Here is a 60,045-nt window from a genome sequence, read left to right on the forward strand (position 1 = left end):
GCAGAACAACTTAATTAAATTATCATGTTATCATAGCCATACAGCCCTTTTCGGAAAAGTGAGAGGCTGGTTCTTTTTGATGAAAAGAAAATTCTCTCCATTATCAGCTATGAGCCTGTTTCTGTTTTCATCTACAATGTGTGACACTGAGCTGTGGATGTGCGAGACTAGTCGATTAAACGTTTGTGCTGCTGCTAGACGACTTGGAAAATACTAGTTGTTTACATTTTTTGGCACATTTAAGGTTTTGCTTTAAATATATATATATATATATATATATATATATATATATATATATATATATATATATATATATATATATATATATATATTTACAAAGGCCATGTTTAAATTACTGTCATGTTAATGTTATATCTTGAAATTAATATATTATTTTGAAAAGTGTATATCTGCAGCAAAACAAAATCGTTAAATTTTACCACAGGTTTGGCATGCATTGGTTTTCTCTGGCGCTCGCGAAGGCTTCAGATAAATCTCCACTCGGGTGAAGGAGGGATTTTGAAAGCTTACACAAAACTTTTCCATTTTCTTTCATGTCATGTCAAACTAGTATAACAATTAAGCTTACTTATGCTTGTTATACTACCGGGGTTAGGCTAGTCATTGCGCACATCCCTACTAAACAGCCTTTCAATTTCAGCACTCACTACCGAGAGATATCTGCTTCACGAGCAGTTAAGCTTGGTTTAGGCCGGCTACACACTGCAAGCGTGGCGTGAGCGTCTCAGCTGCGTAGCGTGTCCCGATACAAGGTGCAGATCCACTTGTCCGTGCAACACTTCTGTCGCACCGCACTCCACTTTATTCATATGGGTGACGTCAAGGGACTTTAACGCGCACGCAAAGCATACCGGGAAGGCGGCGCTGCATTTGAACAAATGCCGCGCGTCAAAAAAGATGGTGGAAGCTCAACTTTATGCAAATGAATCCGTTGAACGCGACGCGACTGTCCAATAGAAGTAGAGCACATGGAGACGGAGGGAAGTCTCTCGCCGGTCCTTTGTTTTTCAATCCCCGCTGGCTCAAACACACACCCATAGCGGTAAACTTGAGGAACGCCCATCAACATACACATGAGGGGAAGCATCACAACACCACGCTTCAGTCGTGCCGCAAAAGTGGATCTGTATCGACAGATACAGGCGTTGGGAGTTCCTCAAGTTTACCGCTATGGGCGTGCGTTTGAGCCAGCGGGGAATGAAAAACAAAGGACCAGCGAGAGGCTTCCCTCCATGTGCTCTACTTCTATTGGATAGTCGCGTCGCGTTCAACGGATTCATTTGCATAAAGTTGAGCTTCAGGTGCTGATCCACTTGTCCGTGCAACACTTCTGTCGCGCCGCGCTCCGCTTTATTCCTATGGGTGACGTCAAGCGACTTTAACGCGCCCGCAAAGCATTCCGGGTAAACTTGAGGAACGCCCAACAACATACACATGAGGGGAACGATACAGATCCACTTTCGCGGCACGACTGAAGTGTGTTGTTGTGATGCTTCCCCTCATGTGTATGTTGATGGGCGTAAACCTCAAGTTTACCGTTATGGGCGTGCATTTGAGCCAGCGGGGAATGAAAAACAAAGGACCCACGAGAGACTTCCCTCCGTCTCCATGTGCTCTACTTCTATTGGATAGTCGCGTCGCGTTCAACGGAATTATTTGCATAAAGTTGAGCTTGGACCTTTTCTGTCACTGTACAATTTCTGTCATCTACACAAGCTCGTACCTCCTCTAATCGGTCCTAAATAGTTACACTATTTGACTCATCATTACTATAAAACTTAGGACATTTAAGTTCTCTAGGGATAAACACAATTTTCTCAAAAGGAACATGATGGCCAGTGGAGATACCAAGAGGCATTAGGCTGTAGATGAGTGGACTGTTCTTAGTGTTAGTGTTAGTGCTTGTGTGTGTGTCAACAATTTTTGTGAAAAAAATTTGCTTGGTTTTTTAAAGACAAATTTACTATAATAAACTAGCTGATTTGATTGCCTGAGATGTATTGCTTACCTGACTGTAGCCTACATCTGCCCTGGACGTAAAGTAACTATCCCCCATCAAGGCAAGTACTCACTAATACATGCATTGTTAGCATTTGCAACTGTTTAAAGAAGTTTATATAAGTTTGATCTTCTCTGAATGACTGTGTGAAAAGATTATTATATCCTCTTGTTTTTGTGCCACCTGAAATAAGGTAATGTTCTAGGTGGGTCCTGATAAAATTCAACCTTGGAGGGGGAAGGATGTTTTGTTCTTTGCAATGGTGCAATTGCAGGGCTTGTTTGGACTTATGAAAGGTGTGTGACTATGCCAGAAGACTCCAGGAATGTTCAGACACTTCACACTCTGTTAGTTTTATTGAGACTTCATCTTACAACAAAATTGTTTCTATATTCTTATTTCATAGTTTGTAATAGTATTTTCAATATCTTCAAGATTATTTCACATATTGTGTATGTTTTTTAAAAAATCAGGTCTGAAAGAGTGTATGCTCCTAAAGAGTGTAATGACCCTGCATTCAATATGAATTATGAAACAGGAGGTAGTAATGACCATTGGTGATGCAAAGGCCTGAAATGACAGTGGGCTACCCTATTTCTTCAATTTCCATAATCGTTAAAGATAAGCAGATAAGTTTATGTCACTTAATATTACGTTTATAATCCCCCCCCCCCCCCCCCCCACACACACACACACCCCATTTTCTGCATGTCTTCACATGATTTATTTTATAGTGTAAGCTGATAGCCAATGTGCTAACGTTACAAACATATTCATTTGGACTGAGTGATTATAGAGGTGTAGCCAACTCTGATTTAAATGGCTTGCTCAAGTAGAAACTGACTTGCCAAACACTAGATAACATTACAGTAACAGATGTTATCAGACAACAACTGGCTATATCATATCTAGATAAAATAGCAAGCTAGTACAATTTACAATATTGTACTGAATAACGTAAGTATATTTATATAGTTATGACGCACATTTTATTGATTAAAGTCATTTAATTTCGCCAAAACGAGAAACGACACATTATATACGAACATTTATTAAGCTTCGTTAGAACTTCTCATTTTTGCTGAACAGTTGTATTATTATTACCTCAACAGCTCTTCTAGTAATGATGAATGAATGGCGAGGGGGGTCAGTGGCGTTTTTTATTTTTAAGCTTGCCGTCTGACAACAGTCCCACCTGCCGGTGGAAACAGGTACTGTTTATTTAACAGCTGACCCGACACAAAAGTTGCGTTTAGTGGAATGTGCATTGCATGTAAGATACACGGTAATCCACCACAGCCAGCAGTGCAGACTGCTTTTTATCACAGACATTTTTAGTAGTTAGTAACAAAATAACATATAAATATTATACAACCTATTTTATTTGTGAAGTGAAACATATATATATTGCAAAAGATCCATCCATCCATCCATCTATCCATCTATCTGGTAATATTTGAGCCACCAGATGGCGGTGTTGTCAATACTTAGATAAGGTGTTTCCAACCCTGCTCCTCGTTGGCTACCATCGGAGATCAGCTCCAAGCCTCCAACCCAAATCGAATCAAGGTATTCCCTTACTGTCTATGGGTTTTCCTTGTAACGTTATAACAGTTAAGTGGCTGTGTCCGAAATCGCATACTCTCTTTAGAAGGTAATTACTAAGGTAATTTTAGTTAGTGATTACTTAACACTCGCCAAAAAGTAGGCCTACGGTCTATGAGTGTGGTGTGAATGTAATAACTATATATTTTATACTGGTAGGACAATCTGACAGGGTATTTTGCACTTTAAAAAATCACCTTACCTGTTTATTTTATACTGGTAGGACAATCTGATAGGGTATTTTGCACTTTAAAAATCTCTGTACCTTTTTTTTATATATATACTGGTAGGACAATCTGATATTCTGGACAATCTGGTATTTTGCACTGTAAAATCATCCTACCTCGTTTATGCTTTTATCACCAGTAGGGTGGACTATTGTAATGGTCTTCTCACTGGCCTTCCCAAAAAGACCATTAGACAGCTGCAGCTCATACAGAAACACTGATGCCAGGATTCTGAGCAGAACCAAAAAAATATGAACACATCACACCAGTTCTCAGGTCTTTACAATGGCTTCCAGTTACATTTAGAATTGATTTTAATTTTAAAGTAGCTACTGTTACTTGTTTATAAATCACTCAATGGCCTAGGATACGCTGATTAAATATAAACCCAGCAGATCACTCAGATCATCAGGATAAAGTCAGTTAGTTAGAAATACCAAGGGTTCACTCAAAGCAAGGAGAGTCTGCTTTTAGCTATTATGCCAGCCGCGGCTGGAACCAGCTTCTAGACTCTAAACACATCAGTTTCGCTGTGCATTTACTGAATGAGCACTGTGCCACTGTACGTCCGACTAATTGCACTTTATCTTATCTATGTATCATCTTTTTATTCTTTTAATTATTTTTATAACTGTTTTAACTTAACCTTGATTTTATTTTTGGTTACGATTTTATTCATTTTTGGTTAGTGCTGTCTGGTTGGGAGAGTTGGGAAGTGAGACGGTACACACTCAGACGTGAGTGTGGAACACCAGGGGCCTTTACCATGATGGTAGTTTAACAAACTCAGGGTTACAGGATTAGTTTCGACTTGACAAAACCAAACCAAACCAATCTATTCAGGCTTTGTTGGTCCCATGATGCTGATCATAAGCTTTCTCTGTCAACTCTTTGATCCTGAGTTTAGGAGTTTAGCTGTGACATCAGTAGTGAACAGCCAATCACATGCTGTGGATCAGTGAAACTGAGATTCACTTCTCGTGAGAGAAGCAGCGAGATTCATTTCTCTCTTCTGCAGAATATTACATGATTGAAAAAATATTAAGAATTTAAACAAATTTACACAGCAAGAAGAAAAGAGCTGTCTATTAAAGAGTACAAAATATTCACTACATCAATGCACGTAAAAGTTATGAAGTTAGTTTAGTTTATATACAGAGAACTGAACAGTTAAGCTCACATGTAGTATTTTTTAAAGCTTTATTTACTGATTTTAAAGCTTATTTGTATGACCTTTATAAATGCTATATATATGTATTAATTTCAACTAAGTGCCTATTAATTATTGATTAACTAAAATGATACTTGTTTAAGGGTATAATAATTACATAAATGATATCTAAATCATTCAAAATTATTATTATTATTATAAATAAGCATTGCTAAAGGTCCCATGGCAGGTTTTTTTTAACATTAATATGAGTTCCCCTAGCCTGTATATGGTCCCCAAGTGGTTAGAATGACATTCAGACATTCCTTTTGATAGCTGTCCTGCTCTGCCTTTGAGAAAATGAAAGCTCAGACGAGCCGATCTGGAATCTTCCCTATATGCCGTCATACGGGGAACGGTTACCTCCCCTTCCTCTGCTTTGCCCGCCCAGAGAATTTGGAGAAAATGGATTCCGTTTATCAGTCGCAATGTCAGCACAGGCTTTACAAACAGACTTTTACCATATGGATTAAACAGCACCGCCACAAACAGTGAGTAACAGTGTTCATTAATGCCTGATCTGTGATCAGTGATTTCTGATGTGTAGCTAATCATTCAAGAAAGACTTTCTTTCTAAATCGTTTAATCCTGTCAGTCCTGCCGCTGGCCGTCTTTATGCCCTAAGCGTAATGCATCAGTGAATCAAGCCAGTGACTAAAACGATCAACTTCGCATTGTTTCTGTTAGTAGCATGAAACAAATCTGTTATTTCAATTTTGATTAGATGCTAGATTAGCGAAGAACACTCTTTATAATGTTCGGAGCTGTCACTAGCCGCGTTACCATTAAAGATTTGCGCAAAACTTTTGCGATATTTTCTAAAAGTCGACAAAAAAATAATGCAAAATGACAGCGTTTCCATTAACTGATGTTATGCGACTAAAACATTTTTTTACCTCTAGTGATAAATCATTCCAAAAATCATGCTACGTATGTTGTTAGGTTTCTGTATATCCCAGCCACCGCACGCCATTATTTTTAATGGAAAGAATTGAATTGAATGAATTGAATGCCTTTTATTGTCACTATATACATATACAATGAGATTAAAAGCCACTCCTTTTTTCAGTGTCAACATGTACGTAAAGAATAAGATAAGATAAGTAGTGCCCAGGAGGGGGAGGGGGGGGGGCTATAAAGTGCACAGTTCTGAGACACATACCTATACTATGAAGTCAGTGCATGTGTAAATTTAGAATGGTTATGACTTTTGGGAAAAAACTGTTCTTGAATCTATTTGTCCTTGTTCTGATGCACCTGTAACGTCTCCCTGAGGGCAACAGGTTAAACAGATCAGAACCAGGGTGGGAGCTGTCCTTAATGATGGTTTTTCCTCTGCTGATGCAGCGTGACGTGTAAATATCCATCAGATAGCACAAAGAGCATTCGGACGTAGCTCTGTTTCTGCTCTAGGTGGCTCAGCGCAGAGTGGAGAGCTACGGCGATGGCATCCTCTGTTGATCTATTTGCGCGATATGCAAACTGATAAGGGTCGAAGTCTGAGGGGAGATAATCCTTGATGTGCCGAAGGACCAGTCTCTCAAAGCACTTCATGATAACCGGAGTGAGGGCCACAGGACGATAATCATTTAGGCTGGTGATGGGAGACTTCTTCAGCACTGGGATGATTGTGGCTGATTTTAGGCAGGACGGGATGACTGCTCGGGCCAGGGAGAGGTTGAAGATTTTGGTAAAGATGTGGGCGAGCTGGTGAGCACATGCTCTTAGCACCTTACCAGGTACTCCATCTGGGCCAACAGCCTTCTTGGGGTTCACTGCCAGGAGCATCCGTCGGACATCGTGCTCCCTCACAGAGAGTGGAGTGGTGCAGGGACCAGGAAGGGATGGGGGCAGGGCTGGAGCAGATGAGTGCTGCTGTTTTGATGTTTCAAAGCGAGCAAAGAAGCAATTTAGCTCCTCTGCCAGCGGCGCACTCAGGTCTCCTGTTGTCGCATCACGGCCTCTATAGTTTGTGATGTCTTGTATGCCCTGCCACACCTCCCGTGTATTGTTGCTAGACAGGTGGGACTCTATGCTCCTCTTATGGTCCACCTTGGCTTCCTTAATACCCCTTTTCAGGTTGGCACGAGCGGCTCTGTACAGAGCTCTGTCACCAGACCTGAAGGCAGCATCGCGGGCTCTGAGGAGTTTGCGGACCTGGTTGGTCATCCAGGGTTTCTGGTTTGGGAAAACCCGAATGTTTTTGTCCACAGTCACATTTCCGATACAGAATTTAACATAGTCCAGTACCGTTCCTGTGAATGTTTCTAGCTCCTGGTGTTCAAATAAATCCCAATCTGTCTGTCTGAAACAGTCCTGTAGTTTGGAGAGTGCATCGTCAGGCCAGATGGTAACAGTCTTTGTGGTGGGCGTGGCACTGCGTCTGAGGGGGGTGTAGGCTGGGGAGAGCAAGAGGGAGAGATGGTCTGATTGACCGAGGTGGGGGAGCGGTGTAGCTCTGTACGCATGCTTAATGTTGGAGTAAACATGATCCAAAGTGTTCTCCCCTCTAGTAGAACACTTGACATGTTGATAAAATTTCGGGAGTACAGTCTTCAAGTTCGCCTTATTAAAATCTCCTGCAATTATATGAACACCGTCGGGGTGGGCCCGCTGCTGTTCATTTATGATGTTCAACAGGAGAGAGAGCGCCGTGTTCACATTGGCATCGGGTGGAATATACACAGCCGTGATGATCACTACGGTTAGCTCTCTCGGTAGAAAAAAGGGCCGACATCTTACAGACATGTACTCGAGGTCAGGGGAGCAGTGTTTATCTATCATTGTTCCGTTATTACACCAGTTCTCATGCACATACATACAGAGCCCCCCTCCTCTGCTCTTACCGGAGTCCTCAGTCCTGTCCCAGCGGAGCAGAGTGCGACCTGCTAGCTGTATGATAGCATCGGGTATCCTCGGATGAAGCCAGGTTTCAGTGATAATCAAAACACTACAATCACGAACGTAACGATTACCAGCTAGTTGTAGTTCCAAGTTGTCCGTTTTATGCACTAAGGATCTGGCATTAGAGAGATACAGACTCGGTAGAGATGGCTTGTGCGGTTGTTTTCTTAGCCTTAACATAACACCGGACCTGCGTCCCCGCTTCTGCTTTCTCTCCCTCCTCCGTCTGCGCCGCCTCCTAGACCCGACAACAATCCACGGAGAGCCCGGCAGTCTCGCTATGTCGTCTGGGATGTTGTGCGTATGATGAAAGACTCTCGAAATAGGTATCTGGTGCTGGTCACCAATGTCCATAAGGTTCTGGCTTGTGTAGCAAATGTTCGCAGAACCGTTAGTGCACAAACAAATAATAAAGAAATAGTACGAGAACAACAAAAACAACAAAAAACAGCACTGAAAAGGAGAGCCGTAAGCCGCTGCGACTATGCACGCCGCCATCTTGGAAAGAGACGTGCGTGTAATAGCACTGATGGCAAGGAAAGCACCTACTTGAGCGGCACATATGAGGTGTTATGATAAATTGTGGCATTTTATATTCTATTGTTTTTTTATGAGTTTAATAAAGAACTCGTCTTCTGTCCAAACACACCATCATTTGGAAAGATTGATCGACTTTTACATACGCCAGGTTATTGTGACGCATTGCCAGAGACGAGCGAAAAGTTTGAATTTGCATGGTGGTAACTCAACATTTTTTTTACCACTTCGTTATTTTGGCTCGGAATTTCGTTTTTTTGGAAATATAAACTGAATTTAGAAATGCTTTTGAAATGAAAAACTTTGCGTTTAATAAACAATATATATTTTTGAAATTAAGACAACGTTTGGAGTGGAGTGCAAAATAATCTGTTCCCTGAGTCCACGGCCTTTGCTGTTATCGTGAGTGTACACAAATAAAAGTAGACAGTTTATAGTTTATAATTATGTCTTGCACTTATCTGTATGGCAAAAAATGACGGAGAATTTTAAGTTTCCGCTGGAATAAGGAAAAAATTCATCAAAAGGCGACAACGACTTCGTCGGAAAGAGGGTTAAAGAAAGGTTAAAAAAACCGTAGCCTATTTAGTTTCATATAGTTAGGCTATGTCTAAATATTATAATCTTTTAATTTCATATGTTGATTAGGAAAAGTGAGCAGCATGAGTAAGGCTACGTAATCAGATGCGCATATGTCTGGAGACATGGATTTTGAGCACAATTGAATTGTGTTTTCTAGAAAGTCTTTCTTTAAAATTAATTTCGTTTAGTATAAATTGTATTTTAACTTTGATCAATGTTTAAACAACTATTTGGCTGTAGGCTATATTTAATAAATAAGAAGCAAACCAATATCGTCGGGAATGGATTGACCTAGTCTTTGAGCAATGCTGAAACTATAGCGTCTTTCTGTTTTAATACATTTCTTAAATATATGTCATAATTACAGTAGGCCTATAGATAGTTATGATATTTGTGGTTGCACCGGGGTCCGTCATTATAAAGTTACGCCACTTTCCTTATTATGAGAAAATATATGTTGTTTTAACGACATAAGATCTCGTACATACTTGAGTGGAAAAAAAATTATATGTAGGCCCTATGTGAGAGCAATGCGTGACCGTACCAGGTGACCTGTAAATGCGGAAAAACTGTTTCCATTGCAGTTTTGCGAAAATTTCCTTTTTCAAATTGCCTGAAAAACCACCTCATGCGAGCGTAAAAACTTTTTTGCGATATATGGGAGTTTTTGCGAAATTGACGCGTTTCCATTGGGCGTATTTCAATTTGCGCAATTTGAAGGGTAATGGAAACGCGGCTAATCACACGTCTCACAGCTCTTACTGTATTCATATCGATGTCGTGTTTGCTGTTAGTTGTGGTGAAAGCATTTTGTGAGAACATGACGATCACTGCATTCACGCGATCAACAGACAGCCTGTGTACTCAATGCTCATCACTGCAGCCTTTCATGTGATGGGAAAAGATCTAAAAATAATGCTATAATCAACACTTTGACGATTCGTTCATCTCAACGGCTGTGATGGTAAAAAAAATCTTAGTAAAACCCTATTCGAGAGGGGTTCCACATGTTACAAAGTTCGTAGAATAAGGAGGAAGAAGACAGGGTCGGCGTGGCTGGGACTCGTGTTTATTCAGAACTCTCAGATACAAACAAAATAAACTTGCACTCACAACGCTCTCAACAACTCTGTACAATAAAACTTCCTCAGCAATCTTTATCCAGCTGTCCGTCTCTCTGGTCCACATGCAGTCCGTCTCTCTCTCTCTGGCAGTGCTTGCAGACCTCGCTAAACCACGCCCCCTCCGCCACATAATCTAATACTCATTTCAAATGCAAAGATGTCAGCCAATCACAACAGTGGGTGTTTTCACTGAAGTCTCACAGCAGGCACGCCCCTTGAAACAGAGCATTCAAGCCAGAGGGCCAATATCAGTATAGAAAAAAAATGCTTTTTATTTCTAAATTATGACATTTTTGGATGTAAAAACCATACTAACAATATAAGTACACCTCAGGAAACATTATAAAATAATAATAAAAATCCATGCCATGGGACCTTTAAAAGCCAGATGCTTTAGTCTTTAGTAGATATTTGCTATGTAGTGACCTTTAATTTGGAGTAGAAACAGGGGGAGTGACTTTATTGCATCAGAGGTGTGTCACTTTGCTCACAGCTGATTGGTCCAATCTCTTATCCAGAACATAACCTGCCCTGGAGCAAGTTTACTATGGAGATGAACACAGCTAAAAGCTAAACCACTTTAATAGTACCTAAAACCCAGGATTAGCACAAACTAAGCTTAAACATATCTGGCTAGCCAGCTAAACTGGCTTCATGATATAGGCCCCAGGTCCTTGGAAGGGCAGGAGGTCACTAGGAAGCCGGGTTGCTAGTGTGTCTAACAAACCAAAAATCTCAGACTCCAAAATACGAAGTATAAACATTTATTTAAATCACGAGACTAACCATAACACAAAAGGAACTGCGTATCATAACAAAACCAACAAATTATCTTCAGAACAAATTATAACAAAGTATAATTAACACAAACAACTCTAAAGTATTGAGGCAACAAATATAAAGAAAAACCCACTTAAGAAAGAACCTTAAAAAAATAGAATACAAAACAAAAAGCTTGTTTGCTGGTGAATCTCCTCTCTCCTGCCATACTCCGCTTCAGCATCCTTAATCTAGTTAATCAGCAACGACACACAGGTGCGCAGGGCGGACCTAGACTGTCAAACTCAAACGGAGAAAAAATAGCAGAGTCATGACGTTATGAGCAAGGACAATGCACACAAGGCACATGCCGTAACATGGTGCAATCTGATTCAAATCATACCTGTTTATTTTATACTGGTAGGACAATCTGATAGGGTATTTTGCACTGTAAAATCATACCTGTTTTTTTTTACTGGTAGGACAATCTGATAGGGTATTTTGCACTGTAAAATCATACCAGTTTTTTTTTACTGGTAGGACAATCTGATAGGGTATTTTGCACTGTAAAATCATACCTGTTTTTTTTTACTGGTAGGACAATCTGATAGGGTATTTTGCACTGTAAAATCATACCTGTTTTTTTTTTTTACTGGTAGGACAATCTGATAGGGTATTTTGCACTGTAAAATCATACCTGTTTTTTTTTTTTACTGGTAGGACAATCTGATTGGGTATTTTGCACTGTAAAATCATACCTGTTTATTTTATACTGGTAGGACAATCTGATAGGGTATTTTGCACTAAAATCATCCAACCTGTTTATTTTATACTGGTAGGACAGTCTGATAGGGTATTTTGCACTAAAATCATCCAACCTGTTTATTTTATACTGGTAGGACAGTCTGATAGGGTATTTTACACTGTCATATCATCCTACCATTGCCAATAACTTTTTACTTGTCTAGTAAATGTTTCTTGATTTAAGTAATTGTATATATTAGGAAACAAGTAAGAAAAGCATTTTTTGTGCAGTTTTCCAGTTGCATTGCTTCACTGCCATTCACAAATCCTCTCCTGTGGCCTCATGGGATAGTAGGGCCCTGTCCCAAATGGCACACTTCATGTGCACTTTCGGTCTTGTGGACTTACAATGGCCGCTGTGTGCGCGTGTCCATTTAGTCCATGAGACCCAAAGGTGTCCCAATTGTCATTTTAGGTCTCAGAAGGGTCCTCGCGAGCGCCCCCTTTGAGGTCAATATGCACCCTCGATGCGCACTTCTGCCGAGCCTGCACTGGTGCGGGTTACGCAGCGGACTTGTTCCCGGCAGTCAAAGCGGCATTACGTTGTGAAAGTGCGGACTCAGAGGAAGACCGTGAGGGTTTAGGGTGCCATTTGGGACAGGGTCTAGGTGTTCATTGTATGCAGTATGCACACTTCAGAATCTCGCCAGAAGAAGTAGGTCATCCGTGTACTTTTTGCCTACTCTTTTATGAGTACTGTGAATTCAGACATTTCTTTTGTCCGTGTCCGTTAAGTGCACGAGACCACAGGGTGTCCCAATTGTCATTTTAGGTCTCAGAAGGGTGCTCATGAGCCTCAAAGTTTACACAGCGGACTTCTTCCCGGCAGTCAAAGCGGCATTACGTCTGAAAGTGCGGACTCCGAGGAAGACCGTGAGGGTTTAGTGTACCATTTGGGACAGGGCCAATGACGGAAAGAGAAGCGATGGCTCGATGCCCGTTGATCATGCCTCTTGTGGTCTGATTGGTTGAAGGACTATCCAATTGCGTACAGAGTCATTTGAATTATGCCCGTTTATCACACCTTTTGTGCAGCAGAAAATACATAGCATACTCCCTAGACCAATGTTCAATCTTAAAAGATTGAGCTTGGTCTGTTGATAGCCAGACAAGTATATTCCCCCATCAGTATAGGATTCAAGAGCAAATAATCCAGACCAGAACCCAAAAGACAAAACCAGTAGAACAAGACAAGGGTCAAAAATCATTAAGTCAGTAAAACAAATAGAAAGGCAGGTAATCCCGAAACTGAATAAAAGGTAAACAAGTTGTCAAAACTGTGACTGATCTATTTGAAACATTGAATGAAATAACTTTAATCATTCCATCCCAGATTTTGCTGAACTATTTCTGATTATTGCCCTAATATAGCATGTTTCTGAGCACATACTCAATTTGATGCTGCTGTGATATTGCTTGGTGTTGTGTGTATCCAATGCAGGTGTATCTAAATGTAATTTTTCCATAGCAGCGTGTTAGCCAGCAGCTTTCTTTTATATATATATATTGTATGTATAGTATATAACAAAATGTATGATTAATGTATATTTCACAAATGTTTCTAATGTGTCTTTGTCCAAAAGTGATATCTTGAGCCTTGAGCTTTGATGGGGGTAGTTGGGAATTAATAGAGAAAAATTACTAGAGTAAATGAAAACAGACTGATATCACCTCTTTCTATCACATCATATTAAAATTTAAATGACTTGAAAAAAAGTTTTCTGTGAGGTGAGGTTGTTTTAAATGAGCACTTGGGAAAATAGATTTGGCCATAATAATGTATATATAAAATGTAAATGTTGTTACTGCATTCTTCTTACAGTTAATATTTTGGAATACATGTAATACACTAACTTTCAATATATATATTGGTTTTAATAAATGTAAGTAAAAGCATTATTTTGTATGTTTTATGTTTTTGTATGTTATTATTGTTTACTAACAATCGAACTATTAAAACATTTTGTTAAATAAAATATAATATTACATGACAAAAATAAACAAAACAAAAATGACAGATGTTGCCTTGGCAACTAACTGAAATAAGTTGAAGTTGCCATTTCAGGTTAACACATTTACTTTGTAAGCATGTTAAATATGTTAAATATCATGTCGTGTTGTTGACACAAAAACGTGCAAATACACTTACAATAATAGTGTTAATTATAAATAACTTGCGTAATACACCAAATATAAAGCGCTATATCTAAATTGATATGCAGAAAGTATTCAGCTTGAATGGTTTGCATATGCTCATCTGTTGACTGGTAAAGTTATGTCACACTTTAATAGCTTTTATAAAGGTTTACACTAAGAAAAGAGAATTTGGCATGCAGGTTCTCACTTAATATAAATATATAAAATGCATGCATGCTCTCGCTATTGCTTGTGTACCATCATTTGTGTATTTGGAGCATATTTTGACACGCATTTTATTTATCATTTGGCGTTAATTGCGAAAATATTGCAGTACTTTCAACGACTTCAGTCAGTAACTGATTTAAGGTTGGACTGGGCTAATCATTATATGTTTAAAATGTTCTTAAGGCTATGTATTCACAATTAAAATGTTGTATATAACATGACATGAGTACATAATGATTTTAATGATGTGTACAATACATGATTTTCATGTCTATGCCCTAGGCACTCGAGAAAAAAACGCATAGGTTCCCTTTTTTTGTGGAAGTCCTATGCAGCATTTGTGTTTCTTGTTTTCTCATGATCTAGAGTCTATACATAACAAAATAGTTGAGATCACAAAAAATAATCCATGGCCTCATAGAGCTTCTGTATTTTTTTGATTGGATGGTTAAAAGTGCCTATTCCTGTGTGAAAATGGCCAAAAATTAGGAAACGCCATTTTTGTTCCGCAGAGAAAGAGGGGAAAGTAGGCTAGACTGTCCCATTTAACAACGCTCAGTCCGCCCTTTGATGTCAGAGTCCTTTGAAGGATGCAGCCTCTGAATTGGGACACAGCCATAGGGTGGTTCTCAAACGGAAGGCTGAATCCTAGTGAGCCTGCGTATCACGGCAGCCACGTCATCAGGCCTCAATTTGAAGGATCCTTGAATGGCAGTTTGTTTAGTACCATTTTTGGGGTGCATTCCAACACGCCTGTATTGAAGTTTCTAGTGATCCTGGATATCCTGATTAGCTGGTACAGGTGTGTTTAATTAAGGACTGAAGCTAAACTCTACTGGAAAATGGCCTTAGATAAACCGGTTTGGACACCCCTGCAGTACACATCAGATAAATATTAAAGGCTTTATGGATTGTCAATTTGGTTAGGCAATGAAAATATTTCCTCATGTGATGAATGTACAGCACTTTAGTACCGATCACCAAAAAGGACAATTTGACAGACGTATCTCGCATTAATTAGTCTAAATGTTCTCATTAAACTTTCCTAATAATCTTACGTTTTGAAACAATGGCTAGTTGTACTACAGATTGTACTAGAGTTTTGAAAATAAAGAACTTACTCTTATAGTTATAAAGTATTTAAAAAATAACCATAAACATTCAATATTTGTGTCATTATTGTCTCATTTATCAATATCTATTTTAGTATAAAAGGTCAGAAATCCAATCCAGACATTGTTGTAATTTGATTTTCGGTGTCCTATAACAGGACAACATGCAGAAGCCCGAGACAAAAACGTAACAGGCTCTGTGTCTGCGATTTAATAACACCATCCCAGGGAACAGGTCAATCTTGTTCTGTCGCTTTGTCTTTTAACCTGAAATACAATCATGTTACTCACCTTTAGAATAGAGATGCATCCTCCTTAAACTAACAAGTCTGTGCAACAAGTTTAAAGGTTTCCAAAAATGAAAATTCTGTTATCAATTACCCTCATGTCATTCCAAACCCATATTTTTGGAACATAAATGAATGTATATGAAATTAATGAAATCTGAGATATTTCTGTTTGTCTGTTGGAAGTCTATGCACACAAAACTCAGACTGTTCAAAAGGTTCATAAAGAGATAAAAGAAATCCATGTGAATCAAGTATTTTAATTTGAGTCTTCTGAAGAGACACAACGATGAAAAGATTTAATATGGCAATTAAACATTAATCAGTGAACATACATAGAGCACTAAAATATGGTAAAATGAAGCTCAACTGTACTTGCTTTACGCACGAGAGAGAACCTCATTGGTTCTCATGTGTCAAGCAAGCATGCTTGAGCTTCTGTTTACTAAATTTGAATGCTCTGTGCATATGTATATACGTAGATGCTACATTTAACCACTCCAAACATGTCTTGGAACAGTCAACATGACGCTGTTCAGACTAACAAATCTATTCATTTTCACTGAAAATGTCACAGGATTGTGCAGCCTATGGCTGTAAATCACCAAGCTATAAATTAGATGAAATTAGATCTTTCAGAAGTGATAATGTGCTGGTTTGTTTTTATTCCAGTTTTGTTATTCTAGTGTGATGTCTCTAGATCTTCAAGCAGAAGGAAGTGAATTAAATATTCTGAATGATCAATATGCAATCTGACTTTTGATGTAGGCTGGAATTAAACCACACCATTTTCATTCGTCTGGCCAGAGGAGAACTGGCCCCCTTGACTGATCATGGTTTCTCCTGTAAGGCTGGAAAAACTAGCAAATGCCGGAGTGTCTGATTGAGGAACGAGTACTCTCTGAGCAAATAAAGGATTTATCGTCCCCATCCGAGACAACGTCACAATGAGTTAATCATCTAAGAATGACTTTAATTTACATGCCTTTCCTTTCACTGCTTCTTCCCCCATCTCTCCTCCAGAATTCACCCAAAATCTATATGGTTTAATGTACTATACAGTATTATACATGTTTGATGTTGTTTGAAATGTCTCAGTGCGACTGGTACAAAGGTCTCATCCCCACAGAAGTAAACCAAAAGGTAATAAAGGTTTTAAGAGTTTAGAGATATTTTGCTTATTACAGTGGGTGTGTCTTCGTCAATACAGGTCTATGGGACAGTGATTAATATAAATTCCCATTGTTAACACGTTTCCACTTGAAAGAGGTTTCTGTCTTGGTCTGGGTATTTAGGGAGATGTTGCAGAAACTTTAGGGCGCGAGCATTTACATTGGTCAGCCTGTAACGTTGAGTGTCTCCTAGATGCTCAGCGTTATGTAATTTTTCAGAAGTATTTGATGTTATGTATGGAGTATGTATCTTTGAATTGATTATGTAATTGGCATGATACATTTACCTGACCATGGGCGTCGGAACCATTGTATGTGAGTCGGACAAGACCCACCCATTTTTTACGATCAATGATATTGGACCCACTCACTTTTATCGTCTCTAATTCAGCACGTCTGTTTACCTACCCCTAACCAATAAACACTTATTATTAAACACGTTAGACGCTTTATTTCCACTTTTCTAATATTTTCTTAATTTTTATTGGAAATAAATGCCTTTCCGATCTGATATGTGATGAGAAAAGGGAGTAGAGTGAGTTTGGCAAAAGGCGGATCCGAACCTTGGTTCAATTTGCGTCAAAACTTGATGCCATGCGACTTACTCTGGAATTATTAACTATCTCTAGTAGATTATGAATGGGTATAATTTCAACAAAGGGTTAAACAGAATAATTAAATGTAGTTAAACTATTAAATATAAATGACCAAATAACCAATTGGCATTGTAACCTAAATTCGACGACATGATAAAATTTAGTCGGATAAAGATGAATTGGAATTAAATCCCTTTGCCCAGCTGAAAAGACTGAACGCGTAATAGACATTCACCTGCAAATCATAAGCCTACATTGGGACGTTTGGGCGGGCCTTACACTCCCAAGGTTTTTTTCTTTTGGAACAACTTGATGGTGAGTAAATGATGGCAGAATTTTCATTTAGTTTTTTTTCTCCATTTCTGTTACCGATGGAGTTTGTGTTCTTTGCCACTTATTTATAACCTTTTGGCTTGCTTAGTTGGGGACACTTGATATATTATTCACTTGAATGCGCTGTCTCACACATTTGGATAAGAACTGAGCTGGATGATGACATCACTTTTCTCCAGAGCTGCTTTATAGATGAATTGAACTTCATAATTGATGAACTTTAAACAGTTATTAAACCAAAACGAATCATCACTGAACTGATTTCACCTGAATAATGACCATTTACTATTGTCTTTTTGTCATGTACCTTTAACTGTAGATAGCATTCGACACTTCAAGAACGCAGGAGGCCCGTTCACACCAAGAACGATAACTATAAAGATAACTATATTAGCATCCACACCAGCAGATGATTTTGTTCTGTTTATTCTAAGCACGTGCTTGCCTGTCACTTTTAAATGCTCAAGCTCGTTACAGCAGGGTGGATTCTGATTGGCTATCAATGTTTTTATCGGTAATCAGCTGGATTAAATCGTTCTGAAAGTAATTCCAACCAACAATATTTCACATTATAGCTGTGGTGTGAACTCTGCTATTCTCTAATACTGAGAACAATTTTAGAACTATACCTTTATAGGTTACCGTCCTTGGTGTGAATGGTCCTCATATACATATTTATACATAAAAATGGCTATAGTTCTTTGCCTTAATTCAGCAGTACGTCTTATTGATTGATGCAATCAATGCTAATATATAAAAATAATATTTCGTTTTTCTTAATCTGTCAGGTAAAGCAACCAGTATGTTGCTGGAAATATGATATTGTTAAATAGGCTAGGTAGAGTATTGTTAAACAGTTTTTAATAATAATCATTTACACTACAAAGTAAATGTTTACACATCAAACATTCAAACGCCCATAAAATAGAATGAAGATTTCAGATGCAAAAGCCTCTAAGTCTGTCTGACGTTTTTCTTTAAAATAAGCACTTTTGTCAGGCTCCTATGTATGTATAGGTTTCTAACCTAAGTACCGGTACTTCTGAATGGGCTGAGGCTGGAATTTAGTGAATTTGAAGTGAAAGTATTTTATGAATGTATACTATATGCGGAGAGCATTCACTCAGTATAATTATCTCATTTTTGACTGAAGTAGCTTTTAGAGGCTATTGCATCTGAACTCTTCATATAGATGTGCTAAACAGACTTTTTTCATACCCCTGGGTCATCTTTACTTTTCTCTGTGTCTGAGATGTGTGTTTCCACAGGCACTTTCTTCATCTCACTTCCTTTTACCCAGGTGTAGGCGCAGGATCCACCCAGCACCATCATATTGCTTGTCCACCAGAGCCCACTCTTATGGGATGCCAAGTAGATGACTGCCAACACAGTCTGTGCACAGGATTTGGCTGTGCCGGACACATTGTGCGTCAACGGACTGGTGAATTTGATCTGAAGTCCCGTCACGTATCCAATTGCAAAGCCGAAGATTCCACCTAAAGTCATCATGCCCCAAAAGTGTACATGTGACAGTCGGGTAAACTCAAACAAGCTTTTAAATTCCCCTAAAACGATAATAAGGGGAATAAAAAGTACACTAGCATTGAGGTTGTTGTAGTAGGAGAGCTTCCAGATATTTCCATCCACCACTGGCAACACTTTCTTTGTGAAGATGGCATTGAGAGATACACAAAGGCTGGCAACTACACCGAAAATGACGCCTGTCCAAGAAAGGGAACCTGCCACAGCTTCTTGGTCCACGCCCAGCCAGAATCCACCTGAAGGCAAAGAAAAAAGCAAACTGTCAGCAGACACCATTGTGTTGATGAACAAGAAATTCAGTTCACGTTCGCTGTGACGTATCAAAAAGTAATGCATCAAAGGCATTTTCCTGGTTTTTATACCAGTCAAGAATAACATTCTCTAAGTGCGCTCTGCAGATATCCTTAAAAGCTCAAGCTTTTGAGTCCGGTGGAATCTGATTTGCTGTCACTGTTTTTATCATTCATCAGTAAAAATCCTCTGTCTTTATTGTTATAGCTGTGGTATGGACTATCCTGTTTTCGTAGCGTTCAAACGTTTATTAAAAATGTTGTAGTTATCGTCCATCAAAGACTGCATTAACTATATTAACATCCACACCAACGCACAAAAAATATTCTGCGTTGCCTTTATGTGATCTGCAACTTTAAATGCTCAAGCTCTTTAAAGTCATGTGGATTCTGATGTGGCTGTCAATGTAATTTCCATCACACTGTTTTTATGCGTATTTTGAAGAAACACATCCTTACTACGCAAAAAAGTTTTTATGCTCGCTTGAGGTGGTTTTTGACTTGTTCGAAAAGGAGTTGTTAATGCATTTGCTGAATAAATTCTGACGTAACGAACATTAAACCCACGTGACTTATCGGCTGTTTCCCCTGATGGTGTCAATAATTTTGCATAATTCAAATGTGGCCTTTGACATTCTGAAATGTCATAGCCAAGGTTGTGAGTAAAATGTCTAGACACTACGACCTCCCAATAATTTTTTTTTAGCTTCATGCTATCATGAAGTCAAGCATTTAAATAGATAGTTCACCCATAAATGAAATTTATGTCATCATTTACATTTACAACCTCAAGTTGTAACAAACCTGTATAAAGCAAATCTCGGCACCCATTGTCTACCACAGTAGAAGAAGAAAAAACATTCTTCCAAATATCTTCCTTTTGTGTGGAGCAGAACAAAGACATGTAGACAGGTTTGGAACAACTTGAGGGTGAGTAAATAATGATAGAATTTTCATTTTTGGGTGAACTATCCCTTTAAAGCGGCTGACAAGCACACGTTTACAATAAACTTAACGATATGGTGGTGTGTAAGCTAATTATCTTTATCGCTGTGAACTGGACTTTATCATCTTGAATCAACTTTATTTATTATTATCATAGTTAAGAGGTGTGAATCTTTACTTGTCTCGTGATTCGCTTAGTTGTAGTTGTTTTAAAACTCAAATGTAACGTTACTTGTTTTATAATTATTTGTATTTAATTTGAGACGGAAACGTGTTCCCATTTCTTTCTTTATTTAGAGAGAGATGGGGAGGGTTGATACTCACCTAGAATGACGCCACAGCACATCACCGCGTAGATGGACGTTGATTGTTTTAGAACCAAGTAGGACAAAAGAACGTTAAATACGGTGGAAAGCGAGCGGCCAACCGTGTAGAAGGCAACTCCCACATGTTTTAGACACAGGTTGTTGAATGTGATCATGCTGATGAACACGACCGTCAACGGCAGCATCTCTCTGGACACTCTCAAATCAAATTTCAACGACGGGAAATCCACGTATCCAGGACATAATTTTGCGAGAACGCTGAAGAGCAAACATAGTCCAACGCTAACAACACACTGGAAAAATGTGATGAAGACAGGCGCGTCTAGGTCCTTGTTGTCTAACAGGTCGTTGTTCAGGAATACCATGGTAATCGAAACGAACCAGTAGAGAGTCACGACCAGAGCGATTTTTGTCGCTCTCATAATAAAGGTCTCTTCTTTGTCCCCCGGACGAGTTGAGTCTGTGAAGGCCATTCTTAATATTCTGGATCGTTTGAGTTGGGACCTGTTCATGTTTCAGGAATAAAGGAAGAGGAACAACGTAAATAAACATTAGTTATTTCATAATAACAACAACATTTCCCGTCGGCTCCCAGTGATACTCTGAGCTGGACATGAGAAAAGCGACATGCGATAGCCTGAGTGGTCGACAACTTCCCGGTTCCGCGTTTCTTAAAGTGATATCCTCACCTAGTAATTTATCATAAAATTTACCAATATCGACTCTCATAGTGGATATTTATCATGATATTGTTTCATGCATGACTAAATAAATAAATACAAACAAATACGCGTTTGTATGTGGAGCGTTTTCAGATGCTTAACCATATATTTATTTTCTAACCTAAACAACAACAATAATAAAATAACTCCAAATGTAATGTTTGTAACGTTGTTCAAATGGTAAAAATATGTTCAAATTTGATACCTGAGTCTTACCTTAATAGACGTCAGACATTTGTAATGCACATTAGGCTATACTACATCAGGAAGTGTTTTTAATTTTGAACTCCTCCTTTCCCTTTTAGACAATCTACCGTAGTACCATATGTTTTTGTTTTTTTTTATGTTGTCTTTACAATAGAACAAAACAAGAAAATTAGTTATGAGATATCTGTCAACACAGACTTAAGTAACAACAAAAACGAAGAGATGAAAAAACACACAATTTAGCCTATAAGTCAAGCAAATTTATGGCTTGGAGATCTTCACCAATAAAAAACAAAATAGATAATCTCCCAAGAAATGGTGTATAACAATTTTTTTTTTTGCTATTACAAGTTGTATACATCTTTCCAAAAGATCTGTATTAAATGACAATAAAACTTTTTTTTCCTAAAGTTTCTATCTCAGCCTTACAGAATAAACATACATTTGAGTTACCGGCATCATAAGTCAGACAATTGACATTTATGATTTTAAAATGCACATCCTTTGCAATTTTGGGCTATGGCAAATACAATTATGAAAATATAATGATGAAAAATGTGTTCTCTCGATAATATCCTCAGAAATTGCTTTGTGTTCTTTTACTAACCAAATCAATGGTATACTTTTAATAACTTTATTTTAGAGCATTTTAGATAGAATTTATGGCAGAAGTTACCATAATTCAAAATATTTCCTTCTTTGTCTGATATCTACCATCATGGGGGTAAACCAAGAACGACTTTCATAGTTACATCAATGTGACTATGATGTAACTCCAATGTTAGTAACTCCAATAGTAGCCTAAACACATTTAGAAAGTATAGCTACTTCCATAATCAAAACATATATGTGGCTTCCCTTTATATAGTTTATTTAGCATTAATTTAGTGTTCAGATTAAGTAGACTTCATAGTGCAGTTATGTGAAACACACCACATCAAGTAGGCCTACAAGTGTTAAAAAAATATCTCAATTTATTATTGTGTTAATTTGTATATTTATTTGCCTGGAACATCTTATAAGGCAGAGGAACATCAAAAACAGATTAATCTCTGGCACTGGAAAGGTACATACAACTTGACAGTTATTACAAGGATTTCTGTGTGCAGTCTAAATGTGGTAGGCCTAGAGGCAATTTGTATGTTTGATAAATGTTAGTGTGTGTTTGTCTGTTTGTGTGCGTGTGATTTATGATTTTATTTCATTTCTTTTTGTCATGGGAGGTAATTGACCTGGTTTTCATTCAAAAGTCTCCGATGTAACCATACAAATTTTGAATTAAACAGGTGCCAAAAGACTTTTATTCTGAAATGTGGTAATGGGGCGGGGCCTGAGAGGGTGGTTGTTCATTTCCGGTTGTGAGCTTCGCTGATGCATATCGTTAGACATCAGTGCATTCTGACGTAATTATTTTTATATTTTGCTTATTTGGAAAAATAAGACACGCGTTGTCTGTCTAACCTCGGAATGGCAACAACAATTAGCACGCAACGAGGGCAGGTAAGAGTTTGTTTTGTTTAAATACAGTCTAATAGCAACATGCTAGCTTGCTCACGCGGCATAATACACATTTTCCCTAATGAAAACAAACATTGAAAGTTGCGCAGTACAGAATTACCAACGTAACAATAGGCATGTATAGATGTTACACGAAGAAGACAGCTCAAGTGGCGTCTAAACAACACAATGTCTGACGCACAAAGTATCGATAAGGACAAATGTATAACGTTACGTTTGTCAGTTTTTGATTTTGTGTTGCAGAAACGTCGAGTTCTTCATAACAAGTAGGTAATTTATGTCAAGATGTGATGACTGTAGGTTATCAAATATAATTGTATGCCAGACTTGTGTCCGTGTTGTAACTAAACAGAAAATAGTTTAGATGTAATATTTTGTGTACGGTATTGTTGGCTACCTCGGGCTCGTGATTTAGCAAGCAGTTTGTTATTATGGGAAGTTGACGTATGACGTAATAACGGACACTAGGTTTTTTGTTTTGTTTTTTTGGTTGATATCAATATAGTAAAAGACAAAACATAGTAACAGATATAATAAGAGTATAGTTTAAACGATAATTCTACCATGTTCAGCAGTGTTTTGGTCATCTTCTTAATGAACTGGAAAAGAGTTTGGACAATAATCAGAATCAGAAAGAGGTTTATTGCCAAGTGTGCTTACACACACAAGGAATTTTTCTTGGTGCTGAAGCTTCCAGTGCACATACACAATACAAATACAACAAGAACATAGTAATACAAATTCTGAGAATAAAAATATGTAAAATAGTATTAAAAATATATGGTCACAGTTACGTTTAGTCAGAATAAGAAGTAAGAAACTGTTCCTATGCCTAGATGTTCTAGTGGCCAGTGATCGGAGTCGCCGTCCTGACTTTAACAGTTCAAACAGGCGGTGTCCAGGGTGAGAGGAGTCTGTGATGATTTTCCCTGCTCTCTTCCTCACTCTGGAAGAGTACAGGTCCTGGAGGGTTGGCAAGGAGGCACCAATAATCCTTTCTGCAGTCCGATTTGTGCGTTGTAGTCTCCTGATGTCTGATTTGGTAGCTGAACCAAACCAGACAGGGATGGAAGTGCATAAAACAGACTCAATGACAGCCGAGTAGAACTGAATCAGCAGCTCCTTAGGGAGGTTGAACTTCCTCAGCTGACGAAGGAAGTACAGTCTCTGCTGGGCTTTTTCACAATGGAGTCAATGTGATTGTCCCACTTCAGGTCCTGAGAGATGGTAGTGCCCAGGAACCTGAATGACTCCATACTAACAAATACTAAGTAATAACGTTAGAGAGGTATCCTTTAAAATACCAGATATAATCTTGTTAAACAGTTATAAAAAGACGCATGAGGCACTACTTAGTTTTTTTACCCTGGCACCATTTTGTTGTTGTGTTGTATAGAGATGTATTAATTTTGTATCAGCCTATGGTTTAATGCAAGTGTGTGTGTGTGTGTGTGTGTGTGTGTGTGTGTGTGTGTGTGTGTGTGTAAGAATTGGCCAAAAATGATGTCCAGCCTAGGAAAATTGACATCTGCACCCTTTATTTAAATATTGTCAGATAAATACTTTAACCAAGTTTAGCGTTTTGTCTTTCCTTATATATTTGAATATTTAAAAATGTCATAAAAAAAGATCCCCTCTGGACATCACTTTTGGCCACTACTTTATAAAATGTAATGGTCAAAAATGTATTATAATAAGACATCACCCACTGATAATGATGAACACCAGATTACATGTACACTACAAACTGATAGTGTATGGAATCCTTTGGAGACTTATTAAAAGACCCATTCTTACTTCCATTAAAAGAAGCAACAAGGTATATTAACTTTAATTCCCAAACCTGGCAAATATAAGGATCCCAAAATTCTAGTTTAGATCACATTATTAAAGCTGCAGTCTGTAACTTTTTTTTTTGGTTAAAAATGATCCAAAATAAGTTTTTGAGAAAGTACATAACCAGCTAGTGTTCAAATCTCTCTCCTTACCGTAGCCCGATTCACAAAGTAAGCTTGTAATAATGCATTATAATTTGAGTGGTATACTGGTAGCTTTCTGTGGGAAATTCGAGCTTCCGCCGTTCGTCTTTGCATCATTACGTCACGTCTGTATACATAAAGAAGGAGTCCGGCTAGTAGGCATGTCGCTTGTTGTGAGGATGCTGCAGGTGGCAGATCATTTATATCCTTTTCTCACAGCAGCTGGAATAATTATATTTATCATTTTGATGGCGGATTGCAATCCAGAAAAGTCCAAACGACAATCATCAGACCCGTAGTCAAAAGCAAAAGATTAGACTGTACAGAAATTGAAATCTACAGGTAACGCTAATACACTAAATACACACAGTCACACAATGCTGATGTTGTTAATATTAACAATTTGAGAACAAAGTACAATAATAATAATAATTTTGATGTGATGTGATCGTTAGATTTAATCACCGTTGGTAGCGCGATTTATTGCAATGCTTTTTTTTTTTCTCCAAAAAACAAAAAGTGGCAGACATGTTATTACTTGTTCAGATGACATTTTCCGGTGAAAATTCTTATTTTGGTTGTACTTCCAAGACGTAGAATCTGTGATTCCGAAGTACAGTATCCACACCGGTGCGGTGAATGACTGACAGCCACACATACTCCTCAAAACATTAGATTCATCAGCACTGAGGAGCCGTGCCGATGCACAACCCACATAAAGATGATAATTCTGCAAATAATTGCAGGTTTAAAACCGAGATGGCGACAAATAGGCAAAACTTATGGACTGCAGCTTTAAACAACAACTTTTGATTCAGTTGAACAACACCCATTTATTTTCCATTGCTTGCATGATTTGTTTTTGGAGAAACATTTGCAAACATTATAGTTTCTTTTAATGCAAAATTCAAACAGCTCTATCTCTTTACCAGAAGGCACATCAACCTGATTTTCCATCAAACGATGAGTTAAACAGGGTTGCCCTATTTCTTAATTTCTCTTTATAATGGCAACCAGTAATCACTGATTAGAGATGATCACAGAAACAAATAACTAGTAATTATTACATTTAAAAGAGGTATTTTTATAAATATTGTTTCTGTTCCTATTCTGTGTTTAGGTCTACATTGGTGAGTTGCCTCAGGATTTTCTGAGGATCACCCCGACTCAACAGCAACAGCAAGTACAGTTAGATGCCCAGGCAGCCCGACAGCTGCAGTACGGAGGAGCTTTAGGAACAGCTGGTCGCCTCAGCATCACTGTAGTACAGGTACTTTTTATGTGTTATATTAATATTAGACAGCAATAAATTATTTCAGAAGAGAATTTTAATTTTGGGAAACTTACTTTGCTACATTGCAAAGCATAATACCTTACGTTTTTACTAGTGCTGTCAAATCGATTAATCGCATCTAAAATAAGTTTTTGTTTACACACACATATATATATATATATATATATATATATATATATATATATATATATATATATATATATATATATATATATATATATATATATATATATATATATATATATATATATATATATATATATGTACACACTACACACGTTATGTTAGATGTGATTAATCGATTGGACAGCACGTTTTTACGTTGCTACATGCAAAACTACATGCCGTTTTTTCATTATTTTGAAGTTAAATGAATAGTAAATTTCTCTAGAGTTCATTTTCGCATTTGACTAGCTATGGGCATTTTTTAATGTTTCTGAGGTAAATATATTTCCAACAGATCCCAGAATGGCATGAGTCGATCTTAAGCTAGCTTTTCTTAGTATTTAAGTGTTTCTGGTCTGTTGACTGATTATTTCTTCAGCTGTTAATGACTGGAGAATGAATCAGCAACTGAGTTAAGATGTCGTCATGTTAGCAAATTCTACTGCCCAAAATTCCTGATTGCATGGATTCCTCTATATTTTGCCTGCAAAATTTGTTGGACAACAGTGAATATGACTGCACCTTTAGGATTAGGGTATACAACTTTGCAACTTTGGCCAGTGTCAATATTTCATGTATAATTATAGGATAATTCCTTAATTTTTTATGTAGAAAATATGTCTGTTTTACCGCATGTATTTTTATGTTTTATGCTGCAGGTCTTTCTCGTAAAAGTGACTTACCTGTTTAAAGGTATAATATTAACAGTATGGTAATAATAACACTTTATTTACATCGCTCACGTTTTCTGTGGTTAAAGCACTGATTAGGCGCTTAAATGAGCAATTCATTTCAGCCAGTTGCTTTGCTTAATACTGAATTTCTACATAAATGGCTCATTATGACTTTTTTGTTTGTGCATCTGTGAATTTAGGTGTCCAAAAATAGGCGAATACAGGATATTTGAAAGGAAATGCAAATGCTTATGAGTTCTATGATATTATCTTATACCAGAATCTTTTTTTTCTCTTTTTCTCACAGGCAAAGCTTGCAAAGAACTATGGTATGACACGCATGGACCCTTACTGCAGGATTCGACTTGGGTATGCTGTCTATGAGACTCCTACTGCCCACAATGGAGCAAAGAACCCTCGCTGGAACAAGGTCATCCAGTGCACTGTCCCACCCGGGGTGGACTCCTTCTATCTGGAAATCTTTGATGAGGTCAGACTGAAAAAACTTCATATTACATACAAAACCATGTAATTTTTGTTGAGAATACTCTAATTTTGTTTTACCTATTGTTTTTTTTTTTCTACTAATAATAGCTATAAATAATAGAAAGCTCTCATCTATTTTTGTTCATGGATTACCTCCTCTATATAAAAAGCAATCTTAGTGTTATAAAAAATATTTATTAAAATATAATATTTAATATTTATAATATTTTAGGCCTGGTTTCACAGACAGGGGTTAGATTAAGCCAGGATTAGGCCTTAGTTCAATTAGGACATTTAAGAAGCTTTTATAAACTTGTCGTAGAAAAAAATAAAACATTACTGGTGTGCATTTTGAGGCAAAACAATGGGACTGACATATTTTAAGATAAGTCAGTGCAAGTTGCTTTTAGTCTGGGAATAGGCTTAACCCTTGTTTGTGTGATTTAGTCTACTTGTAGTCATTGAAAACTGCATCTAGTCATGCTGCACAATAATGGTTAAAATAATAATCACGGTTGTTTTGATGAATTTCAATATCTTTTTTTTCTTCAGAATTATCACACTTTCCTTTTGCTCTCAACTATGGACTTGTATCAGAGAAATAGGCACCTGTTTATGTTACAGGAGCCCAAACCTTTTCCACAGCAATAGGTGAAAAGGGTTTAGAGGGTCCCCGCAGGGCCTTAAAAAAGACTTAAATTCAGATTTATCAAATTTAAGGCCATACAAAGTCTTAAATTGTATAAGAAAGTGTTAATTATAATTTCTAGAGATTTAAGTAAATCATTATATTTATATTAATAAAAAATCCTTTTTTTTATTAATATAAATATAATAATTTATAATTTTGACATCCCTTTTCTTAAAAAGGTTTAAAGGCTGAAATGCGAGGTTTATTATATTATAAAACTTTTTGTTTTTGTCACAACCTGTATTTGAACTGTAAAGTTCTTAAAATGGTGTTTTTTATGGTTAAGTATAAAACAGACTTTGTAAAACCCAACTCATATTGTATTACTTTTATTTGTGCAAATCTTAAAAAAGCCTTAACTTTGAGATACCCTGCTTTAGAAAGCCATTTCTGCCTGCTGTTCATTACAGCATTCACAGTTAAAATTATGTTAACTGGAAGGACAGACAAACAAACAAAACTTTTAACTTTCATGAAATCTTAAGTTCTGGAAACCTAAATGTAATGGTAACTTTTCTGGCAGTAACCTTCTCCTAACTGATGGTTGTTGTGTGTTGGTGGACAGAGGGCATTTTCCATGGATGACCGCATCGCATGGACACACGTGACTATCCCAGAGGGCCTGCGCGAGGGGACCGTTGTGGATGAGTGGTACAGTTTGAGCGGAAGACAGGGTGATGACAAAGAGGGCATGATTAATCTTGTCATGTCCTTTGCAGTAAGTCCTAAAAAATGCTTCTGTGCATGAACTGTGAATTATGGCATGTCTTGACCACGTGTTATTGCAAACCAAAGATAAAAGCTGTTGCTTAATGTTGATGTAAAGTTTTAAACCAACATGATTGCGATTGGAATGCATATGTTCTCTTTGCCACAATTGTGTCATTCTGCATTTTTTATCAAATTACTTGTTACCCGTACAAATTTCCTGGTCAGGACATGTTCTAAAATTTGTAAGAACAGTAGCTATCTCATAAAAAAGAGCTTGTCAACTTTTGTTGAATCTATTTTTTCTCTTTGTCAAAGACAATACCAGCGGGAATGATGATGCAGCCGCAACCTGTGGTCCTGATGCCTACAGTTTATCAGCAAGGCATTGGATATGTGCCCATAGCAGGTTTGTTTAACAATCTATCATCATAACTAGGGATGCACCAAGCAATCAGCCACTGCTTTACTATCAGGCCTTATTCATCTTAAAACTGTAATCGAACATTAGCCGATTGTGCTTAAATTCAGGGCCTATATGATAGAGCTGCAAGATTAATTGTTAAAAGATCACAATCTCGATTCAAACACCCACGTTATTTCTAAATGACAATTATTCGGGTATGTCTATTAGACCTTTGACAGGTACGATCACACCGAAACATTCAAATGAATGTATGAAACAACTTCACACATAGTTTTTTCAACCTCACAGTAACATTATTTCTGTTACAAATATTCAATATTCACCCCCACTTTTTTATACTTTTGCTGTGAGATTCGACACAGTTTTATTTTTCACCCTGCCATCTGTGTGTAAATTAAAGTTTACAGTGGTCACATTTCTGCTTCTGGAACTACAGACCAAAAGAAGATCAAAGAGTGTAGCATTTAAGTGTGAAAAGGCAGCTTAATTTGCTGGATTTTTTCAGATGTCCGAAAATAAGCAAGTGTAGCGATGATGCGAGTCATTGTGTGTATGAGTGGTTGATGATGTATAATAATAATAATAATTATGTATCTCTGATCTTGTTTTAGTCAATTAATTAATTACCATATTTATTATTTTTGGATTAGATAGGGGCTAACAGATAACGAATGATAACCCATTGGCTGTTTTTTATAGCGCAGCTTAAACCGATTTCAAAAATGCTAATTATTTACAGTACATAAATATGGTATGGACTCTCTAATGAGACTAGCTGACTAAACTTACAGCAGGTTGGCACTGAATAGAATCTGGTTTGCTAGGCTTGCTTGCAAGTCATCAACTCTGACATGTGATGCATTGGATTGGGTCCAGAGTCTTGGCTGTACAATCTTTCTGGAAATGCGTTTAAAGAAATAGCAGCCACCTCGGGAAATGCCCATAGCTTAAAAACCCTGTGTCCCACTAGGTGGGTTGAGAGGACTCCTGCAATTAGGTCTGTACCAATGCAGTATGAAAGTGTGCTACTCAGTTTAGAACAGATGGCAGAAAATGGGGGGTTGTTGGATAGATTTGAGAGAGGCACCACTGTCCTAGGGCTCTTGATGGCTTCAGAGGTTATAATCTGAAAAGCATCTACAAACATGCATTAGACATGGCATCTAAACTTAATGTTCAGCCCATTACACTGCCCCACCTTCGCAGACCTTCAAAACACCTTCCAGGTAATGATGCTCATTGCATGCCAGCAACAGCTGAGGAGTATTACAAGGTGGATTTCTACAGGATGTTGGACTCAGCAGCTAAGTAAAAGGTTTAGACAGAGTGGCCTACATACTCTCGCTCAACTGAAGAGCATGCTTTTATCCGGAGAGTTGGATTCTTCAGTCATTGCTCCATACCCTGAGCTTAATCCTGCAAAACTTCAAACACAGATCAACATTTTTAAACACCACTACAAATGGGCAGAATGAAGTTTCAGTGCCCTGAGAAGGCTGAAAACCTGGTTCAGACAACCTGACTCAACACTGTGGCAGTTTGTCAAATACATTAAGACAAACTTGACCTACTTGACAAAGAGAAGATCTGCCAATACTTTGTCTCCACAACTGAACATAGAAAAATTACATTTGGCATATTTTAGGTCAAGAAGACAGAGGTATAAAAACCAAAATATGGCTTTCGCTTTATGGCATGTACACACCGGGACTAATATCGCGCGTGCTTGTCGCCAGCGTTTTTCGTGACGTTTTTCGGCACGTCTTGAGTGTTCACACCCAAACGATTTCCACTGGCGATGCGCCGAGTGAACGTGCAAAATCAGTAGATGCGCTCCCGGTACACAAGGTGGTGCTGTGGCACTTTACGCTTCTGACACTCGCATGTCACACAATTTACGTGCTTGCCAAAACCATAGATATATTATGTCTATGGCCAAAACCATTCACACACACTTTTTACTAACTGGCAAGCAACATTAGCAGCTCATCTTCTTTGTCTACTTGCTTCTTCTTCTGTGGCGTTCACACCGGACGCGATTCGCGCGAATAATTCGCGCTAATCGCGCGAAGGTGGACGCGTGTACATTTTGAGTTTACTCGCGCGAATCGCGCGTGACATTCACTGCACAACAGATGCGAATTCGCGTCATGGGCGGGGCTTCCGCCAGCAGCTCGTCTCGTTGAGAAATGGCTGACATGGGCTGTGTTTACATGTCTTTTTTTTGTTAATATCTACTGTTAATGTGTGACAAAACGTAGTTTTAAGACTTTTTCAGTCGATAATGTAGTTGTTTAAAGCTCAAATCTGTGGTGTATTTACATAAACAGTGCCTATTTGAACATTTTATCTGCCGTTGTCGGAGCTGTGAGCTCCAGCAGACAGCGGCGCTCAGCGCTCGTCAAAGCCGGCGAGGGCAACCTTTCCTCGGCCAGTCCTTCTGCCGTCTACCGCTGGCTCTGATGTCTCTGTGGTGTGTCTCGAGCTATAATTCGTCTTGTAACGGCCGATCTTTGGTCTCATGGATCTATAATTTGTTCCCTGGCAAATCGTTTAGGCTGAGGGCAAAGATAAGTTTCATTACTTTATATTTTTAGGCCATAACTGTACGTTGCAGTTGTAACGTTAGCCTACTAGCACTGACTTTGAATGTTTGACTGCATTGTTTGCTTTTTCATGTATAGCTTGTTATACATTACTTATACTTTTGTATTATTGATCATACATAAACTTGCATTTAACAAAAAGAGACTGGGTTGTGTTTCATGTCATTTAATGTTATCACAGTGATAATCATATTGTCTGAACCAGATATTAATATACAGATTTTCTCTTCATTGTTGTCACTACTAGAGCAAGCTCCTGATTGGTTAACGCGGCGCGAAATATCCGCCAAAGTTCAGATTTTTCAACTTGAGCGTTCAAAACGCTCAAGTCGCGTCCTTCTCGCCGCCTCAATCGCGCGAATCTCGCCGCCTCATTCGCGCGAATCGCGCCGCAGAATGCCATTTTGCGTCTCTGCATTGACTTAACATGTAAATCACTCGCGCGAATCGCGTCCGGTGTGAACGCACCATTCGTCGTATCAATGCGTGCTCGGCAAGACCGTTTTGTGCTTGAGCGCCACCAAGTCGTGTTTTACTGTCACTTCAGCAGCTCCAGGCACGTGAACAAAAGCGCCGATCTCATTGGTCGGCCAGTTTTAAATGCGCCGCGTCAAAATAAAAAAAACGAACCCGAGGCGTTTTTTTTTTTAAATGACGCTTTTACGCCTGCCGTTTTTCGCGTCGGTGTGCACACTCACATTGGCGCCCTTTGTTTAGTCACGAGGCGTTAAACGTCGGCAATAAACGCGCGCGAAAATCGGCCCGGTGTGAACAGACCTTTAGTCTATAACATCCTGCTTATTTCATGTTCATCCATTTAGTGCTCATTTCTCATAGTCTCATACACAGAAACATGCATGTACATAAAATAATGCTTCGAGTAACATTCTACATAATATAGTGTTATACACACGCGCGCACACAGTTTGGGCGGCAGTGGCTCAGTGGTTCATGTAGGTTGTCTACAAACCGGAAGGTTGGTGGTTCGATCCCCGGTTCCACCTGACCAAGTGTCGAGGTGTCCATGAGCAAGACACCTAACCCCAGCTGCTCCCGACGAGCTGGATGGTGCCTTGCATGGCTGACACCGCCGTCGGTGTGTGAATGAGTGTGTGAATGGGTGAATGTGAGGCAAAATGTAAAGCGCTTTGGATGGCCGTAGGTCTGTTAAAAGCGCTATATAAATGCAGTCCATTTGTGTATTTGTTTAAACAACTTTTGTTATATATTACACACTGACAGATTTGAAACACTTACACATTACACATCTCTACAAAACGTCCGGATGTATATATTTAGCTAACTTAAGAAGATATGCAAATACATTCTATACATGATTTCCTGAATATAAATACAAAAAATAAATGTTCTTTTAATTTTCATAATCCATTGCATATTATAATGTTGTTTAAACTGAAATGAAAATTGAAATGTAGCCTTTTCTGTTATATGCAGTAGTCATTACTGCATATAACATTTCCACATATAACTATTACCCAACACTCAGTTTTGCACCCCACCTGTCAGACCAGAGTGTCACCGCTGTCTATTTAAAACAAATACAAACGTGTTTCTCAATTTATCCAGATTCGTGCAGTTCTGTTCTACTATATGATGTTTTGGGCATTTCATCATGTTTAACCCTATAAAGCCTACTGTATCATATGATGCGTAAATCGTAAATACACAAGTATCTAAATGATCAATGTCAAAAGTTAGCAAAATTTAGCTAATGAACTTGTTGCATTACATTGTCTACTACATGCCTTCTGTCACCTGATTGAGAGTTTATACTTGTTTATCAAGTAAAAGGCCTTATTGTATAATTGTAAAACTCTTACTGGACTGGAAACTTCATTCTAAAAAATCATGTTGGAATGTGAGTATCAAATATGCTCCATCAGGCTTTTGAGGAACTTTAATGTTTTCATTTCTCAATCATAATTGTATTACATTGCATTATGTGTTTTAAAAATACAGAGCTTTGATCATAGAACTAAGCATTTAAATATCATCTTACTAAGACATATTATTGGCAGATTTAGACTGTCAACTGATATTTATATGTATTTTTTGAAAGTATTCTGCTGTACTGTTATAAAAGTCTCATTGATTTACATTAAAAGCTATCAGAATTTCATCTTACATTTGGTCAAATAAATATGTCGGCATCTGCACCAAATTGCATATTTTGTTCATTTTGGGCCTCTGAATAAAATTGTGGTGTTCTTTCCTTTTTGAATATGAGCGCCATATTCTCACTACATCATACTATCTGAGCCATAAAAGCCTGATGTTTCAAATATGATGCAAAACATGAAACCCATGCACATTTTTTCTAACTATTATTTAATATGTTGGGGTTAAAGTTAGAAAGCAAGACTACGACTCTCTCTTTATTTAAAAAAAAAAACTCAAATCATTATCCCCAGAATTTCCTGTGCACATGTAAATACTTTGTTTAATTATAAAAACGAAACAAAGAATTCTCATTTGTCTAAATTTGTACCTAGGTGTCCCTGGTATGTACAACCAAGGTGTGGTACCCATGGGTATGCCAGCTGTGCCTCCTGTTGCACCACAGAGCACCCCTTGCGGTGAAGAAGACCTTAAAGCCCTTCAGGATATGTTTCCCAACCTGGACAAGGAGGTGATTCGCACTGTTTTGGAGGCCCAACAGGGCAACAAGGATGCTGCCATTAACTCCTTGCTACAGATGGCAGAGGAGCTTTAACTGGAGAACTGCCACTCAGAGCCTAAATATTCAACTGTACCTACAATATAAAACTTTATACCAAAAATACCTTGTAAAAATGCGCACTGAAGTCTATCAACCCTTAATAGTAGCAAGTAAATCTAACAACTTGTAATTGTTTTTGCTAAATCAGCATTCAGAATGAATGTTTCTGGAATGTTATTGAGAATGTAGGATAATTTTGCAAAGGAGTATCTTGTCACATGTCCACTGAGGGCAGTATACCATATCTGTATTGTAGTGATCCCATGTCTTAAAGATGTTTGATATTATGCTTTTATCTGTATGAATTTAGTTACATAAATGTACATGAATATAATTTATTTTGAAGATTATTAAAGAGATATCAGAGTATGTCATTTTGATGGGTCTTTTGTATGTGCACAAACCACGTTATGACAACTACCAGAACACTTCACTGAGAGCATCTGTTACACTGGCCCAGTTTCACAGACAGGGTTTAGATTAAGCTAGGATTAGGCCTTAGTTTAGTTAGAACATTTAAGTAGCTGTTATAAATGTGTCTTAGAAAAACATTACTGGTGTTCATCTTGAGACAAAACAATGGCATTGACATTTTAAGATATTTCAGTGCTAGTTGCTTTCAGTTAAAACACCTCAAACTTGCATTTTAGTCTGGGTCTAGGTTTAAGCCTTGTCTGTGAAACCATGAGTAAGTGTAAACTGCCAAATAGCGGAACATAGTATTGGCAAGTATACAGGTGCTGGCCATATGGTAATTAGAATATCATCAAAAAGTTGATTTATTTCACTAATTCCATTCAAAAAGTGAAACTTGTATATTATATTAATTCATTACACACAGACTGATATATTTCCAATGTTTATTTCTTTTAGTTTTGATGATTATAACTGACAAAAAATCCCAAATTCAGTATCTCAGAAAATTTGAATATTACTTAAGACCAATACAAAGAAAGGATTTTTAGAAATCTTGGCCAACTGAAAAGTATGAACATGAAAAGTATGAGCATGTACAGCACTCAATACTTAGTTGGGGCTCCTTTTGCCTGAATTACTGCAGCAATGCGGCGTGGCATGGAGTCGATCAGTCTGTGGCACTGCTCAGGTGTTATGAGAGCCCAGGTTCCCCTGATAGTGGCCTTCATCTCTTCTGCATTGTTGGGTCTGGCATATCGCATCTTCCTCTTCACAATACCCCATAGATTTTCTATGTAAGGTCAGGAGCGTGGTCATAGATATATCGATCGTAGATGCCTCATTCTACTGATCTGTGCAGGCGCTAATGAGGCATCTACGTATACATCAATGACCATGCTCCTATTTTGACCTCACTTAGCGGAAGTTATGGCGGAGCTCAGAGATGATCACGTTCGTCTGATAAGAGCTAAAATAATAGCATAAATACTGTTCGGTTTATCGCAGAAACTGATCGTTTCGCTAGATAAGACCCTTATTCATCGTTTGGTATCGTTTAAAGCCCTTTGAAGCTGTACTGAAACTGTCATTTGGACCTTGAACCATTTGGAGCCCATTGAAGTCCATTGTATGGAGAAAAACCCTGGAATGTTTTCATCAAAAACCTTAATTTCTTTTTGACTGCAGAAAGAAAGACATGGACATCTTGCATAACATGGGGGTGAGTAAATTATCAGCAAAAGTTTATTTAAAAGTAAACTAATCCTTTAATGTGCTTGGACACAGAGCTCTGTGAACAGCCAGCCTCTTTTGCAATGACCTTTTGTGTCTTGCCCTCCTTGTGCAACGTGTCAATGGTCGTCTTTTGGACAACTGTCAAGTCAGCAGTCTTCCTCATGATTGTGTAGCCTACAGAACTAGACACTGAGAGACCATTTAAAGGCCTTTGCAGGTGTTTTAAGTTAATTAGCTGATTAGAGTGTGGCATCAGGTGTCTTCAATATTGAACCTTTTCATTATATTAAAATTTTCTGAGATACTGAATTTGGGATTTTCCTTAGTTGTCAGTTATAATCATCAAAATTAAAAGAAATAAACATTTGAAATATATCAGTCTGTGTGTATTGAATGAATATAATATACTTTGTGATGAATTATATGACCAGCACCTGTATAACAAGCATGTTGCGTGTCATTGCACAGCACACAGAACATTTGCAATACTTTTGTAGGGACAAATCTAGAGACAAAGAAATTCGTAAGGAATCTTTGCATGTCTCCTCTGCTCAGCTTTCTAATAAACATGGCACTATATACTATAAATGGTGGGATCTTTGGAAAATTGCTGTTCTTTTATTTGAGCAATGGTCATTGGTTGCCCACCGTTATAATAATTTTGCATCCAAAATCATTACATTGTGAATCCACGATCCTTTCCACCATGCCATTCACAGATTTCTTTCTTGCAGAATTTTGAAACCATTGAAATGTTTCATAAAAATTAAAACTCGCAAGCAAACTTCAGTTTGCATTAGTTTATTAAGAGCTACTAGACAAGAAACAAAAGAGCTGTCATTCTCATGACACCATAGAGATAACTATCACAAACATTTAAAAGTTTTCAAATGTACACATTCATGCTATGAGATACATTTGAAATTCTGTATGTTGTTAAAAATGCAGGTTTACAATCTCCTCCGGCGTCTCTTTAAGGAAGTAGATTGACCAGCGCAATCGCTGGCCTTGCAGCCACAAGACTCGATGTGAATGTACGAATGGTTGATGTTTGACCCATCTGGGCACAATAGGGTCACTTCCTTTTTGATGGTGGTCATTTCTTGACAGCAGGAGCATGAATGCACAAGAGAGTTCGCTTCTACAGAGTATCTGTATTAACATACAATGAAGAGATGGTTCTGTTGTTAATTACCAGCACAGACAGTATCATTTTGTCTCCATACTATGGAAGCTTGTTTCTTGCTACTTTTTTCTTACAAATAATTTTTTTTTGCAATTCCGATAAATAAAAAGTCAGAATTGCAAGTTTGTATATTATATTTTTCTCTGAATTGCAATATATAAACTCACAAAAATGACAACTGTCAGATATAAACTCACCCTTTCACAAGTGTGAAATATAAAGTCACAATGTTTTTTTATTCCATGGCAGAAACAAGCTTCCATTTTATGTGGAGCAGTGGCATGGCACAAAAAGTACATATATTTAGAAATGAAGGATTCTGATTTTGATACTCACATTGATGAGGTACCACACAAGCCTGCACAGGAAGTTATTTCCACAGGTGTGCTGCTTGTGCAGCCATTGCTGACCAAGAAGGTGCTGTTCTTCTGAACATTACATTTGTTGTCCAGTGTACCTAATAGAAATGTGGAACACATTAGGTAAGCATTACAAAACATATTTCTACAGCCTGTACGTGCTTAAAAAAAGTACTATTTTCTTATCTCTTAAAATTTTATTTTGCCCCTAAAAATATGGACATCAGGTGTATATGCAAGTGGCATTAACTGTCAATTTTATGAATCACAAATCATGATTCAAATGCTAGATAATGTATAAACTTTTCTAAGAGTGAGATTTAATTCTCATTAACACATGCAATTGTTGAATAATTATTTTTGTATAATTATTTTCCATAATACATTTTCTCAGATGAGACTCACAAGTTTTACAGCAGCCATCTGCGTCTGTTGTCTCTGTTCCCTGTAGAAAATGAAAAGGCATTGACAATTACAAAGACTTAATTTTCACATATAAATACCAATAGTTAAATCAAAATAGTGTCCTGTGAAAGCTACTTACAGGGATACAATCTTCAGCATTAAAGGCAGGACAAGCGGTCTTAATCTCAACTGCCTGTGAGTTACCGTTGATGCGTTCACACTCGTATTTCACACATTTGTCATTAGTTGGTTGCCATGTCTGGTCAACCTGTTAGTGGAAAAATATATGGATTATAGTTATATTAAAAGATTACTTCATGCAGTAATTAATAGTCATTCATTTGAAGTTATAAAATGCTAGAATGAATGTAAGAACTTACTGAAATGGTAACTGTGATGTTTTCATGCATAACCACACAATTAGTGCTAACACACTCTCCACAGCACTGACCAGGAATAAATTGGTACTCCTGATCCTATAGGAAAAGAGGAGAAATGCATCACATTGCCAGGAAATTGATACCTAACCTAACTGGGCATCATGTTCTTTTAAAGCTGTCTTTGCTCATTATTCACATGTACAGTATAACCCAACTGAGCTAGTCTTCTGCGTAAGGGTGTAAATAGACCTCTATACCTCTGGACAGTTGATGTTGCAGTCAGCTATCACACACTCTGGAGAAAGAAGTTTTGTTTCAGGATCTACATTCCCACCACATTGACAAAGTGTACACGGATCATCACTTGGTATAGGTGAGCCAGGCTAGAGAGGAAAATAGTGAGAGTAATAAGTGTGCTTGTAAGTTGTTTTAGATATCTTATAAGGTTTTTATTTATACACAAATATATCATTTTACCTGATACACTGTGGTATTATGGACACAAACTTCCATGGGTGCTGTAAAGAATAAGAAATGAATGAGTGCACACCTGTGCCAAAACAGTAAAGTATTATCCATTGAGAACAACTGGTTCTTATACTCACAGCAAACAATCTCTGGACAGCAGTTATCTGGAGTTAAACTGAAGGATGGTATAAAGCCCAGTGGACATTGTGGTGTAGGACTAGGGCAGAGATTCATATCGCATCCTGTAGAATAATATAAAGCATTGTTGTTTAGCATTTCATTTTAAATGTACAGACATTTCTACAATCAATTTTTATACCACAAATGTGCTGTAAATGTAAATGGTAAAAATCAAGACCCATATTTTCTTTTTAGGACCTAATTTTTTTAGTCATGACTCATCAGTTGAAACCCACTGTTTAACAGTAAATATATAAAATCTATAGTACTTAAATGAATTGTTATTTGCTCTTATGGAAGCATCTGCTTTTAAATGCCTGTGTCCCCAAACTTTCTTGTGATCAGATCACTTACTGCATTCATAGATCTCACAGCAGTCAGTTGTTGTGTTGACAAGCAATTGTCCAGGCTTATCACAAGTAACAGGTGGTGAAACAGGACAAGTAACAGGCTGGCAAAGGACCCTCAGTGTTTCACTGTCGCACTGACACATTTGACATCCACTCTGCCAAGTATCATTGGGCTGCAAAACCAATAAAACTTGTCAGGTACAACCCATTTTCATAGATGGGAAGCTGACATGGTTTAATAAATTCTGTGAATGACCAATTGTTAATTCTATGGCCTTGCCTGGCATTATTCCCCTACACGTGAGACTCCTTTCATAATTTAATGAATGGTTCTGCAATCTTTCCGTCAAAATATGCAAATTTACTATACATCTTCAAGAGGCTGCTTAACATCTGTTTGTGTTAGCTTGCCGACATGTTATTATTAAATATAATGTAAGTTGCTTTGGATAAAAATGTCTGTAAAATAAAATGCAAATATATTTTTTATTTTCTTGTGTTCCCACTGAAATGGAGGGACATGGACCTACTGATGATATGGGTTCCACAACCTATAAAACAAAGGACCAAATTATTTAAAGTAGGATGTACCTGTCTTGGTGGATCAAGAGCATCACACTTAGGCCCAAATGTTGTAGTTGTTACTTCTGTGTTTGTATTAGTTGTGGATATTAATGTGACAGGTTGTGTTGTGCCTATTGTTGATGCAATAGAATATGTGGTTGTTTCAGGAGAAATGGATGGTGATGGAGTGGTTCCACAAGATGTTGAACTCTTCACAATATGACAAGTTGCGTTACAGTATGCAGTGAAACACCAGCCAAAGCCATCAGTAACATTATAAATGATATCACCTGTAAAAAACAGAAGTTACAAAATTTTAGACTGCCTCTCAAATATTATATATATATATATATATATATATATATATATATATATATATATATATATATATATATATATATATATATATATATATATATATATATATATATAGAGAGAGAGAGAGAGAGAGAGAGTGAGAGAGAGAGAGAGAGAGAGAGAGAGAGAGAGAGAGAGGGCGAGAGAGAGAGAGAGAGAGAGAATGTGAGGTATTTGTACCTGATTGAAAATCGGTGCCATTCACAAAACAACAAACAATAGAAGTGGTTGAGAATAGAGAGGATTCTGTAGTCACAGGAAGGGTCAGGGAAGGTGGTGTTTTTGTAATGGGAGCAATTGAGGTCTCCATAGATGTGGATGGGTAGAAAACATTTGTAGTGGTAATTGATGAAATGGTAGATTTATATATTGTTTTGGTTGTTTCTAATGAGGTTTCCTCTTCTAAAGTAGTTGTTGCTTTAGTTGTTGGTTGGCCAGTTGTCACCACCTTTGTTGGCCTGGTGGTGGACAAAGGTGTCTGAGATGTGGTCAATTCGTTCTCGGTTACAGTCTCAGTTGTTGTTACTACTCCAGTTGTTTGAGTAGCTGTCGATGATTTTGAAGTTGTGTAGACACTGCTTGGAGATGGTGTTTCTGTAGGTGGTTGGACAGTGGTGCTTCCCTGCTCAACAAGGACAGTAGTGGATGGGATGGCTGGAGTGGTGGTTGAAAGAGTTGTTTCAGCTTTGACTGGTTTTGTTGTTGAAAAAAGACCCTGAGTGCTAACCTCATTCCCAGTGGATGATTCAAAACTCACTGTTGTTGGCACAAGTGTAGTGGCTGGTACAGCAGTTGTCTTTGTTAGCGTTGTTGCTTGCATGGATGTAACGACTGGTAGTGAAGTTTGTGTCACTGGGAGAGATGTGCTTATAGATGCAGACGTTTCAGATGATGTAGCTGTTAACTCTTCTATAGTGGTCGTGGCTGTAGTTGTTGGTAGGCTTGTTAGACCAGTTGTTACCACCTTTGGTTGCCTGGTGGTGGACAAAGGAGTCTGAGATGTGGTCAATTCGTTCTCGGTTACAGTCTCTGTTGTTGTTACTTCTCCAGTTGTTTGAGTGGCTGTAGATGATTTTGAAGTTGTGTAGACACTGCTTGCAGATGGTGTTTCTGTAGGTGGTTGGACAGTGGTGCTTCCCTCCTCAACAAGGACAGTAGTGGATGGGATGGATGGTGTGGTGGCTGAAAGAGTTGTTTCAGCTTTGACTGGTTTGGTTGTTGAAGAAAGACCTTGAGTGCTAACCTCATTCCCAGTGGATGACTCAACACTCATTGTTGTTGACACAAGTGTAGTGACTGGCACAGCAGTTGTCTTTGTTAGTGTTGTTGGTTGCGTGGATGTAACGACTGGTAGTGAAGTTTGTGTCACTGGGAGAGATGTGCTTATAGATGCAGACGTTTCAGATGATGTAGCTGTTAACTCTTCTATAGTGGTCGTGGCTGTAGTTGTTGGTAGGCTTGTTAGACCAGTTGTTGCCACCTTTGGTGGCCTGGTGGTGGACAAAGGTGTCTGAGATGTGGTCACTTCGTTCTCAGTTACAGTCTCTGTTGTTGTTACTTCTCCAGTTGTTTGAGTAGCTGTCGATGATTTTGAAGTTGTGTAGACACTGCTTGGAGATGGGGTTTCTGTAGGTGGTTGGACAGTGGTGCTTCCCTCCTCAACAAGGACAGTAGTGGATGGGATGGCTGGTGTGGTGGTTGAAAGAGTTGTTTCAGCTTTGACTGGTTTTGTTGTTGAAGAAAGACCCTGAGTGCTAACCTCATGCCCAGTGGATGATTCAACACTCACTGTTGTTGGCACAAGTGTAGTGGCTGGTACAGCAGTTGTCTTTGTTAGCGTTGATGGTTGCGTGGATGTAACGACTGGTAGTGAAGTTTGTGTCACTGGGAGAGATGTGCTTATAGATGCAGACGTTTCAGATGATGTAGCTGTTAACTCTTCTATAGTGGTTGTGGCTGTAGTTGTTGGTAGGCTTGTTAGACCAGTTGTTGCCACCTTTGGCGGCCTGGTTGTGGACAAAGGTGTCTGAGATGTGGTCACTTCGTTCTCAGTTACAGTCTCTGTTGTTGTTACTTCTCCAGTTGTTTGAGTAGCTGTCGATGATTTTGAAGTTGTGTAGACACTGCTTGGAGATGGTGTTTCTGTAGGTGGTTGGACAGTGGTGCTTCCCTCCTCAACAAGGACAGTAGTGGATGGGATGGCGGGTGTGGTGGTTGAAAGAGTTGTTTCAGCTTTGACTGGTTTTGTTGTTGAAGAAAGACCCTGAGTGCTAACCTCATTCCCAGTGGATGATTCAACAGTCACTGTTGTTGACACAAGTGTAGTGACTGGCACAGCAGTTGTCTTTGTTAGTGTTGTTGGTTGTGTGGATGTAACGACTGGTAGTGAAGTTTGTGTCACTGGGAGAGATGTGCTTATAGATGCAGATGTTTCAGATGATGTAGCTGTTAACTCTTCTAAAGTGGTCGTTGCTGTAGTTGTTGGTAGGCTTGTTAGACCAGTTGTTACCACCTTTGGCGGCCTGGTGGTGGACAAAGGTGTCTGAGATGTGGTAACTTCGTTCTCAGTTACAGTCTCAGTTGTTGTTACTTCTCCAGTTGTTTGAGTAGCTGTCGATGATTTTGAAGTTGTGTAGACACTGCTTGGAGATGGTGTTTCTGTAGGTGGTTGGACAGTGGTGCTTCCCTCCTCAACAAGGACAGTAGTGGATGGGATGGCTGGTGTGGTGGTTGAAAGAGTTGTTTCAGCTTTGACTGGTTTTGTTGTTGAAGAAAGACCCTGAGTGCTTACCTCATTCCCAGTGGATGATTCAACAGTCACTGTTGTTGACACAAGTGTAGTGACTGGCACAGCAGTTGTCTTTGTTACTGTTGTTGGTTGTGTGGATGTAACGACTGGTAGTGAAGTTTGTGTCACTGGGAGAGATGTGCTTATAGATGCAGAAGTTTCAGATGATGTAGCTGTTAACTCTTCTATAGTGGTTGTGGCTGTAGTTGTTGGTATGCTTGTTAGACCAGTTGTTGCCACCTTTTGCGGCCTGGTGCTGGACAAAGGTGTCTGAGATGTGGTCACTTCGTTCTCAGTTACAGTCTCTGTTGTTGTTACTTCTCCAGTTGTTTGAGTAGCCGTCGATGATTTTGAAGTTGTGTAGACACTGCTTGGAGATGGTGTTTCTGTAGGTGGTTGGACAGTGGTGCTTCCCTCCTCAACAAGAACAGTAGTGGATGGGATGGCTGGTGTGGTGGTTGAAAGAGTTGTTTCAGCTTTGACTGGTTTTGTTGTTGAAGAAAGACCCTGAGTGCTAACCTCATTCCCAGTGGATGATTCAACACTCACTGTTGTTGGCACAAGGGTAGTGGCTGGTACAACAGTTGTCTTTGTTAGCGTTGTTGGTTGCGTGGATGTAACGACTGGTAGTGAAGTTTGTGTCACTGGGAGAGATGTGCTTATAGATGCAGACGTTTCAGATGATGTAGCTGTTAACTCTTCTATAGTGGTCGTGGCTGTAGTTGTTGGTAGGCTTGTTAGACCAGTTGTTGCCACCTTTGGCGGCCTGGTGGTGGACAAAGGTGTCTGAGATGTGGTCACTTCATTCTCAGTTACAGTCTCAGTTGTTGTCACTTCTCCAGTTGTTTGAGTAGCTGTCGATGATTTTGAAGTTGTGTAGACACTGCTTGGAGATGGTGTTTCTGTAGGTTGTTGGACAGTGGTGCTTCCCTCCTCAACAAGGACAGTAGTGGATGGGATGGCTGGTGTGGTGGTTGAAAGAGTTGTTTCAGCTATGACTGGTTTTGTTGTTGAAGAAATACCCTGAGTGCTAACCTCATTCCCAGTGGATGATTCAACACTCACTGTTGTTGGCACAAGTGTAGTGGCTGGTACAGCAGTTGTCTTTGTTAGCGTTGTTGGTTGCGTGGATGTAACGACTGGTAGTGAAGTTTGTGTCACTGGGAGAGATGTGCTTATAGATGCAGACGTTTCAGATGATGTAGCTGTTAACTCTTCTATTGTGGTCGTGGCTGTAGTTGTTGATAGGCTTGTTAGACCAGTTGTTGCCACCTTTGGCGGCCTGGTGGTGGACAAAGGTGTCTGTGATGTGGTCACTTCGTTCTCAGTTACAGTCTCAGTTGTTGTTACTTCTCCAGTTGTTTGAGTAGCTGTCGATGATTTTGAAGTTGTGTAGACACTGCTTGGAGATGGTGTTTCTGTAGGTGGTTGGACAGTGGTGCTTCCCTCCTCAACAAGGACAGTAGTGGATGGGATGGCTGGTGTGGTGGTTGAAAGAGTTGTTTCAGCTTTGACTGGTTTTGTTGTTGAAGAAAGACCCTGAGTGCTTACCTCATTCCCAGTGGATGATTCAACAGTCACTGTTGTTGACACAAGTGTAGTGACTGGCACAGCAGTTGTCTTTGTTACTGTTGTTGGTTGTGTGGATGTAACGACTGGTAGTGAAGTTTGTGTCACTGGGAGAGATGTGCTTATAGATGCAGAAGTTTCAGATGATGTAGCTGTTAACTCTTCTATAGTGGTTGTGGCTGTAGTTGTTGGTATGCTTGTTAGACCAGTTGTTGCCACCTTTTGCGGCCTGGTGCTGGAAAAAGGTGTCTGAGATGTGGTCACTTCGTTCTCAGTTACAGTCTCTGTTGTTGTTACTTCTCCAGTTGTTTGAGTTGCCGTCGATGATTTTGAAGTTGTGTAGACACTGCTTGGAGATGGTGTTTCTGTGGGTGGTTGGACAGTGGTGCTTCCCTCCTCAACAAGGAGAGTAGTGGATGGGATGGCTGGTGTGGTGGTTGAAAGAGTTGTTTCAGCTTTGACTGGTTTTGTTGTTGAAGAAATACCCTGAGTGCTAACCTCATTCCCAGTGGATGATTCAACACTCACTGTTGTTGGCACAAGTGTAGTGGCTGGTACAGCAGTTGTCTTTGTTAGCGTTGTTGGTTGCGTGGATGTAACGACTGGTAGTGAAGTTTGTGTCACTGGGAGAGATGTGCTTATAGATGCAGACGTTTCAGATGATGTAGCTGTTAACTCTTCTATTGTGGTCGTGGCTGTAGTTGTTGATAGGCTTGTTAGACCAGTTGTTGCCACCTTTTGCGGCCTGGTGCTGGAAAAAGGTGTCTGAGATGTGGTCACTTCGTTCTCAGTTACAGTCTCTGTTGTTGTTACTTCTCCAGTTGTTTGAGTAGCCGTCGATGATTTTGAAGTTGTGTAGACACTGCTTGGAGATGGTGTTTCTGTGGGTGGTTGGACAGTGGTGCTTCCCTCCTCAACAAGGAGAGTAGTGGATGGGATGGCTGGTGTGGTGGTTGAAAGAGTTGTTTCAGCTTTGACTGGTTTTGTTGTTGAAGAAATACCCTGAGTGCTAACCTCATTCCCAGTGGATGATTCAACACTCACTGTTGTTGGCACAAGTGTAGTGGCTGGTACAGCAGTTGTCTTTGTTAGCGTTGTTGGTTGCGTGGATGTAACGACTGGTAGTGAAGTTTGTGTCACTGGGAGAGATGTGCTTATAGATGCAGACGTTTCAGATGATGTAGCTGTTAACTCTTCTATTGTGGTCGTGGCTGTAGTTGTTGATAGGCTTGTTAGACCAGTTGTTGCCACCTTTGGCGGCCTGGTGGTGGACAAAGGTGTCTGAGATGTGGTCACTTCGTTCTCAGTTACAGTCTCAGTTGTTGTTACTTCTCCAGTTGTTTGAGTAGCTGTCGATGATTTTGAAGTTGTGTAGACACTGCTTGGAGATGGTGTTTCTGTAGGTGGTTGGACAGTGGTGCTTCCCTCCTCAACAAGGACAGTAGTGGATGGGATGGCTGGTGTGGTGGTTGAAAGAGTTGTTTCAGCTTTGACTGGTTTTGTTGTTGATGAAAGACCCTGAGTGCTTACCTCATTCCCAGTGGATGATTCAACAGTCACTGTTGTTGACACAAGTGTAGTGACTGGCACAGCAGTTGTCTTTGTTAGTGTTGTTGGTTGTGTGGATGTAACGACTGGTAGTGAAGTTTGTGTCACTGGGAGAGATGTGCTTATAGATGCAGACGTTTCAGATGATGTAGCTGTTAACTCTTCTATTGTGGTCGTGGCTGTAGTTGTTGGTAGGCTTGTTAGACCAGTTGTTGCCACCTTTGGCGGCCTGGTGGTGGACAAAGGTGTCTGAGATGTGGTCACTTCGTTCTCAGTTACAGTCTCTGTTGTTGTTACTTCTCCAGTTGTTTGAGTAGCTGTCGATGATTTTGAAGTTGTGTAGACACTGCTTGGAGATGGTGTTTCTGTAGGTGGTTGGACAGTGGTGCTTCCCTCTTCAACAAGGACAGTAGTGGATGGGATGGCTGGTGTGGTGGTTGAAAGAGTTGTTTCAGCTTTGACTGGTTTTGTTGTTGTAGAAAGACCCTGAGTGCTTACCTCATTCCCAGTGGATGATTCAACAGTCACTGTTGTTGACACAAGTGTAGTGACTGGCACAGCAGTTGTCTTTGTTAGTGTTGTTGGTTGTGTGGATGTAACGACTGGTAGTGAAGTTTGTGTCACTGGGAGAGATGTGCTTATAGATGCAGACGTTTCAGATGATGTAGCTGTTAACTCTTCTATAGTGGTCGTGGCTGTAGTTGTTGGTATGCTTGTTAGACCAGTTGTTGCCACCTTTTGCGGCCTGGTGGTGAACAAAGGTGTCTGAGATGTGGTCACTTCATTCTCAGTTACAGTCTCTGTTGTTGTCACTTCTCCAGTTGTTTGAGTAGCTGTTGATGATTTTGAAGTTGTGTAGACACTGCTTGGAGATGGTGTTTCTGTAGGTGGTTGGACAGTGGTGCTTCCCTCCTCAACAAGGATAGTAGTGGATGGGATGGCTGGTGTGGTGGTTGAAATAGTTGTTTCAGCTTTGACTGGTTTTGTTGTTGAAGAAAGACCCTGAGTGCTAACCTCATTCCCAGTGGATGATTCAACACTCACTGTTGTTGGCACAAGTGTAGTGGCTGGTACAGCAGTTGTCTTTGTTAGCGTTGTTGGTTGTGTGGATGTAACGACTGGTAGTGAAGTTTGTGTCACTGGGAGAGATGTGCTTATAGATGCAGACGTTTCAGATGATGTAGCTGTTAACTCTTCTATAGTGGTCGTGGCTGTAGTTGTTGGTATGCTTGTTAGACCATTTGTTGCCACCTTTTGCGGCCTGGTGGTGGACAAAGGTGTCTGAGATGTGGTCACTTCATTCTCAGTTACAGTCTCTGTTGTTGTCACTTCTCCAGTTGTTTGAGTAGCTGTTGATGATTTTGCAGTTGTGTAGATACTGCTTGGAGATGGTGTTTCTGTAGGTGGTTGGACAGTGGTGCTTCCCTCCTCAACAAGGACAGTAGTGGATGGGATGGCTGGTGTGGTGGTTGAAAGAGTTGTTTCAGCTTTGACTGGTTTTGTTGTTGAAGAAAGACCCTGAGTGCTTACCTCATTCCCAGTGGATGATTCAACAGTCACTGTTGTTGACACAAGTGTAGTGACTGGCACAGCAGTTGTCTTTGTTAGTGTTGTTGGTTGTGTGGATGTAACGACTGGTAGTGAAGTTTGTGTCACTGGGAGAGATGTGCTTATAGATGCAGATGTTTCAGATGATGTAGCTGTTAACTCTTCTATAGTGGTCATGGCTGTAGTTGTTGGTAGGCTTGTTAGACCAGTTGTTGCCACCTTTGGCGGCCTGGTGGTGGACAAAGGTGTCAGAGATGTGGTCAATTCGTTCTCAGTTACAGTCTCTGTTGTTGTTACTTCTCCAGTTGTTTGAGTAGCTGTCGATGATTTTGAAGTTGTGTAGACACTGCTTGGAGATGGTGTTTCTGTAGGTGGTTGTACAGTGGTGCTTCCCTCTTCAACAAGGACAGTAGTGGATGGGATGGCTTGTGTGGTGGTTGAAAGAGTTGTTTCAGCTTTGACTGGTTTTGTTGTTGAAGAAAGACCCTGAGTGCTTACCTCATTCCCAGTGGATGATTCAACAGTCACTGTTGTTGACACAAGTGTAGTGACTGGCACAGCAGTTGTCTTTGTTAGTGTTGTTGGTTGTGTGGATGTAACGACTGGTAGTGAAGTTTGTGTCACTGGGAGAGATGTGCTTATAGATGCAGACGTTTCAGATGATGTAACTGTTAACTCTTCTAAAGTGGTCGTTGCTGTAGTTGTTGGTAGGCTTGTTAGACCAGTTGTTACCACCTTTGGCGGCCTGGTGGTGGACAAAGGTGTCTGAGATGTGGTAACTTCGTTCTCAGTTACAGTCTCAGTTGTTGTTACTTCTCCAGTTGTTTGAGTAGCTGTCGATGATTTTGAAGTTGTGTAGACACTGCTTGGAGATGGTGTTTCTGTAGGTGGTTGGACAGTGGTGCTTCCCTCCTCAACAAGGACAGTAGTGGATGGGATGGCTGGTGTGGTGGTTGAAAGAGTTGTTTCAGCTTTGACTGGTTTTGTTGTTGAAGAAAGACCCTGAGTGCTTACCTCATTCCCAGTGGATGATTCAACAGTCACTGTTGTTGACACAAGTGTAGTGACTGGCACAGCAGTTGTCTTTGTTAGTGTTGTTGGTTGTGTGGATGTAACGACTGGTAGTGAAGTTTGTGTCACTGGGAGAGATGTGCTTATAGATGCAGACGTTTCAGATGATGTAGCTGTTAACTCTTCTATAGTGGTCGTGGCTGTAGTTGTTGGTAGGCTTGTTAGACCAGTTGTTGCCACCTTTGGTGGCCTGGTGGTGGACAAAGGTGTCTGAGATGTGGTCACTTCGTTCACAGTTACAGTCTCAGTTGTTGTTACTTCTCCAGTTGTTTGAGTAGCTGTCGATGATTTTGAAGTTGTGTAGACACTGCTTGGAGATGGTGTTTCTGTAGGTGGTTGGACAGTGGTGCTTCCCTCCTCAAGAAGGACAGTAGTGGATGGGATGGCTGGTGTGGTGGTTGAAAGAGTTGTTTCAGCTTTGACTGGTTTTGTTGTTGATGAAAGACCCTGAGTGCTTACCTCATTCCCAGTGGATGATTCAACAGTCACTGTTGTTGACACAAGTGTAGTGACTGGCACAGCAGTTGTCTTTGTTAGTGTTGTTGGTTGTGTGGATGTAACGACTGGTAGTGAAGTTTGTGTCACTGGGAGAGATGTGCTTATAGATGCAGACGTTTCAGATGATGTAGCTGTTAACTCTTCTATTGTGGTCGTGGCTGTAGTTGTTGGTAGGCTTGTTAGACCAGTTGTTGCCACCTTTGGTGGCCTGGTGGTGGACAAAGGTGTCTGAGATGTGGTCACTTCGTTCTCAGTTACAGTCTCTGTTGTTGTTACTTCTCCAGTTGTTTGAGTAGCTGTCGATGATTTTGAAGTTGTGTAGACACTGCTTGGAGATGGTGTTTCTGTAGGTGGTTGGACAGTGGTGCTTCCCTCCTCAAGAAGGACAGTAGTGGATGGGATGGCTGGTGTGGTGGTTGAAAGAGTTGTTTCAGCTTTGACTGGTTTTGTTGTTGATGAAAGACCCTGAGTGCTTACCTCATTCCCAGTGGATGATTCAACAGTCACTGTTGTTGACACAAGTGTAGTGACTGGCACAGCAGTTGTCTTTGTTAGTGTTGTTGGTTGTGTGGATGTAACGACTGGTAGTGAAGTTTGTGTCACTGGGAGAGATGTGCTTATAGATGCAGACGTTTCAGATGATGTAGCTGTTAACTCTTCTATTGTGGTCGTGGCTGTAGTTGTTGGTAGGCTTGTTAGACCAGTTGTTGCCACCTTTGGCGGCCTGGTGGTGGACAAAGGTGTCTGAGATGTGGTCACTTCGTTCTCAGTTACAGTCTCTGTTGTTGTTACTTCTCCAGTTGTTTGAGTAGCTGTCGATGATTTTGAAGTTGTGTAGACACTGCTTGGAGATGGTGTTTCTGTAGGTGGTTGGACAGTGGTGCTTCCCTCCTCAAGAAGGACAGTAGTGGATGGGATGGCTGGTGTGGTGGTTGAAAGAGTTGTTTCAGCTTTGACTGGTTTTGTTGTTGATGAAAGACCCTGAGTGCTTACCTCATTCCCAGTGGATGATTCAACAGTCACTGTTGTTGACACAAGTGTAGTGACTGGCACAGCAGTTGTCTTTGTTAGTGTTGTTGGTTGTGTGGATGTAACGACTGGTAGTGAAGTTTGTGTCACTGGGAGAGATGTGCTTATAGATGCAGACGTTTCAGATGATGTAGCTGTTAACTCTTCTATTGTGGTCGTGGCTGTAGTTGTTGGTAGGCTTGTTAGACCAGTTGTTGCCACCTTTGGCGGCCTGGTGGTGGACAAAGGTGTCTGAGATGTGGTCACTTCGTTCTCAGTTACAGTCTCTGTTGTTGTTACTTCTCCAGTTGTTTGAGTAGCTGTCGATGATTTTGAAGTTGTGTAGACACTGCTTGGAGATGGTGTTTCTGTAGGTGGTTGGACAGTGGTGCTTCCCTCTTCAACAAGGACAGTAGTGGATGGGATGGCTGGTGTGGTGGTTGAAAGAGTTGTTTCAGCTTTGACTGGTTTTGTTGTTGAAGAAAGACCCTGAGTGCTAACCTCATTCCCAGTGGATGATTCAACAGTCACTGTTGTTGACACAAGTGTAGTGACTGGCACAGCAGTTGTCTTTGTTAGTGTTGTTGGTTGTGTGGATGTAACGACTGATAGTGAAGTTTGTGTCACTGGGAGAGATGTGCTTATAGATGCAGACGTTTCAGATGATGTAGCTGTTAACTCTTCTAAAGTGGTCGTTGCTGTAGTTGTTGGTAGGCTTGTTAGACCAGTTGTTACCACCTTTGGCGGCCTGGTGGTGGACAAAGGTGTCTGAGATGTGGTAACTTCGTTCTCAGTTACAGTCTCAGTTGTTGTTACTTCTCCAGTTGTTTGAGTAGCTGTCGATGATTTTGAAGTTGTGTAGACACTGCTTGGAGATGGGGTTTCTGTAGGTGGTTGGACAGTGGTGCTTCCCTCCTCAACAAGGACAGTAGTGGATGGGATGGCTGGTGTGGTGGTTGAAAGAGTTGTTTCAGCTTTGACTGGTTTTGTTGTTGAAGAAAGACCCTGAGTGCTTACCTCATTCCCAGTGGATGATTCAACAGTCACTGTTGTTGACACAAGTGTAGTGACTGGCACAGCAGTTGTCTTTGTTAGTGTTGTTGGTTGTGTGGATGTAACGACTGGTAGTGAAGTTTGTGTCACTGGGAGAGATGTGCTTATAGATGCAGACGTTTCAGATGATGTAGCTGTTAACTCTTCTAAAGTGGTCGTGGCTGTAGTTGTTGGTAGGCTTGTAAGACCAGTTGTTGCCACCTTTGGTGGCCTGGTGGTGGACAAAGGTGTCTGAGATGTGGTCACTTCGTTCTCAGTTACAGTCTCTGTTGTTGTTACTTCTCCAGTTGTTTGAGTAGCTGTCGATGATTTTGAAGTTGTGTAGACACTGCTTGGAGATGGTGTTTCTGTAGGTGGTTGGACAGTGGTGCTTCCCTCCTCAACAAGGACAGTAGTGGATGGGATGGCTGGTGTGGTGGTTGAAAGAGTTGTTTCAGCTTTGACTGGTTTTGTTGTTGAAGAAAGACCCTGAGTGCTTACCTCATTCCCAGTGGATGATTCAACAGTCACTGTTGTTGACACAAGTGTAGTGACTGGCATAGCAGTTGTCTTTGTTAGTGTTGTTGGTTGCGTGGATGTAATGACTGGTAGTGAAGTTTGTGTCACTGGGATAGATGTGCTTATAGATGCAGACGTTTCAGATGATGTAGCTGTTAACTCTTCTATAGTGGTCGTGGCTGTAGTTGTTGGTAGGCTTGTTAGACCAGTTGTTGCCACCTTTGGCGGCCTGGTGGTGGACAAAGGTGTCTGAGATGTGGTCACTTCGTTCTCAGTTACAGTCTCTGTTGTTGTTACTTCTCCAGTTGTTTGAGTAGCTGTCGATGATTTTGAAGTTGTGTAGACACTGCTTGGAGATGGTGTTTCTGTAGGTGGTTGGACAGTGGTGCTTCCCTCCTCAACAAGGACAGTAGTGGATTGGATGGCTGGTGTGGTGGTTGAAAGAGTTGTTTCAGCTTTGACTGGTTTTGTTGTTGAAGAAAGACCCTGAGTGCTTACCTCATTCCCAGTGGATGATTCAACAGTCACTGTTGTTGGCACAAGTGTAGTGACTGGCACAGCAGTTGTCTTTGTTAGAGTTGTTGGTTGTGTGGATGTAATGACTGGTAGTGAAGTTTGTGTCACTGGGAGAGATGTGCTTATAGATGCAGACGTTTCAGATGATGTAGCTGTTAACTCTTCTAAAGTGGTCGTGGCTGTAGTTGTTGGTAGGCTTGTAAGACCAGTTGTTGCCACCTTTGGTGGCCTGGTGGTGGACAAAGGTGTCTGAGATGTGGTCACTTCGTTCTCAGTTACAGTCTCTGTTGTTGTTACTTCTCCAGTTGTTTGAGTAGCTGTCGATGATTTTGAAGTTGTGTAGACACTGCTTGGAGATGGTGTTTCTGTAGGTGGTTGGACAGTGGTGCTTCCCTCCTCAACAAGGACAGTAGTGGATGGGATGGCTGGTGTGGTGGTTGAAAGAGTTGTTTCAGCTTTGACTGGTTTTGTTGTTGAAGAAAGACCCTGAGTGCTTACCTCATTCCCAGTGGATGATTCAACAGTCACTGTTGTTGACACAAGTGTAGTGACTGGCATAGCAGTTGTCTTTGTTAGTGTTGTTGGTTGCGTGGATGTAATGACTGGTAGTGAAGTTTGTGTCACTGGGATAGATGTGCTTATAGATGCAGACGTTTCAGATGATGTAGCTGTTAACTCTTCTATAGTGGTCGTGGCTGTAGTTGTTGGTAGGCTTGTTAGACCAGTTGTTGCCACCTTTGGCGGCCTGGTGGTGGACAAAGGTGTCTGAGATGTGGTCACTTCGTTCTCAGTTACAGTCTCTGTTGTTGTTACTTCTCCAGTTGTTTGAGTAGCTGTCGATGATTTTGAAGTTGTGTAGACACTGCTTGGAGATGGTGTTTCTGTAGGTGGTTGGACAGTGGTGCTTCCCTCCTCAACAAGGACAGTAGTGGATTGGATGGCTGGTGTGGTGGTTGAAAGAGTTGTTTCAGCTTTGACTGGTTTTGTTGTTGAAGAAAGACCCTGAGTGCTTACCTCATTCCCAGTGGATGATTCAACAGTCACTGTTGTTGGCACAAGTGTAGTGACTGGCACAGCAGTTGTCTTTGTTAGAGTTGTTGGTTGTGTGGATGTAATGACTGGTAGTGAAGTTTGTGTCACTGGGAGAGATGTGCTTATAGATGCAGACGTTTCAGATGATGTAGCTGTTAACTCTTCTAAAGTGGTCGTGGCTGTAGTTGTTGGTAGGCTTGTTAGACCAGTTGTTACCACCTTTGGCGGCCTGGTGGTGGACAAAGGTGTCTTAGATGTGGTCACTTCGTTCTCAGTTACAGTCTCAGTTGTTGTTACTTCTCCAGTTGTTTGGGTAGCTGTAGATGATTTTGAAGTTGTGTAGACACTGCTTGGAGACGGGGTTTCTGTAGGTGGTTGGACAGTGGTACTTCCCTCCTCGACAAGGACAGTAGTGGATGGGATGGCTGGTGTGGTGGTTGAAAGAGTTGTTTCAGCTTTGACTTGTTTTGTTGTTGAAGAAAGACCCTGAGTGCTTACCTCATTCCCAGTGGATGATTCAACAGTCACTGTTGTTGACACAAGTGTAGTGACTGGCACAGCAGTTGTCTTTGTTAGTGTTGTTGGTTGTGTGGATGTAATGACTGGTAGTGAAGTTTGTGTCACTGGGAGAGATGTGCTTATAGATGCAGACGTTTCAGATGATGTAGCTGTTAACTCTTCTAAAGTGGTCGTGGCTGTAGTTGTTGGTAGGCTTGTTAGACCAGTTGTTACCACCTTTGGCGGCCTGGTGGTGGACAAAGGTGTCTTAGATGTGGTCACTTCGTTCTCAGTTACAGTCTCAGTTGTTGTTACTTCTCCAGTTGTTTGGGTAGCTGTCGATGATTTTGAAGTTGTGTAGACACTGCTTGGAGACGGGGTTTCTGTAGGTGGTTGGACAGTGGTACTTCCCTCCTCGACAAGGACAGTAGTGGATGGGATGGCTGGTGTGGTGGTTGAAAGAGTTGTTTCAGCTTTGACTTGTTTTATTGTTGAAGAAAGACCCTGCGTGCTAACCACATTCCCAGTGGAGGATTCAACACTCACTGTTGTTGGCACAAGTGTAGTGGCTGGTACAGCAGTTGTCTTTGTTAGCGTTGTTGGTTGCGTGGATGTAACGACTGGTAGTGAAGTTTGTGTCACTGGGAGAGATGTGCTTATAGATGCAGACGTTTCAGATGATGTAGCTGTTAACTCTTCTAAAGTGGTTGTGGCTGTAGTTGTTGGTAGGCTTGTTAGACCAGTTGTTACCACCTTTGGCGGCCTGGTGGTGGACAAAGGTGTCTGAGATGTGGTCACTTCGTTTTCAGTTACAGTCTCAGTTGTTGTTACTTTTCCAGTTGTTTGAGTAGCTGTAGATGATTTTGAAGTTGTGTAGACACTGCTTGGAGACGGGGTTTCTGTAGGTGGTTGGACAGTGGTACTTCGCTCCTCGACAAGGACAGTAGTGGATGGGATGGCTGGTGTGGTGGTTGAAAGAGTTGTTTCAGCTTTGACTGGTTTTGTTGTTGAAGAAAGACCCTGAGTGCTTACCTCATTCCCAGTGGATGATTCAACAGTCACTGTTGTTGACACAAGTGTTGTTACTGGCACAGCAGTTGTCTTTGTTAGTGTTGTTGGTTTTGTGGATGTAACGACTGGTAGTGAAGTTTGTGTCACTGGGAGAGATGTGCTTATAGATGCAGACGTTTCAGATGATGTAGCTGTTAACTCTTCTATAGTGGTTGTGGCTGTAGTTGTTGGTAGGCTTGTTAGACCAGTTGTTGCCACCTTTGGCGGCCTGGTGCTGGACAAAGGTGTCTGAGATGTGGTCACTTCGTTCTCAGTTACAGTCTCTGTTGTTGTTACTTCTCCAGTTGTTTGAGTAGCTGTCGATGATTTTGAAGTTGTGTAGACACTGCTTGGAGATGGTGTTTCTGTAGGTGGTTGGACAGTGGTGCTTCCCTCCTCAACAAGGACAGTAGTGGATGGGATGGCTGGTGTGGTGGTTGAAAGAGTTGTTTCAGCTTTGACTGGTTTTGTTGTTGAAGAAATACCCTGAGTGCTTACCTCATTCCCAGTGGATGATTCAACAGTCACTGTTGTTGACACAAGTGTAGTGACAGGCACACCAGTTGTCTTTGTTAGTGTTGTTGGTTGTGTGGATGTAACGACTGGTAGTGAAGTTTGTGTCACTGGGAGAGATGTGCTTATAGATGCAGACGTTTCAGACGTTTCAGATGATGTAGCTGTTAACTCTTCTAAAGTGGTCGTGGCTGTAGTTGTTGGTAGGCTTGTTAGACCAGTTGTTACCACCTTTGGCGGCCTGGTGGTGGACAAAGGTGTCTGAGATGTGGTCACTTCGTTCTCAGTTACAGTCTCAGTTGTTGTTACTTCTCCAGTTGTTTGAGTAGCTGTCGATGATTTTGAAGTTGTGTAGACACTGCTTGGAGATGGTGTTTCTGTAGGTGGTTGGACAGTGGTGCTTCCCTCCTCAACAAGGACAGTAGTGGATGGGATGGCTGGTGTGGTGGTTGAAAGAGTTGTTTCAGCTTTGACTGGTTTTGTTGTTGAAGAAAGACCCTGAGTGCTAACCTCATTCCCAGTGGATGATTCAACACTCACTGTTGTTGGCACAAGTGTAGTGGCTGGTACAGCAGTTGTCTTTGTTAGCGTTGTTGGTTGCGTGGATGTAACGACTGGTAGTGAAGTTTGTGTCACTGGGAGAGATATGCTTATAGATGCAGACGTTTCAGATGATGTAGCTGTTAACTCTTCTATAGTGGTCGTGGCTGTAGTTGTTGGTAGGCTTGTTAGACCAGTTGTTACCACCTTTGACGGCCTGGTGGTGGACAAAAGTGTCTGAGATGTGGTCGATTCGTTCTCAGTTACAGTCTCAGGTGTTGTTACTTCTCCAGTTGTTTGAGTAGCTGTAGATGATTCTGTTGATGTTTTTGTTGTTGTTTCAGATGATGTAGTCAATTCATTCTCAGTGGTTTGTTCTCTAGTTGTCTGAAGTGTGGACACAGATTGTGATTCTGTTGAAATTGTTGTCCACACTTTACCAGTGACCGTTGGAAGTGTTTTTGTAATGGGTGCAATTGAGGTTTCTGATGTTGTTGTACTTTGTGTCTCTAAGGAGCTTTCAGTTTCTGTTGTTTTCTTTGCTGTGGATAAGGACAATTTTGATGTTTGATCTGATGATGTTGAAGGCTTTGATGTTACTGACACAAGTTGTCCAGTTGAATATTTAATTTCTGCAGTAGAAGCAGTTAAAATAGCTTCTGTTGTTGTTCCGTTTGTCAATTGTTCTGGCTTGTTGGATGTAGATAAAACTTGAGTTGTGGTTGTTCCTTTTTCAGTTTCCGGTGAAGTGTATTCTGTGGTCATCAAGTAAAGTTAACAATTAGAAGTTAACATCAAGTAAACATCAAGTAAACAATTTAAGATAAATGTGACAAGCATTTCAATAAGAAAATCTTTAATTAAGAACAATAACAAATTAATAATTTTGTGTCAAAAAATACATGTTCATTGTTTGAATAATATAAAAATATGTTTTAGCTCCTTTGTCTGGAGTTCCGAAGTTGTGATCATTTGTAATTGATTGAAAATAATCCATGTTTATTTTCTACAAGTCTTCCTAGTATAACTAATGCACAAGCTTTGATGGATGAACCCTAAATATACTAGCAAAATATGAGGAAAAACTGTCTATACAGAAATGATAAAATACCTGGTGTGCTGAAGACAAAAACTGTTGTTGGGGTTGGTGTTAATTTCTGTGTTGTGGTCATGGGGGATGTGACTGTTGGGACAGTAGTCGTTTCACAAGGTATCAAAGTCCTCTCAATAGTTCCATTGACTGAACAGCTGCCTGTGATACATCCTCCCATTCCATCCGTTGTGTGATAAATTATATCTCCATAGTAGTACTCTACATTGTTGTATTGGCATGTACATGCTGTAAATGAAGAAAAAGTATATCAAATATATAATGAAAGTAGATTCTGCTTTTAACTAAACAAAACTAATATTTAAACTATAACTGAAATGCTAAAAATCTTACCGTTTACATCAAAGTCACAGATAACCCCAAATGATGTACAATAACTGTATGAAAAAAGCACAAATAGGATATTTTAAAACTATTAGTGACCTATGTGTTGAATACAAGTAGAAAATATACACATACCATGACTGACAGTTCTCTGTGGTTGGCACCTGCTGGCCAATATCATAGTGTAACATTTCAACATAACAGCCACACTCTTCCTGTGCCACACACTTCATGTTATCCTCATCAAAAACAGGCTGCTCTGGAGGGCATTTAGGATAGCAACCTAAACAAGTTCAAACAGAAAAATATAAATCAGATTAAAAAAAAAAAAAATAATAATAATATATATATATATATATATATATATATATATATATATATATATATATATATATATATATATATATATATATATATATATATATATATATCCATCCTGATGAAGCAATATGAAGTTCAATTTAAGAATAGATTTCAGGGAGTCAAGTGTTGAGACAAATGTTTTGAAGACATTGTTCTATAAAACTGTCCAGTTTAGCAGACATAGCCTATTATGTCTTTTTTATGATTCTGAGCCAAAGTTATATTGAGTGAGTGATACTTTTGCATGAATACTTCACAAAAGCAAAATCTCCCCAAAATTATCATGGGTTTCTAAAGTAGTAATTGTACACTGATTATTATGCATTATTTAAAAATATGTATTTAATAGAATACAAAATAAGTGTGACGTGACTAAATTATTTCAATATGTCTTCCAAATACTAGTAGTTGTTTTCTCAATAACATGCAGATGATATAACTGGTTGTAATTATGAGTTCTCACCTTCAAGCGCTGGTATCTGATTAGAGCAGTCTCCAGAAGGGTTTCTGCATGTCTGCATACAAGGAGCTCCACAAGGTTTGTAATGCCACTCACATTCACCAGGGGGGTTGTAATAATCACAGAACAATGCTGCAATGAAAAGGCAAACCTTAAAATTGTTTTAGACTTTTGGGGTGTACAGTTTTTAGTCATTCCTTTACAGCTCATCTGATGACAATGCGATAGTTATCAGTGACTCACGGCATATTTTAGGTGTTCTCCAGGCAACACAGGCTCCAGCCTCATTACAGGCTTGTGCATAAGCTGTTACAGCAGTGCAAAAACAGTCAAAATCTCCACCACTATCACAGGCACATGCGTCTCTCACACAAGCATCATAGAAAGGAGAGGGGTCCACCTTTAAAGGAATACCCATAACAATGTGGCTTGTAAATGCAATCAATTTTTCAGACATAATATACTTAACAACTTAACATATGGATATTCAAGTTCCCTAAAGAGCAGTTTGTTTTAAGTACCTGTGAATGACAGGTTGAGAAGGCATTGCTAGTAATGATGCTGCACTGCCTCTGTGCCCAGGCCTCCCTATACGGATTATGGACACAAGGATCTTGGATGAGAGTTGCATCTGGACAACTAGAGAACTTCCAGCTGTTTACAAAATCAAGGGCTTCGACAACAATTGCTTGACTGCGTGTAGTGAAGTCATTGTTTGCGTTTCCATCGTAGTTTCCGCACAGACCACACACGCGCCCCTGTTAATATGAATAGAACACTGTTATTATAAATATTAATAAGATATTTGTATTTAATAAATAGACTTGGACAAGGATGGAGGACGTGATAGTCCTGCCACATTACTCACATTAAACTCTGGATTCAGTTTGATGTGTATAGTTGTTTTTCTGTCCCAAATGAGCATCAGACCATTACTGGCCTCAATCACCAAGTAAAGCCCCATGGTGCGCATCTGGTAGGGAATCTCCTCTCCTGCATCTCTGCGAACAACTTGGTAGGATCCATCTGTCAGTCTAAGCTCATTGTTCTGAAATATAAATGACAAATGCAATGTTCATTCTGTACTAATTTAAGGGTTGCTATGCCTGCTTTGATAAATGCCAAGAGTTAACTCACTCCAAGAAAAAGCTTGATAGCCTTGGAACAAGTGGTGCCAGTGGATCCACAGGGAATATTTTCAG

The 60,045-nt window shown here is 39.7% G+C and overlaps 2 protein-coding genes across 3 annotated transcripts; one reads left to right on the forward strand and one right to left on the reverse strand.

Annotated features, from left to right (window-relative positions):
- Positions 1 to 15,782: 15,782 nt before the first annotated feature.
- Positions 15,783 to 21,732, reverse strand: slc35c1 (solute carrier family 35 member C1). 2 transcript variants are annotated; one of them, XM_079844889.1, is made up of 3 exons: positions 21,678 to 21,732; positions 20,738 to 21,243; positions 15,783 to 19,414 (listed from the first exon to the last, which is right to left on the reverse strand). In XM_079844889.1, exons 2-3 carry the CDS (start codon positions 21,210 to 21,212, stop codon positions 18,849 to 18,851), a joined length of 1,041 nt encoding a protein of 346 aa, XP_079701015.1. In that variant the 5' UTR covers positions 21,213 to 21,243; positions 21,678 to 21,732; the 3' UTR covers positions 15,783 to 18,848. The 2 variants fall into 2 exon arrangements, with proteins under 2 accessions (XP_079701015.1, XP_079701016.1); XM_079844890.1 differs by lacking the exon at positions 21,678 to 21,732 and having other exon boundaries at positions 20,738 to 21,417.
- A 1,276-nt stretch (positions 21,733 to 23,008) lies between these two features.
- tollip (toll interacting protein) lies at positions 23,009 to 35,325 on the forward strand. The gene is made up of 6 exons (XM_079844402.1): positions 23,009 to 23,168; positions 26,286 to 26,435; positions 27,606 to 27,788; positions 29,041 to 29,193; positions 29,502 to 29,592; positions 34,730 to 35,325. Exons 1-6 carry the CDS (start codon positions 23,136 to 23,138, stop codon positions 34,948 to 34,950), a joined length of 831 nt encoding a protein of 276 aa, XP_079700528.1. The 5' UTR covers positions 23,009 to 23,135; the 3' UTR covers positions 34,951 to 35,325.
- The last annotated feature ends 24,720 nt before the right edge of the window (positions 35,326 to 60,045 follow it).

Source organism: Gobio gobio (genome assembly GCF_949357685.1).
Source record: "Gobio gobio genome assembly, chromosome: 2".
NCBI classification, from domain to species: domain Eukaryota; kingdom Metazoa; phylum Chordata; class Actinopteri; order Cypriniformes; family Gobionidae; genus Gobio; species Gobio gobio.

What these genes read in the sequence shown, in the direction of transcription:
- tollip (XM_079844402.1), top strand. Translation starts at nt 23,136, where the DNA reads ATGGCAACAACAATTAGCACGCAACGAGGGCAG. An exon ending in TTAGCACGCAACGAGGGCAG is followed by an intron (nt 23,169 to 26,285) that starts GTAAGAGTTTGT and finishes TTCTGTGTTTAG; the next exon opens with GTCTACATTGGTGAGTTGCC. An exon ending in TCAGCATCACTGTAGTACAG is followed by an intron (nt 26,436 to 27,605) that starts GTACTTTTTATG and finishes TTTTTCTCACAG; the next exon opens with GCAAAGCTTGCAAAGAACTA.
- slc35c1 (XM_079844890.1), bottom strand. Translation starts at nt 21,251, where the DNA reads ATGAACAGGTCCCAACTCAAACGATCCAGAATATTAAGAATGGCCTTC. An exon ending in GTGCTGTGGCGTCATTCTAG is followed by an intron (nt 19,415 to 20,737) that starts GTGAGTATCAAC and finishes CTTTGCCTTCAG; the next exon opens with GTGGATTCTGGCTGGGCGTG.